Source organism: Vulpes vulpes, unplaced genomic scaffold (assembly GCF_048418805.1).
Source record: "Vulpes vulpes isolate BD-2025 unplaced genomic scaffold, VulVul3 u000000652, whole genome shotgun sequence".
In the NCBI taxonomy this organism is placed as follows: Eukaryota; Metazoa; Chordata; class Mammalia; order Carnivora; family Canidae; genus Vulpes; species Vulpes vulpes.
The window spans coordinates 2,409,106-2,481,194 of record NW_027325771.1 but is presented as its reverse complement, the minus strand read 5'-3'; the positions used below and the strand labels follow the sequence as shown (position 1 = coordinate 2,481,194).

Genomic DNA, 72,089 nt, shown 5'->3' with positions numbered 1-72,089 from the left:
ATTAAGCCTGATTTATTTCTTTTCTCCTTTTTTGGGGGGAGGCTAAGTGGCATAGGCCGCTAAGACTGTGGTGTGGTCAGTGTATTTTGAGATGTGTGGTACTGCTCATCTCTAAACCTGAATGATCCCGGATGACTAAGCCTCTGGAGCTCTTGCCTCCCCCACCCCCTACATTTTCCCTTCTGCCTTATTTACTATTAGGTTGTGCATCATAAAAATGGTTAGATACGGGCAGCCAGGGTAGCTCAGCGGTTAAGCATCTGCCTTGGGCCCAGGCCGTGACCCCGGGGTGCTGGGATCGAGTCCCACGTCGGGCTCCCTGCAGGGAGCCTGCTTCTCCCTCTGCCTGTGTCTCTACCTCTCTCTCTGTATCTCTCATGAATAAATAAATAAAATCTTTTAAGAAATGGTTAGATAACAATAAAGGAATGAACACATACATTAGAATTAATAAACAAGTTCAGTAAAGTCATAGGAGACAAAAGTCAATTGTATTTCTATGTATGAACAACGAGCAGTAGAAAAAGAAAACAACTCCGTTCACAATGTCATTAAAAAAGATCAGGAATAAATTTAACAAAAGAAGCACAAGACTATACCCTGAAAATTACAAAATGCTTCTGAGGGACAGTAGAGGTCTAGATGAATGGCAATATATTTCATGTTTATGGATTGGAAGACTCAACATTGTTAAGATGGCAGTCTTCTCCAGGTTGATCTATAATTCCTATAAAAATTCCAGCCTTTTTTATGTACAGAAGGTACCAGGCTATTCCTGAAATTTATATGGAAAGCAAAAACGTAGAATAACCAATTTTGTGAAGAAGGAAAAAAGAACCAAGTTGGAGGACTTTCTCTTCCCAATTTCAAGACTTGTTATAAAGCTACAATTATTTTTTTTAAAGATACAATTATTAAGACAGTGTAATGGTGGCATACGGACAGGCATAGAGCTCAACAGAGCCGAACTGGGAGCCCATTAATAAACCCTTAAAGTCAGTTGAGTCTGATAAAGGTGTAAGGCAATTCAATGGAGAAAGAAGATACATGAACTGTCACTAAGGATGTCATGGGTCATGAGGGAAATGCTAACTCAAACCCCACAACATGCCACGTCACCCCATTAGAATGGCTGTGGTCAGATTAGGTGACAATAAATGCTGGCTTAGATGTGGGAACACGGGGGCCCTGCCACGTGTAACATGGTACAGCCGCTTTGGAAAATGGTCTGACAGTTTCTTAAACAGTTAGACATGAGTTTACCAGACAGTGGAGCAATTCCTACTACTAGGTCTCCACCCAAGAGGGTGAAAATGTACGTCCGTATGAGGACTGGTGCACAGATGTTCATGGCAGCATGATCCATATGGCCAAACACGGGAGACCATCCCCGTGTCCATCAGCCGGTGAATAGATAAATAAAATGTGCTACATCCATACCATGGACTATCATTCAGTTATAAAAAGAAGAGAAATTCTGCTACAGGCTGCCACATGGATGAGCCTCGCGATCACTACGCTAAGCGGAGGAGGCCAGACACCAATGACTGTGCATTGTGTGATTGCCCTGATACGTAATGTGTAGCCAAGGGCGAGAGGGGGATAGAAAGGAGACAGGTGGTTGGCTGGGGATGGAAATGGACTAACTGCCCACGAGAGAGAGGGACTTTCTTGAGACGGTGAAACTGTTGTAAAACTGGATGATGGTGATGATGGCTGCACATCTCTGTAGACTCATGTGACGCACTTGAACTTTAGTCCTCTATTACATTGTCAGCTTTTCTACCAGGAGTGCCTGGGAGGGCAAAGTCCTGTTTTATTTATTTTCTTATCCTCCTTTCTGGGGCATAGTAGGTCTCAATGAGTCTTAGTAGAAGAAAGGCATGAATGAACAACGAGACCACTCGGTTGGTTGCTAGAACCTTCTTGGCTCCCGGAGTGTTAAGGAGGGCTGTTCCCTGTGCCACACCTATTGCAGCTCTCCTGACCCTCCTCTGACCTGCTAGAGGGCTGGTGGTTATCCCATCACAGCGTCAGCCCTCTGTCGTACCCTGGGTGTGTGTGTGCTGGTCAGGAGGGTGGCATTCTCGTCCTGCCGCCCCCTGGGTCCCTCAGAAAGCCCAGCAAGATCATCTCATAGGACATTATGCTCGGTAGCATGACTCTTTGCTCATAACCTGGAAGGTGTCCGGTCACGGGGGAGGCAGAGCCAGAGACGGACGGCTTCAGATGGGGCCTCCCCCAGAAGCTCATGGCTGAGAGGTACACCAGCCAGGTGTAAGCGTGGGAGCCCAGCCGGGGGTCTGCAAAGCTGAGTCTTTGAAGCGAAAGGCCGGATGTTTCAGTCTCTGCGAACCAGACTGTTTCATGTTCTGTACTCTCTGTTTATTTGTCCCCGTCCATTACTTATTCCCTCCCTTTGGTAAAGACTGCACGCTTTCAAAATGTGGCAAATGTTCTTGATCTATAGATAGAAGATGTCGCCCTTTTTATACACAGGGAGGAGAAAAGACAAAACAGATTGCATTATAATCGATGTTCTAAAAGACCTTTGTCTTTCTTTTTTTTCTCTTTCATACCATAGAAACCACCTAGGTTAACCCTGTGTATTTTACAGAGAAGAGAATTGAGAGCCAGAAAGGAGGGGGAACCCCCAAAACAACCCTCACCCAGATTGGCATGGTTTGGAAGTAGCACAGACAGGAAGATTCCAGCTCAGTTCAGACACCGCCGAGGCCAGTGGGAGCCCAGCTCCAACCACCAGAGCCAACGGCGTGTGGGAAGGGCAGGCAGGAAGGCCAAGTGGAACGACTTGATTTCTACATTTGGGTAAAAATAATTCCTCAATTTGCAGACACCTAGGCGATCACGGGCTTGAGGGTAAAAATAAAACTTGCTTTCTGACAGTGCAAATTTTGTCAGACTAATCTAATTTCTCCCTGCCTTGGGAGCTGGGCTCGGCCGTTCAGGAGGAACCGGCTGCGGGGTGGGGCTGCTGCAGTGCCAGGCAGGGCCTCCTGGCGGGGGGACAGCCCCAGTCATCTCCGGCCCCGTGTCTCTGGAACCTGCTGCCAGACTGGACGGAGCGTCCCCAGCCTCTGCCGTCCCAGGTGGGGAGTCTGTCCCAGGGGCCTCGGGCCACCAGGAAATGAGGGGAGAAGTCAAGACGTTGTGTCTGTACAAAGGGTTGTTCTTTATTCCCTTTGACTTGATGCCAGCTGTTTGGATGTGTGGACATCATCTCAGCCCTCCACCCCAAGGGGGGATCATTCGGTCCTTCTCATATGTCCGAACCCTCAAGCTGGTGTCTCACTGGGTGACGGGGACAGGCTGCAGAAGGCCTTGCAACGTAATAGTGTGGGGATGAGCTGTGAGTTTGCAGCAATTGACCCTGCGGTCGGGTTTGGAGGGTAGGGAATGTCCTGTCCCAGCTTTTGTCTCACGGAGGCCAGAGATCGAGAGCCATGGCAACATCTGCTCGACGCCACCTTTTACCTTATTTGGACGCAACTGGACAAGGTATCGCTGCATGGGTGTGTGGTCCTACCGAGAGAGCGAAGCTATTGTGATTTCTAAACCAAAGGATCGCTGACAAATGACTTCCAGAGGGTGTGTGTGGTCCGCGTCGCAGCAGGGGGAGGCGCTGCAGGGCCCCGGCCCGGTGTGCGCTTCAGTCTGCTTCCCGGGAGGAGCGAAGAGTCCTCTACTCGGGCATCGTGGGGCCTCAAGCCACCTAGTGCCCGTCCCGCCCGGGACACCCACCCGGGGGTGGGGGGAGCTCCAGGAGGGCCTCGCAGGGGCATCCTGGGAAAGCTGGGGGTGGTATTTAGTTTCTCCTTCCTCGTTCCCTTTGGTGTCCTCCTCTGTCTCTGTCACCAAACTGGCACCAACAGTGACACATCTGCCCCATGTTTCCAGTTTCGTGGCTTCATCACTTTTGACCCCATGATCACCAACGGGGTCTATGCCGGCCTTCCTGCCGCGGCTGGCTCCTCTGCTCTCACATAGTTTCTAAAATAAGACTTGGGTTCTAGCGTGTCCCATCGCCCAAGATCTGGCCCCAGCCCCACCGATCTGGGCATTTTTTTTATTGTTCCCTGGCCATGCCATGCTTCCCCCAGGCAGGTCTGCTTGTCCCTCTTGGGGCCGAGGCCACCCTCACCTTTGCTTGTGCTGTTGCTTCACCTAGGATGTTGTTGTTGTTGTTCTTCCTCCTATTCCTCTTCCTCCTACTCCTCCTCTTCCTCCTCCTCCTCCTCCTCCTCTTCCTCCTCCTCCTCCTCCTCCTCCTCCTCCTCCTCCTCCTCCTCCTTCTTCTTCTTCTTCTTCTTCTTCTTCTTCTTCTTCTTCTTCTTCTTCTTCTTCTTTTCTCCTCCTTACTTCACTAGCAATCTTCCTTGGACCTTTAGGGCCCAGATGCTACTCACGATGGAAATGTCGCCCAGTAGTCTGGCCCATGCTCGTGATGGTGGTGCTGTGGTCGTGGTTGAAGATGGTGTCCCAGTAGGGACCGTGGCAGATAGCTAAGCACCTGCTGTGTCAGCCGCTAGGGCGTCATGGGGAAGACGGCTTCCAGCAGTCTGGGTACCGATTCTGGTTCTGTCGCCTATTAGCTACCGACCTCGGGCAAGTTATTTATACCTTAGTGAGTCAGTTTCCCACATACATAATAAGAGCACCTACGTCCTGGAACTAATCTATGTAACGCGACTCGCTATATAATACATATTACAAGACGTTATCACCATCTAGTAAATAATGTGACGTATCTGTGATCTTTAAAGCAGCCCACGAGGGCAAATGTTCTTATTTCCATCTTACAGATGAGGAAAGTGAGGCTCAGCAAGATGAAGTGAATGTCCAGGGTCGCTCAGCTAACGCACAGTGGGACTGGAATTTCGACTTTGGTCTCGCTGCCCCGACGGACCAATGTCTGCCTTTAATTTCTGGAGCACCTGGGGCTGTTGCCGTGAGGGTCACTGTCGGGGAACCCTCTGGTCCCTCCCCGTGTGTGCTCGTCTGTCTCCTCGGATTGTAAGCCTCATGAGGGCAGGGTGGCCTCGTGCACCTGTGTACTTGTCCAGCGGTTGCTGGAGAGGCATCAAGGGCACAGGCACAGTGTCTGTGGATAAGGGACACAGGCGACTCCGAGGGCCCGGCCTCCCGGGGTTGTGGAGCCTCCGGGGGCGGCGCTCTGTCTCTCGGGGCAGAGCCATCCACACGGCTCCATCCTTTGGGGTCAGCCTTCGGCTCCTTCTCCGCGGTCACCTGGCCCTGGCGATGGGATAGTCCTGCCACCGCCCGTCCTGGCCCCACACCGCTGCTGAGCCTTCCTTTGGGACGGCCCCTCGGGGTGGCCTGGGGTGATGGCCCCCGTGACCTGGTGGGCCCTCACGAGCCTCCTCCGCTCCCTCCGAACACCCAGCTGCGCTCCTGGGCGACGGCTGGGTCACAGGGTCACCTCCGGCTGTCCGGCGGCTGCGGAGGCCACCTCTGGGAGGGACGACAGCCAAAGGGAAGGCCGTTGGGCACCAAATATCTGCCACAAACGATAAAGATGTGGAAAGAATTTTAAAAACAAACGAAGACATCCGGGCTCAGCCCAAGGGCCGCGATCGGGAGCCGGGCCCTGCCGGGAGCGCGGGGCCAGGGCCTCAGGTTCTCCCGGCCAGAGCCCCTCTGACAGCTGATGCCCGTTGGTGGTGGTCCCGCTCCTTGGCAACTGCAGGCTGCGCTCGAACCTGACGGGGACGGGAGGCTCGCCGCCCTGCAGCCCGAGGCATCGGAGGGCGTGGCCCGTGGGGCTCACCCCTGGTGCTCAGGCCCCCGCCCAGCCACGTTGTGCAGCCTCGGCTCCTGTGGCCTCTGCGAATTCCTGCAGCAACAGCTCCTGGCAGCTGGGCCTCGGGCGCTTCTCTTCCCCACCTTAAGGAACTTCCCTTCACGGGGTCGGGTCGAGGCCATAGTCGGCTTCAGAACTCCCGCTGCTGCTTCCCCGCCTAAGGAGATTCCTTTATGGGTATGGTTCTGCCAGGAACCACCCGCGGCCGCCCGTGCCCCCCGCCCCGAAGGCTAGGCGGCCCTTCAGTGTCTCCTTGGGGCTGCGGCCGCACGGCTGTAGGGCTCGGGGCCGCTGGGGTGCTGCTGCCGCGGGAGCCCCACAGCCTGTCCACCCGCTGTGGCCCCAACACGTGGGCCGTGCCTCGGAGCCGCAAGCTGAGCCTAACCCGTCGCGGGCGGCTCCCAAGGTCCAGGGGACCGTGGTGGGATGGAGACGGCCGTTCCCCTGGAGATGTGGGAGCCTTGGTGGGGCCGCGCCCAGGGGGGCCGGCGGGGGAGGGGACGGGGGCCGGCTGGCTGGGGCCACTCCTGGGAAGGGGCCGGGAGCAGCCCTGGGGGCACTGAGTTAGTGGAAGGATGGAGCCCGAGGGATGCGGAGGCCGGTGGGCGCCTGGGCGGGGGCGGGGGCCAGGGCTGCCAGTGGGTCTGCCAGTGGGTCTCCGCTGGGCCCGCGCCCTCCCCCCACCCCAGGCTGTCCACCGGCTCGAAGGCAAGGCCGATCGGATAACGTTGGCGAGGAAACCCACCAGGGTGGGTCGCGGATGCGCGGGGGCACAGGGCAGGGCCCTGGGGTGACAGGGGCTTCAGGAAGAAGTGCCCACGCTAACATGTCAACGTCATGATCATCAAGCTTGCGTCCAAGCCCTGGGAACAGCCCACCGTCCAAAGAAGGTGACAGTGGGAGGGAGGGTGCAGGCGGCTGGTGGAGACCCTGATGGCTGGGCGTCGGTGCAGAGACACCTGTCCTGGAACCTCGTGTCTGGCACGTCCTGTGCAGGTGACCTTGCAGTGACGTTCCCTCCCTGGCAAGGGGGCGCTAATGACCGCCTTGGGCTGCTGGGAGGATGAAGCGGGAGACGGCAGGAAACGAACCTGGCCTGGGGCCTGGTGCACCGTGTGGCGGGCCGTGAGGTAGGCCCGGCCGGGAGAGGTCAGGGTCACCGGAGCCAGCTGGCCATGGCATGGGCGCGGGTGGCTTGGCCCCAGGCGGCGGCCGGCCCTCCACTTGAAGGCCCGGGTGCTTCCTCCTTCCCCCTGGATCTGCGGTGCCAGTTGGGACGGCGGCCCGCGCGGAGGCCGGACCCTTCTGTGCCCCGAGCTCTCAGCACCTCTTCTGATCAGCACCATGAGTGGATGTGCAGGGTCTCGAGTCTTGCAAGGGCCACGTTCGGGATGTGCAGGGGGGCCGCCTCCTTGGACACCTGCCTCTGCGCACCCTGGGAGGCCCTTTCAGAGCGCTTGGCCTCCTGTTCCGGCTCGCAGGGGCCGGCCTACCTTTGCCCCCCCCTAGAGCAGCTCTCCTCCTTCCTGCTCCCACCCAAGCCCAGGCCGGGGGGGTCTGTGCACAACTGAGAAGGGCAGGCCTCGCTGGCCCTCGGTGACCCGGGGCAGCCTGGCGCCTCCCTCCGTGGCTGGGCGCTGCCCTGGGAATCACCGCGGGGCGAGCGGTGGGCGGGGCCGTGGCAGCCGAGTGCCATAAAGGAACGTGGCGTCAAGATTGCAAGGGCCCTCTTCCCTCCTCACCCCCATCCTTCCCTCCTCACCCCCATCCCTCCACACCAATCACCTTTGATGACTCTAGGGCCCACGCGAGTATGTGGGTAGCTGCCCCTTGCTTCCCCTCGTGCCACCCCAGATTAAGCATGGTCTCGCATCTCTCTCTTTTTTTTTTGAGATTTTATTTATTCACGAGAGATACAGGCAGAAGGAGAAGCAGGCTCCTTGCAGGGGGCTCGATGCCTGACTCGATCCTGGGTCCCCAGGATCACACCCTGGGCTGAAGGCAGACTCTCACCCACTGGGCCCCCCAGGTGCCCCCTTGTATCTCTCAAAAAGGAGACTCAGTCCTCAAGGCATTAGTGGGAATGTGGGCTTAGCTCATGGCTCCAAGTGTGCAAGACGGTCTTCATGGCCGAGCACCCAGAATTTCCTGAAAGGGAGACAGGGAGGAGGACACGTGGGGAAGGGAGAGAGGGAGGGAGGGAAGGGGCGACACCTGCATGGGGTCTTGCTTTCCCGAGTGTACTTCTCGGTGTCTGGCCGCAGGGCCCTCTCCCTCTGTGCCCCCCCAGCCCCGAGTTCCCCCCCCTTAAGGCTCCGCTCTGAGCACTTCCCGCAGGACTTCTCCTAGCTCCGGCCCTGTCACTTCAGCTTGTGTCCTCTGTGTCATCCCTCGCTCAAAAACATTGTCTGGCGCCCTCCCCGGAGCCCCTCGACCATGGAGGGGACCACGAAAAACCAACAAGTCTTGCCACCAGCAAAAGGAAGCCTGCAAGGGTTTCAAACAGAGCGCATGGCCCACCCGCCTTGCTCCTGCACCTCAGTCCCATCCCTGCCTTCTCTGGGGTCCCTCCAGCAACCCCCACCCACCCCCTGAAGTCCCGTCGTGGTGACACCTGAACGACTTAGGACTCTCTTCCTTCCAAGGCACGTGAGCACTTCTATTTGCTGGGACCGGGGAGGAGTACATGGTTGCCAGGGGGTTGATTTTTTTTTTTTTTTTTTTTTGGTTAGGAATTTTGGAGAGGCCCCTCGGCACTCAGAGGCAAGTCACCGAAGGGGACGCTAACCCTGCCTTCCAAGTACTTACAGAGTGACGGTCTCACAACTGTAACGGGACTAATCATAGCAAAGTTGCTTTTCTGGTACAAAACATTCTTTCAAAATGTGCTAGACGCCTCGTGCTGCACAGACCCCCCCAACCCCACTCCCCGGAGTGAAGCAGAGGACTGGGCTCCCCTCATCCGCTGCCCCCGCGTCGTGTCGCCCTGTCATGGGCCTGTGCTGGCGGGCGGGCAGGCGGGTCGGACATAGTCTTGCAGGGGCAGGGGTCCAGGAGAGCAGTGCACGGAGGGGAACAGGTGTGCTTCCCACCCGGCATAGCCTGGTGTGACGGTCCCTGTGCCAGCCTCGGTCCCCATCACCCCCATGCCCGCAGCCCGTTGGCACACCCCGCCAGAGCCACCGGCCAGTTTGGGCAGGAGTAGGAGAGGGGGGTCGGGTGTGCACCTGGTCGTGCCGCAGCACATTCCCCGCTGTGGCCTGTCCGCAGTACACACAGCAGGAGCCTTCGGGCAGGAAAATAAGATGCCTTTATTTTATTTGTTATTTTATTTTTTTATTAAAATGCTTTTCTTTTGTTTGTTATTTTACTTTTTATTAAAATGCCTTTATTTGATTTTTATTAAGTCTATGGACATTTAAGTTGAAACAGAAGTGGGTATTGGCTGAAATTTTCCAGAGTTGTACTTTGTTTTCTTTTGGAGAAACTGCAGATCTAGTTCTTGATGGACATGACAAAGCATGTGACCCACTTACTTCAGGAGTATCCTTACTACATATATATGTGTATGTGTATATATGTACATATATGTGTATATATGTGTATATATGTGTATATACACACAGATTTATATTATCATTCTCTATACCTCTGCAATACACATAAAATACTATGACATGTCTGTCTGTAGGGTATACGGGGTTCTATCTGTCTCTGTCATATGTCTGGGAGACTGCTGCATGAAGCAAATATATGCATGTGTCTGTATACGTGGGTGTATATAAAATGTCAGGGACACTTGGCATTAGAAGCCCCCCCCCCCCAGCTATCTATAGCATTTTCATGGGACAGTAAATAGAAAAGTGGGCAGACCGAGGACGCACCCCAAATTGCAGTTGCTTGGGGAAGAGGACGGACGTATTGATTTGCTGAGCCACGCTGATTGCCGCCAAGCAGCCCGTGTCCAGCTCTGTTCCCCAGCTGGCCTCCGGCGTCCCCTGTTACAGCCGCGCAGGGCAGAACGAGATGTTTAGCCACACCCGGTGAAGCGGGCGCTGCGGCCCCGACTCCTGGGCTCCGGGCCCACCCGGCTCTGCGCAGGGCAGGCAGGCACTCCCGCCCCATGAACCCAACCCAGCCGGCTGAGCAAGGTGCCTCTGGCCAGGAAGGGGGTGGGTGGGCAGAGATTTGTGATGGAGGTGACGCAGGACTGGTCGGTGAGGCCTCCTTTTGTCTACGCTGCTGCAAAACAGGGTGGCTCTCCCCACGTGACTCGCGTCCTTAAGGCTGCTTCTCCTCCTGGGGCTAATTAGACCCACCTGAAGCTCAGGGATGTTGAGTTAATTGCCAAACGCTTACAATTATCAGGAGCCTACGAGGTGCTTCACCACCATAAAGCATTACATCTAATTATTGTTCATAATCATAAAGGTTCAGGAGTGCCAAGGGCTCCCATGGCAACCTTAACTCTTCTCTCTCTCTCACACACACAGTAAGAGATTTTTCATTACAGTATTAAATGCAGCCCATAAACCTGCCATATTATTGGGCAAATATTTATTTTTAAAGCTGAGCTGATCATAGGCCGTTCTGGGGTAATGATTCTTCTTCTAAAGACTCCAGACAGCCCTGGTCCTCAGCGTGACGACACACACAAGGCCCAGAATTTCAGCCAGTGCGCCAAGCTTGCTTCATCTGCAGCAGCGAAATATCAGACAGACGTCATGGCAGAGGACACGGAGAGTGACTTTAGTGTCATGGTATTTCAATACGAGTAGCCCAGATCACCCGAGAGTATTTACTCTTAGAAATAGCAGGGATGCCTGGGGGGCTCAGTCAGTTAAGCATCTGCCTTCTGCTCCAGTCATGATCTCGGGGTCCTGGGATCGAGGCCTGCATGGGGCTCCCTGCTTGGTGGGGCATCTGCTTCTCTGTCCCTTCCTCAAATAAGTAAATAAAATATTAAAAAACAAAACAAAACAAAATCCCCCAAATATTTTCCAGGCATTTTCATAGGCCAAACAGCACTGGGCTCTGAGTTGCATGAATGCATTGGACAGACGCGATTCCTGGGCTGGTGACAGTCACAGGAGAGTCGGGAGGTATCACGGTACAGGAGGCGGGAGCACACATCACGTTCCAAGAGCAGAAGAGGTCCTGGGCTACCCCTAGGGGCGGGAGGTCTAGCTCCCCGTGGAAAGGAAGACCAGCCATTTGGAGTTGCTGTTTCTCTTAAGCAGGATGGGTCAATTTTGGTGGAATCTCGTGGCGTTCTTGAAGCCGTGGGGCTAGTCCCGTGATGTGCACCGACCCGGTTCCTGGACACGAGACAGCCGAGTTATGGTAGCTCCAGCAGAGGCTTCACTGTCTTTATGTCATCGGTGCTCTGAGGCCTTGGATGGGGTTGGGGGGGGTGGGTAAAACACTGGCGGCCAGAGGTGCAAACCCAGGACAGGGCCTGGAGCTGCTGCACAAAGCCTAGGAGGTCTGTTCCCCTCCACAGATGTCCCCGAGCAACAGAACAGACTGCAGAGTGGCATACAGATGATTGCAGATTTGAATTTCATATTTCTGAAGGGCCTCAAACACGTACACAAGATGTTTAGAACACATAATAAAGTCCATGATAAGTGTCCCCGCACCATCTCTCAACCGCCACCACGGTTCTTTGTCCATTTGCCTTCCAGGGAACATCGGAAGTTTACAGAGGGGGCTGAAACCTGCACGGCCAGCAAGGCCATGATGCCGGGTACGCGGCGTCGCTTTTCTTCCAAACCAAGCAGGAGTCCCTTTTTTTATATGTTCCAGACACTTACCTCCTAGACCTCAGGGAGGTTCCTCAGCCGTGCGGCTCTGACCTTCACCATGTAAGACACCTAAAGGACGTTGCGTTAAGTGTAAGTAGGTCAATAGCATTTTCTCCTCTTCACACGGAGCACTCTGTAAAGTCAGAGTGTAAATCTCAGTAGCAGCTGAGGGGAGATGGGAATAGCTAACAGATCTAAAGGAAAGCCCTGTGTTGACAGAATCAAGATTTGGAATTCACATAGATTACTCATTAACTGCTTCTTCTGAAGAACAGTGGTATTGCTCCGTATTTTAAGCATCGCTTAAATAAGATTAATTTTTAGAATGACAGGTAATGCCACTCACAAGGGGAAAATAACAATTTACTTATCATCCTCGATTACTTGTTAAAAAGCATTTCATTGCAGTCTAGTCTGGTGAATCAGAATCTTCACCCAGAGATCAGTTATAACCATCCTGGTGCGAAGCTCATTTACTAGGGGGAAATGTGGAAGAAACAAGACAACGGGGAGGACCAGGTCCGCAGGAGACCCGTGGGTATTGAGTAGGCCTGTCTGTGGCCGCACGAGGAGCCTGCATGGGGTTACCAGGCAGTTTTTTTTTATAATGTATTTAAGCACCAGCACTGTCCTTGGTGATCTTGACTTCAATTTAAATCATATTTATGTTCTGATTATAAAATAGATACATAGCATTCGTTGGAAATATTTAGAAAAGTCTTAAAAGGCACAGAGGAGAAAATAATAGCTTAAAAAATTTTTTTAAAGATTTTTATTTATTTATCCATGAGATACACAGAGAGTGAGAGTGAGAGGGAGGGGGGAGGGCAGATACAGAATCAGGCTCCATGCAGGGAGCCCGATAGGGGACTCGATCCCAGGACTCCAGGATCACACCCCTGGCTGAAGGCAGATGCTGCACCGCTGAGCCACCCAGGGATCCCCCGAAAATAATAGCTTTTAAAGGTGCACTGAAGACACACACTGGTGACATCTTTTGTCTGATGCATTTATACCGACAGTGTCTTAAAAGAGGAACAGTGCTTGCTGGGACGTGCAAAGGCCCTGTGGTGAGAATAGGTTGGCATTGGCATGTCCAATGAGGCACAAGGAGGCTAGTCCGGCAGGAACAGAAAAGACCAACAGCAAGAGGAAAAATGTTAGAAGAGGTGGTGGGAGAGATAAATCAGGGCTGGAATCTGCTTTTGTAGGTTAGAGTAAGGACTTGGGGTTTTATTCTGAACGAGATAGAAAGCCATTGAAGGGTATTCGTCAAGGGAGTGGTGTAATATGAATAATCTTCTACGAGGATCTATCTTCTTGGGAGAGGAGAGGAGGGTTGTGCAAGGACAGAGACAGGAAACCATGTCAGCAATCAAGGCGAGAGACGACACTGGCTCTGACAAAGATGCGCGTGGTAGAGGTGTTAGACAAATGAGCCGAGGTTAGATTCCGGATCTACGTTGAAAATGGAGCCCACAGGACTCCTGACAGATTGTATGTGGAGTTTCAAAGGGGAGTAAGGATGGTTCCTGTATTTCTGTGTTGAAATACAGGAGAAGACAGTTGCCATTTACTGAGAAGTGGCAGGTTGAAGTCGGAACAACGGGAGCTTGGCTGTGGGTACATCACACCTGAGATGTCACGGGCACATGAGTGGAGGTGATAAGTGGGCAGCAGGTGCATTTACAACTCTGGAGTTTAGGGGTGATGCCTGGGTTGCAGAATTAAATTTTGGAGTCGTCAACGTGGGGGTGGTATCTGAGGCCACTTGGCAGAGTGAGAGCACCCAGAGAGCGAGCGGACGTAGCGGGGAGATCTGGGGACCGAGGCTGTGACGTTGAGAGGACGACGAAGGAGCACGAGAAAGGAGCAGCCGGGCGGGCGGGAGGAGCGCCAAGAGGCTGGTGTTCCAGGGTCAGGTGAAGAAAGGCTTTCAAGCGGAGGTAGTCTCGGCTCCTAAAAGAAAGCTGATGGTAGGTTCCAGAAGATTCGCTGAACAATGACCGTTGGGTTTGGTGATGCTGGACTCGTCAGTGGTCTCGGCAAGAGCAGCTGCCGCGGGATACTGGAGGTGCGGGGGGTTCGCTAGGGGCTGGGAAGGGAGAAAGTGAGAGTGCAGCACTGGCCAGACAGCAGCACACGGTGAACGGCCGACAGCAGTCTCGAGACATTCACGGTCAAGGTGGTGGAACTAGGAAACCCGCAAGCACCCACTCAGGAAAGAGGGACACACTTCCTTCTCTGGGCGCCGGCGAGGACCAGCTTGCAGGGGCGTCTGCTAGATTGGGGAGGGCAACAGCGTACAGGACCCAGAACCTCAGACGCATGCACGTGCAGCTGGCACATCTCTACAGAGGACACGGAAATGCCCAGCAGAGAATTCCTTTGCCCTCCATCCGCCGTCGTAAGAGGAGCAAGGTAAAAATGGAATAATTTGATAAAAGCGGCTCACGGTTTCCTGATGGTTTTCACTTTGCAAAAGTGCCTTTGCGCACATCACCTGATTCTCACAGCAGCAGGGGAGGGAGCCACTATCTCGTAAGTGAGAAAATAGGGACGTGGTGAAGGTCACGGGTGGTATGGATGGAGGAGCTGGGGCTCGACACAAGTTTTTTTTTTTTTTTTTTTTTTTTTAAGATTTATTTATTCATGAGAGAGAGAGAGAGAGAGAGAGAGAGGCAGAAGCAGGCTCCATGCAGGGAGCCCAACGCGGGACTCGATCCTGGGACTCCAGGATCACGCCCTGGGCCAAAGGCAGGCGCCAAACTGCTGAGCCACCCAGGGATTCCCTTGACGCAAGTTTTTTTGACTCCAAATCCCAGCTCTCTCCGCTTTATCATCCTGCCTCTCCTAAGAGGCACACGTTGCTATCTTTTTTTCCAAGCCTGCCTTGCAACAGCCAGCTACCAGTCATGGGTCAGGCCCTTCCTGCGAAGAGACCATGTAATGCTCAGAACAACCCCATCACACAGTCACCATTGTCACTCTCACTTTACGGACGAGGAAACTGAAAGAGATGGACAGGCTAAGCAGCTGGCCAAGAGTCATGCAGCGAGGACGTTGGGAGCTCGGAGTAGACCCCGGTTTCTTCACTGCACTTTGCCATTTTGTCTTCTTCACACCCGGCCCTTGAAGCAGGGAAAGCATTGGCGGACTTGACCATAGTCACGTCGATGGACGTTGATCCTAGTCCAGAACCTGATAACTGGATCAAGAGAAGGGAATTTTGTGTAGCACCCTCTGGGGGTGGTATGTAGTGTTGGATACTTTGAAGTTGGGCGCAAAGTTTCTTGTGCTGAGGAGGTGGTGGCGTCAGCCAGCGCGCCATCCACGGTCTTACCCGACAATTCTGGAATGCAGGGTGGTAGGTCGAGTGGGCATTGCTTAGCCCCTTCTCCCCTGTGCCTTCCTCCAACCCGGGGGCCAGTGCTCGCTTGCCAGGTTGGACCTGGCCGGGGCCCTGCGCTGGCCGGTGCATGGTCGGCAGGCACCGGGCGAGCACGGCTGTTGGTGGGCTTGTGGGCCGAGCTTCAGTCTCCGGCAGAGGACGGTCCCCGTGGCTCCTGCAGCCTGGGCCCAGAGCGAGGCGCTGAGCTCTCCGGGACTGCGCCGTACACCCGCGGGAGAGAGACCGTGGCTTGCTGCTCCCATGGCCCGGGTGCCAGAGTTGCCGGGCGCCCCGGCGGGGAGCTTCCCCTGGATGTGCCCACTGTAGCTGGAAAGTGTAGTTAGCAGCTTTAGCAATAAAGGGAAAGGTGGAGCGGCGCGGTGAAGGAGGGCCAGGGCAGTTCAGGGCAGTCACGGGGGCGACCTCAGTGTCCCCACCCCGCACCAGCTCTACTTCGGACGAAGGGGGAGGACACCAAGCTCCCTGTTTGTTTCTTTTGTCTTAGATGGTGACCGGGAGGCCGGGCACAGCCCAGCACCGCGTAGGCAGCGGGCAGGGCAGGCGGACAGGGTGCAGGCCTAGGCAGGCACCCCAAGTCCCACCAACGTGACTGCTGGCGGCTGACTTGGGTGTCAGCTCGAGAAACCTGGTAAGCCCAGATAGTCACATCCGTGCTCAGTTGAATGAGGGAACACAGACCCTTCTCAGGTCGTGTAAGTCGAGGCGCAGAGAAAAACTCCCCAGTGTTGGGGAGTGGGGCATCCCGGAGGTCCTCCTGCAGGCGGCCCCGTGCCCTCTGCGCCCCAAGTTGCCCTCCAGCGGCCCTCAGGCCCTTCTGGTTTGAAGTTCCTGGGCTGTTCCCCCGTTAGGCGTGGCTGGCCGGCCACCTCCAGCTGAACCCCAAGCTGACCTGGGGACCTGCTGTTCTTCGCACACCTGCCACCGGCTCTGTGGCCGCCCCAGCTTCCTCGTCCCCCTCACCTCCGTGGCTCTGAGGCTCTTTCCTGTGCTGTTTTGATGACCTTCTGTGATATTGAACGTACAGTTGAAATGCAAAGAGAATCAATTGAAATAAAACACCACCAAGTGTGTCCCTTTCCAAGTGAAGGGCAGGGAGGATTTGCAGGCTGATGATTAGCACGCACAACCACAGATCCAAGCTCAGGATCCGGCACTCGGCCCATACCACACAGAAGCGGGGGGCGGGGTGGCCTGTGGCCTGAAGGAGGAAGCTGCCCAGCCGTAGGGCCAGACCAGGACATGAGGCCCGGGGCGGTGTTGCCTCGTGTGGTAGACCTGGTAGACCGAGTATCATCAGCACTTGCTTTTTTACAGAGGGGATCTAATTTCTTCTGGCAGTGATAAGAACACGTGGGGTTGTTACTACGCCCCATTTTGAAAAACCGTCTCATCATTCTTATTTTTTTTTAAGATTTTATTTATTTATTCATGACAGAGAGAGAGAGTGAGGGAGAGACATAGAGGGGGAAGCAGGGTCTGTGCAGGGAGCCCGATGCGGGACTCGATCTGGGGACTCTGGGGTCACACCCTGGGCTGAAGGCAGACGCTCAACCACTGAGCCACCCAGGCGTCCCCATCTCATCATTCTTAAAAGCAAAATGAGTCTTTTGTTTGTCTATCTCTTTTTTTTCTTTAAGCTTTTATTTATTTATTCATGAGAGACACAGAGACAGAAGCAGAGACCCAGGCAAAGGGAGAAGCAGGCTCCCTGTGGGGAGCCCCATGCGGGACTTGATTCCGGGACCCTGGGGTCACGACCTGGGCCCAAGGCAGATGCTCAACTGCTGAGCCACCCAGGCGCCCCTGTTTTTCTATCTCTGAACCATAAAAAGCCAGTTTCAAGTGGTTCCATTGTGTCTCCTTATTCTCTACCCCTGGCATGAAGTCAAGGGGCCGTGTGGACTGGAGCCGAAAATGGAGGTGGCAATAATCTTGACTTGTAGGACAGGAGTCTGTGGTGCTCTCCCCACCCTGTCGACCAGATGTGGGCACTAGATGGGGCCTGTCCATTCAGGCCTGGCCAGGAAATCATCACTACAGTGTTTTAAACGTACAATGAGAATCTCTTTATAATAACCAAGAGTGGATAATTGCTCAGATAACGCAAAGTAGCAAAGTAACATAATTTTCTAAATGCAAAAAAAAAAAAAAAAAAAGGCTTGGACAGACTTCAAGGGTGTTATGCTGAGTGGGAAAAGGCCAGTCTTTATACATTGCATACTGTTCCTAAAGTGACTGACAGAGGTAGGGAACAGCCCAGTGACTGCCAGAGGTCCGAGACGGTGGGGGGCGTGGGCGTGAGGACAAGGGGGTAGCACGAAGGGGATCCTTGGAGTGATGAATGGCTCCATGTCCTGATCGCAGGGACTGCTGTGCAGCCCGGAGCATGTGATGAGATGGTGCAGGTCTGTGGACACAAGAGCCGGTGTCACTTTGCTGGTTTTATCACCATATTACGACTGTAAATTGTAGCCATTGGGGTAAACCCAGTGACCTCCCTGTGCTGTCATTGTGATACCCCGTGGATCTACGAATCTATGGTTATTTCAAAGTGAAAAGGGTTTTTGGCTGTTTAGTTTTATGAAACCAGCATACTGTGAGGAAGAAAGGGGAAAGACAGACTACCATAGGCTGGGAAAAACTTTTTGCGGTACATTTATACAACAGAGAGCTCACATCCAAAGTTACAAAGCGTTCCTGCAAGTCAATAAGAAAAGGGCCCAGGACTCAAAACCACGAGCCACTCGGGAGCCCCCATCTTCATCTTTCTACCCCAGACTTCTTCTTCTTGTTGCCTTCCAAACTTTTGAGCAGATGCATCAGCCACTTGCTACCGTCCGTGGATCTGTGTGTATTTTAACCCCTGACCACTTCTTCGGTCACATAAAGGGAATGACCAGATTTCATGCCAAAGTTCTGCTCCCTGAGAGCTCCCTCCTCGTACCTTCAGGTTCGCTCAAGAGTATGAGTTGTCATTGGCTTTTGGCTTGTACTCACATTCAGACCAACCCATCTATGAACTGGACTTAGGCTCTTCTCTCCTCTGTCTTCTGGTCCTAAGAGATCCCCTCACGTGGCCGTAGGTGTGAGCTGAAGGAGAGGCACTCTTCAGTTGACGCCATTCCCAGGGAGGGCTGAGAACTGGCTGCAGGCCCAGCACTAGGAGGAACTTCTTGAAGGACAATCCGAGGGAGCCATGGCAGTGTCCACCAAAAGTATCAACCAAAGCTAGACACATGCCGACGCTATCACCCAGATATCGCGCTCTTGGGATCGGTGGGAGAGAAAGGAGTACATTTGTCCAATAACAACAAAAAAATGACGTAAAAAAAATTCAAAACAGCTTTTGTTCCCTTAAGAGCTCCAAGCTGGAAACAAACACCACACAGGTCCATGAGTAGGAGAAGAGCTTAGTACAGTAGGACTATGGTCATACAACAGAATATGAAACCATAATATAAAGGAATAAACTACCGATACCTACAATAGTGTGGATGAGCCTTACAGACATTATGTTGAATAAAAAAGCCAGAGCCTAGAGTAGATACAGTCTGATTTCATTTCTATCATTTGTCAGGGACACTCAAAACGAATAGTATTTGAAGTAAGAATAGTCTTTACTTCCAGTGAGTTTGGTGGATATGGCCTAGGAGCTTTCTGGGCTGGTAGAAATTTTTTGTATCTAGATCTGGACTTTGATTACATTGAGGTAGATAGAGATAGATAGAGATATAGAGAGAGACACATTACATTTCACTTTTTTTTTTGTATTTTATATCTCAGTTAAAAAAAAAACAAAAAGCATATTCAAGGGAAAGAGAACATGAAAGTGTACGATAAAGAAGCCTATGTGAGTTCCTTAATATGTGACACCTCTGTTTGGACTTTCTTGGTTCTTTTTTAAGAGGCAAAGCCTCAAGGCATCAATACTAGGTAAATTCCACTTTGCTATTATTGATACTTTGCTTAGAGTCACAGTGTTCTGGATTTACCCGATCCGATTCTTCTTTGGGACTTGGGGTTTCTACCCAACACCCCTTTCCATCTACAGCAGCGTCTTCTTTCTGACTTTTCCTGGAATAATTTCTGTTTCTGGAACCAACTGCCTTCTGCAAAATATAAATGTGCTCCAGTTCCCCTGCCTACACCTGTAAATATTGGCCTGCAGCTGATGTCCCTCTTTTATTTTGGAAGCATTTGATGTCACTGTCCCTTAGCTATTTTCAATTACCCTGTCATTTCCCTTTCCCCATCCCCCAAGGCTTTCCATGTGTAGATGATTTAGCAGGATTCAGGAATCAGATATTTAAAGGGACCAGCTTCTTTTGAAACAAGACAGTTTTTTTTTCCCTGCACCAAATTAGCCCTGTTCACACTATGATGTGAGTTATGATATGATAGGGTCCAGTGTTGTTCCCATGGTGAATATGCCAGGCAATCATCTATCAGTGTCGGGGGGTAGACAGGTGCAATGGGAGCATTCTGATCGCGTCATTTAACCCTTTTCTTCTGCTGTAAAATAGGAAAATAGGAGGCAATAGAATTGCTGTGGGAATTCTGGCAACACACAGAAAGCACTAAAACAGTTGCTGACAATGGTGAGCACCCTAAGGAGAATTTTGATCAGAGCCATGTTGCTCACTGAGCATGTGCAGGACACATCCATGGAAACCAACGACAGTGGGAAAATGTCTCCTGCACAAATAAATGCACCTCGCTTGGGAAGGACGAGTCCCGAACAGGAAATGATCTCCAGTTGTTGAAAGGTAACAGGGAAAGAATGATTTGTGACGTAGGGAGAATTTCTTTAAAGACCGAGCTGAATTAATTATTAAAGACGTACGTGATGCGTAGGCAGGATAATATCAAGGAGTTCTAAATTATTCATACTTTATTGCTCTTCGTCGGTGGGTGTTTTTGACATGGCTCATCTTCTGCTGGGGGATTCTGTTCTTGGCCCGGAATATTTTCTGACGATGCGCCTCTCCCTGAGAAGATCTCGAACCATCTCATTCATTTGAAATAATCAGTTTCTTGCAGTCCTGGTCCCAAGCGTGCTGCTCTTAGCAATATCTTCAGGCTGCAGATCGTAGCTCCTACTTTAAGGGTGTGTGAGATGGAAGAGAGGTCTCCGAGGAGCAGGCCAGTTTTGAATATATAATCAACTCCCTACCATTCCTGAAAATCTTGGTGCTAGAGGTAACAGTGAGGTTAGGGGGGCCTCACCCTTCGTGTGCGCCCTAGCACTTCCCTGTGGGTCATCGCCTGGTGCCTCGGAGCTCCAGATGGTCTGGGGAGGCCCATGTGCTCTATCGAGTGTGTTAATTAAAGTCACGCAGCTCTTGTGACATGCCCACACATTTCCTGAGCCAGACACAGGTGTTATGGGAAGGGGGCGGAGAAGATCCCCTGATACCAAACTGCACGGAAAAAAAAAAAGAGGGAGAGTGCTTGTGGTCAGCTATGAGGAGAATTTTGACAAGGGCTGAGGGCTCCCTGACGAACCTGGGTCTCTTCCTCACCTTTTTTTTATTTTTTAATTTTTTTATTTTTTTTATTTTTTTTCTTCCTCACCTTTAACCGTAAGGAGAGACTCAGAGGCCTAAGAGTCCTGTGCAGATTAGTTGTGGTGGGTGTATCGTGAGCATCCCCATCCTTGCTCTGCCTCCCCAGGATAAAGGATCATGGGGTCCCAGCAAAGGTCAGATGTTTAGGATAGGTTCTAGAAGAACCTAATCCGATCTATCTATCTATCATCTATCTATCTATCTATCTATCTATCTATCTATCTATCTATCTATTTACTTATTTTTACGTGAAATTTTCCCCAATCTACAGAGCCCAGGCTGTAAGAGAGCCTAAACCTAGGATATGGGATGGATGTGGGGCAGTGGAGGAGTGGGGAGCAGGAAATGGGAGTTTGATTGCGTCTCTCTTTGACCACTGTATCTGGCCATAGATGTTTCTACTCTAGGAATCTCTATGCCAAGAAGCTTACTTGACTGGTGTCCTTTGAATTAAGTTAGAAACTAGGAATTTGAGAGAGATGATTAAAACCTTAATTGAGGGGGCGCCTGGGTGGCTCCGTCTGCCTTCGGCTCAGGTCATGATGTCGGGGTCGGGGTCCCGGTCCCTGCTCCCTCTCCCTCTGCCGCTTCCCCTGCTTGTTCTCTATCAAATAAATAAAATCTTTAAAACTACGCACACACACACACACACACACACCCCTACATACATACCTTAATTGGGCCCATCCGCAGCATTTATCTTCATTTTGTAACTCTACTGTCATCCATATCTCACTTCTTGACATTCTGGCCAGCTTCATTTGGGTTGATTGACTCTATTTATTTAATATTTTATTTAAATTCAATTTGCCAACATACAGTATAACACCCAGTGCTCCTCTCACCACGCACCCTCCTCAGTGCGGGTCCATCGATCCCAATACGGTTTTGGGGTCTCTGGAAGGCGGGAGAGGAGGGGCCGCCGTTCCTAGTCTTGGGTGTCAGGCACGCCTGTGAGGCCCAATCCAGTCCGGCCTTGGGTCCTCCCTGGCGGGGCTGGGCAGTGCCGTGGGACTGCCAGGTGTCCCCAGGGACGGGCTGGGGGCCAGGAGGTTCGGGACGGCGGGGCTCCCTCCCACTGCCTTCTCACGTGCCCGTTGAACCCCCTCCTGTGCCCTCCAGACCCCCAGGGCCAGCCTTCTTCGAGTGAGTTCGTTCAGAAGAGCGTCCCCAGGTGAGTTAGCGTGGCTGCTCCTACTGTTCACCTGGGTCGGGGGGGGGGGAGGGGGGGGAGGTGTCCGCTGCCTCGTCCCGTCCGCCTCGCCCCGCACGACAGTGACCCATCCCGTCACTTCCAGCCGCCTGTCCCCGTCTCCGCTTCATGTTCGGCCTGCATTTCTGAACCCGGGCATCTCCCCTGCGTCCCAACCCGCGGGAGCCCTGGATGCACCTGGCGGGGGACAGGCCCTTGGCCCCCACGGCTGCCAAACTGGCTGACCCCTCAGTGTGTCTGCAGGCCCTTTCATTCTTTTTTTCTTTTTTTAAGATTTTTTTTAAAATTGAGAGAGAGTGAGAGCGAGAGAGAGGGAGGATGGGGAGACGGGCAGCGGGAGAGGGAGAAGCTGACTCCCCACCGAGCAGGGAGCCCAGAGGAGGGCTCACGGGCTCGTGCCCCCGCCTAAGGCAGACGCTGGGCCACCCAGGCGCCCGGGCCTTTTCATTCTTAGGACTCAGTTTCCCCTCCCTCAGATACCTTAGGAAGTCTCCCTGCCATGTTGTGTGATGGCTCCTTAGATCTGTGCGCGCGTTTTCTTGCAAAACCCCAGCCCTGTCTTGCCCCCTTCCAGCAGGAACCCTGGTTTTCTTAAAAAAAAGGCCCCCTGACAGCTCTCCTTGCCTTCCTGCCTCTCCTCGGACAGGTCCCTCACGCCCGCCAGCTCGTCTGCGGGTCCGTGTGGGGGTCCGGGGAGGCCTGGGGCCCGGGAGCGCGCGGGGCAGACCCACCACCAGATTTCTTGCTGTATCAGCGTGGCTCCAGGAGAAGGAGCTTGGGGTGGGGGGCCTGTAGAGGGGGGCTCACACTCCCTTCCCTGGGCTCTAAAACCTGCGGCTCTGCATCTCACTGACGCCCAAGGCGGCGCTGTCCCCCCCGGCTGGATGGCCGGGGTGCAGGGGCATCTGGCTGGGGGTGTGTGTGTCCCCAAGAGACCAGGTTTGGCCACTTGCCCCTTGACAAACCCAAAGGCAGAGAGAGGAACGGGGGTGAAGCAAGAAGGGCACTAATGTAGGGAGGACAGCCCCCGCCCCCGGGAAGACAGCGGCTGGGCTCGGTGGGCCCCGGAGTCCAAAAGTGCCTCCTGGTTACACAGGGTGAAAGTGGGACAGAGGCCCTGGGCAGTGGGGGTCAGGCCATCACCGACTTGGGGTCAGCCGGGGGCAGGGACCTGCGGGCTCAGGGCGCCTCCGTTGCTCCAGGGGCTGGTTTGGGCCCCGATGCCTTCTCTGCAGTGGCTGGCAGGGACGGCTGGCCCGGGGGCTGAGCCCAGGACAGCGGTCACTGCACTGAGGCCCGGGGACCCCAGCGTGGGAGCCCTGCCGCGGCGCCCCCGGGGCAGCTCTGACCCCCCGCCACCGGGGCCACGGGCCGGTCTCCCTGTCTCCCACGACGAGCGTGTTGCACGTGGCCTTCTCCCGGAGCCACCTCGCTGTGCCCACCTCCCCTGAGGGTGGCACCGGCCCTGCTCTGTCCTCCCTGCTTGGAGGCGCCGCTGTCCTCTCCTAGAAGGGATGGGGCAGTCGGGGCGGACCTGCCGGGGGTCACCCTGCATCCCCCCGCCAGGCACACTCATCCCTCTTCTACAACTTTGCACCTGCACCTCTGTGTCGCCCGTTGTGGCCTGGAGCACGGCGAGCAGCCCACACACGTGTGCCGAGTGCGGGAATCTCATGGAAACTTGCTGTGTAGACGTGCGGTGGGTGACAGGGCGGCCGGGAAAGGAGCCACAAGCTTGTCGGGCAGGGAAGGCTGAGGCAAGTGTAGGACCCGGACGTGCGTGTGTGCCCACGGCTGCTGGGGTCACCGCGGCCCTGCCCTGGGCCAGCCCGAGGGCGCACAGCTGAGCCAGGCGAGGCTGGTGAGGACGTGGCCCTGCCCATGCAGGTGCTCGCAGGCAAGCCCCTTGGTCCCTCCGTTGTGCGGGCATCACTGTGACCCTGTCATGTCCATCCCAAGCCCTGGGGCCAGGGCAGGTGGGGGCACGGTGCCGGGTGCGGCGGCCTCACAGGTATCCAGGCGGCCGGGGAGCGTGGTGTTCATGGACCCCCCCTCCCCCGCCAGCTTCCCAGCGACCACAGTGTGACCTTCATGCACACAGGCTGTTGCAAGATCCTCTGCTACCATCGGCCTCATTGTCTCAGGAAACCTTCGGCCGGGCCTGGTCGGATAGTTCTTTCCTGCAGGGCAGAACTTCTACGTGCAGAATAGTGCTTGGCTCTCTGTTCCTTGCCCCTCCACTACCCACCCCCTTCTTCTAGAAGCTTCTCCTCCCTTCTCAAACCACCCGGAGAGATTTTTGGAGTGCGTTTCCCAGCCAGCTCCCCTGGCTACAAGGAGACCGATGTACAGGAACAAAGTGTCCCATGTTATCACTGGGTCATTGTCCAAAATTCAGTTGAGAATCAGCTCCCGGAATGAACAATGTTTTTATTATAATTTTTTATTTTAACATCGAAACACAGAAACGATGGTGGTGGAGGGCATATCCCACTGCAGGCTTTTTATCTGTAATGAAGCTGAATTGAGATCCGAGGGAGGGGGTTTAGGAATGGAAAGATGATCTGTGTGATCCAGGAGGAGGGTGTGAGGGAAAGGAAAAGAAGGGGGGACTGTCCCCCGTGTCTTTGTTAGTGAAGTCCTGGGCCAGGGCCACAGTCTGTGGTAATCGGGTCCCATGCACACAGCTTCTTGTGCTCTCAGAGCAAGAACCAGTTGACGTCTAGGGCCTGATCCAGGTTAAACACACTCGGAAGAGCTTGATGTAGCAACCAGACGCCAGGTCACCCACCAGCACTAGTGGCTGCTAACCCCCCTGGATGAGCATGTCGCTACCAGCGCATTTCCTCCGTGGAAAGAAATCTGCAAAGGCAGTCAGAGGGGGTCAGAGAGCCCCACGGGGTGCCCGGGCAGCTGTGTCGGTGAGCAGCTGCCGTCAGCTCAGACCGTGACCCCCGGGTCCCGGGAGGGGCGCACTGGGCTCCGTGCTCCGTGCTCCGTGGAGAGTCTGCTTGCTTCTCCCTCTCCCGCTGCCCCTGCTGGTACTCTCTGCTCGCGCTCTCTCTCAAATCAATAAATAAAATCTTTTTTTTAAAAGACAGCTGGCTCCGTGGTGGGCCTCATGTAAATCAGGGCACGAGCTGTGCAAGGACTGCACGAAAGCACCTGAGGCCGCGCTGCTCTCTCCTGTAGGCGCCGCATGCACCGTTAGGCTCAGGCCTTGCTCCTTCCCTCTCCTGTTCCGAGGCCCCCCCCCCGCCCCCCCGGCCTTGGCAGGAGCCGCTCTGGCCCTGGCAGTAGGGGCGTCTCCAGCCAGCCCAGAGCCAACTCGTGGGCCTGGGAGCCCTGCCGACCCTCCACAACTGACGTAGCCTCACTCGCTCTGTTGTGACCCGACGTGCGGGGATCTAACCAGCAGGAGACGACTTCATCTGCGTGTCGTCAGGGATCACTTCCATTTAACCTTCCCGATCTCTTCCCTACCGTGTGCCAACCATACTTTCCATGTACGGGAGGGGAGGGGAGAGCAGAACGTGCATCCTACTCCCTAAAATCCATGCTCAAAATTAAAGATATTTGCTGCCTCGGATCCTTTTTAGAAGTTGCAGGAACATAAAGTCAGAACAAAATGTGAGTACATGGAGAGTCCCTTACTGACTTCTATTCTTTTTTTTTTTTTTTGAGAGCGAGCGAGTGAGCAGTGAAGGGCGGAGAGAGAGGGGGACAGAGGATGCTAACGACCCTGAGATCATGACGTGAGCCAAGATCAAGAGTTGGAGCCTTAACCCACTGAGCCACCCAAGTGCCGGCCCCCACTAACTTTCATTTTTAATTAAGACCTCCTCCCTTAGTGCAAATAATCTCAGCTAGATGTTAGAAAGAAAAGTGGGTGGGCTAATTTATACTAATGTGTGAATGACTAGCAAACACCTCTCCTAACATCCTGGGAGTACTTTGTTTTTTGAAAAGAAGGGATACAGTGATGCATATGCATCTTTATCCAGTAGGATTTCAGGCAGGATGAGCAGCTATTTCACAGATTAGAAAATGCAGGGAGTGTTGTAGGAAACATTTCAGGTTGAGGCTGATCTTTTGCTCTAGAGTTCCGCTTCCCTTGGCTACTTATAGCGTGTTTTTGTTTTTTGTTTTTTGGGTTTTTTTTTCTCCATTTTTTCCTGAACACCAATGTCAGAGATTCACGAGGCCCTAAAGCTTATGGCAGGAGTGTTCATGGCAGTACCGTCAGGACCTCTAGCTCAGGGGTGAGGGGGGCAGTGAGGACCCTTGTTGGTACCTTTCATCGACAAGCTCAACGTGACCCTTCATCCATTTCTCTTGCTCACATTTCTCACCCCTTTCCAAATGCCCCCATTTCATTTTTCCGTATTGCTTTTATTATTTTATTTTATTTTATTTTATTTTATTTTATTTTTTCCATATTGCTTTTTAAAAGTGAGCTTGGCACCTTGACAACCCAAGCGTTTCCTTTTATCCCCCTGACGTCATGAATGCGTTCTCTCTGCAGCGCCTGCCCTCCTCCAGTCCCGTAGCCTTGACCCCCACCAGGACCCCATCAGATACAGCCAGTTCCTGTTTCCTAGCAACTCGGTTTGAGGCTGGCTTTGCTGGAGGGGGGGGGTTTCCTCCTCCTTCATGAGCTTCCAGACCTCCCCCCACCTGCCCAGCCCCCCAGCTTGGGAAGAACTTTCCTCCCACTTCTGTGAGTATCTGAGACTTGGGATCACTGTCAGCCCCGCAGCCCCCGCAGGCTGCCTCCCCTTCTTGGACACCCCCCACCACCCCCACTGCCCACTCCTGCTTCTCATTGATGGGAAGATGAATAGTGTATCTCTGGGGTGAGGTGGTGACATCACGTGCCCCGTGGCCACATGTCCACGAATCCCCAGCTCTGCGTCTAGGGTGAGAGTAATTGTCCTTAGCTGAGGGGGGAGGGGCTGGGAAAGATATCGGACAAATTTGGGGTGTTTTTTTTGCTTTAACCTTCACATTGTGAGGTCTCCGGATAAAAGCGCGGCCCGTGTGAGCGTTGGCCCGAGCGACCTCTGGGGGCCTCCACTGTCCTTTTCTTTGAATCTTGGCTTTGAACAAAGCAAATGAGGTGGGGCACCATTGCTAGGGACCATAGGGCACAATTAGGATGTCTTTCACGGGGACCCTGCCACCCTCTTCCAGGTGGTGACTGATATTTCTTTATCACTGCTCCAGCGCTCTTCAGAGATTCTTTGTCATCAGTTGCCAGGAATCTCGGGGACCTAGTTAAACGTTTAATGAACTGGCTCCGTGGACACCTAAGTAATCATTTTGTTTGCGTCTGAGAGTTGGAGAAACTAATAGGGTCAGCACCAAGAAGCTGAAAACGCTTCCACGTGGGTGGGTGGCTACTCTCAGGAAATCAGTTCGTAGAAGCCTTCTGCAAACATGGGGTGCCTACTACGTGTGCGGCACTGTGCGGGGCCTCAGGGACACTGTTCAGGGAGTAGGGAAGCTCCGTGGTCGGCGCTCATGGGTGTTACAGTGACTTCAGGGAGGGCCCCTGGCTCAGGTCATGATCTCTGGGTCCTGGGATCGAGTCCTGCGTTGGGCTCCCTGTTCAACAGAGAGTCTCCTTCTCCCTCTCCCTCTCCCTCTCCCTCTCCCTCTCCCTCTCCCTCTCCCTCTCCCTTTCTCCCCCCCCCCTTGCTCTCTATCTCAAATAAAAAAAAGCTTTGAGGGGGAAAAAAATCAGAGGTCCGTGCTTTCACAGGAGTCGACCCCGTGTTTATCTGGGGAGGGTCTATACCTGGATTCTCATGTCCTGCCTCTTGCCGGGTTGATGGGTCCCGAGGGCGCAAGCTTTGACCACTCCGCTGTGCCCTCCTTGTCCCTGGGCTGCAAAGGCGGGGGTGCCGGGAGCCCTTACGCCCCATCCCTGTCATTCGGGACTTCGCTTGGCCCAAACCCCAAACCTACGGGAGGCCAGGAGGGCCTCCACTGAACCTCGCTCTTACCTCGGTCCACACGGCCAGCGAGACCCTGGCTCCTCCTCCCTCCCTCCCTCTGTCTGTCCTGTCCCCGGGCCCACAGGGCCCACAGCGCTCAGCCCCGCCTGGTCCACCCACTGTCAGGGCTGGCCTGGGGGTGCCCCTCCCAGGGCCTCGCTCCCCCAGGGCCTTGCTCCCACCCAGGCCCTTGCTCTTCCCCAGGGCCTTGCTCTCCCTGCCAGGGCCTTGTTCCCCCTGCCAGGGCCTTGCTTCCCCCCGCCAGGCCCTTGCTCTTCCCCCCCAGGGCCTTCCTCCCCCCACCGAGGACCTTGCTCCCCGCCAGGGCCTTGCTCCCCCCCCAGGGTCGTCCTCCCCCCCAGGGTCTTGCTTCCCTCCCAGGGCCTTTCCCCCCTCCCAGGGCCTTGCCCCCCACCCCTCAGGGCCTTGCTCCTTCCCAGGGCCTTGCTCCTCCCCAGGGCCTTGCTCCCCGCCTCAGGACCTTCCTCCTGAGCCTCATGCTCTTCCTCCAGGTTGGCCCTTTCCGTCCGCAGCCCCACACCTGCCCCTCAGACAAGAGTTCGCGGCCCTCGCTAGTAGAGCGACCTCCTGCATTCCGGGCTCACCCTGCTGTTTTCTGTCATAGCATAGTCATCATTACCTGCCACACTGTGCATCCCTTATTTTGCGTTTAAGATCCGTTTGTTGAGATCTGAATACCAGGTCTGCTTGGGAGGGATTTTGTCTGTGGTCTCGAGCTAGATCCCTCGTGCCCAGCCTGTGCTGGCCACAAAGTGTGCTCTCCCTAAATGTTTGATTGATGGGTATATCTCCATCTTATAGACAAGAATGTTGAAACTTTGAAAAATTAAGTGACTTTTCAAGGCCACACCACTAGGAAATGCCAAAGATGGGATTTGAACCTGAGTGATCTTAGGCCAAAACCCAGATTCTTAACCAGTCTGTGTGTGTGTGTGTGTGTGTGTGTGCGTGCGCATGTCTTCCTTCCTTCTCCATCAAGCCCTCAGATTCCTGGCAAGGACTATTTGTTTGATATCCTGTAGCCTGGGTGGTTAAAGAGAATGACACAGGGAGGAGATTTTGTGAATAAAATATATCAATCAATCAATCTGTAACCGGCGTGCAGATGGACCGATGGAACAGATTGAGAAAGGCACTGACGGGCGTGCAGTGTAGACGGACAGGGGCCCTAAGGGACGCACGGGGCAGAGCCGAGGTGCCAGCCTGCAGGGTCTAGGTTCCTGCCCGCGAGGCTGCTGAGCAGCCCGGTAGCCGCGCCAACGACACCTACCATGTGTGCAGTCCTTGCGCCCCTTCCAGCCGCGGGGCCCTGCCCTCGCCTCGGCCTCCAGGGCGCCCGAATGCTTTGCTAATCCTGCGGACCCCTCAGGACGAGGAGGTGGGGCCGTGGCGCCCGTGGGCTGCCGTCCCCACCGCGGTGATGAGGGGCCGCAGGGTCCCCGCTGGCTCTGGATGTCATCCAGGCAGCACAGGCGACGCTCACGCTGCGGATTCCGAGCCCAGGGAATCTGGAGGCACCTGAGCAACAGAAGGATTTATTTTTGCTACCTCCACGCAGAGCTCTGGACCCTCGGGAGCAGGGGACAGCTTGGTAGGCATTGGTGCAGGATGGAGCCGACCCCCTGGACTTTGCCGGCCCTTCCTCTGCCCCAGCTCGTCCTCCGGCCGTGGGATGCTTGGGATGCTCGATGATGCACGTAGGTGCGTGCAGGTGCGTGCAGGTGTGTGCAGGTGTGTGCAGGTGCTTGTAGGTGTGCGCAGGTGCATGCAGATGTGCGCAGGCACGGTGAGAGGTGCAGGCCCTGACCTCGCCTGGGGCTGCTCCCTCTGCGGTCTGCCCCGGGTGTTTAGGGGATTTACTCTCCGGGCTGAGGGCACAGATGTTACAACGTCGTGTAAAATTCCTTTCGTTTTTGCCACTCACGTTGGAGCCTTAGGTCATGTGCACGGACTTCTGGGTGTGGTACGAGGTAAGGCTCAGATTTCGTTTGCCATAGATTTTCCCCTTTGCACAAAGCTCACCGTTTCTCTGCTGATGTGCAACGTCTGTTGCTCGAAATCCAGTTTCCACGTGTACACGAGTCTGTTTTGAGGCGCTCTGGGCTGTTCTAGCCACTGTTTGTCTGACTGGATTTGCCCTGACTTTAGAGGTACATTTTTAAGAGAATGGACATCTTCATGAAACTGAGTCTCCTTATCTAACGGCATGAAACAAGGCTTCCTCTATTTAGGTCTTCTCTTTCAGTAAACTTTCATAATTATAATTTTGTCCAGAAACAGCAGATACATATCCATTTTTAAAACTACTTTTTTGGGGACACCTGGGGGGCTCAGTGATTGAGCGTCTGCCTTCGCCCCAGGGCATGATCCTGGGGTCCTGGGATCGAGTCCCGCGTCGGGCTCCCTGCATGGAGCCTGCTGCTCCCTCTGCCTGTGTCTCTGCCTGTCTGTCTCTGTCTCTCATGAGTAAATGTTTCAAATTTTTTTCTGTTTTAGGTTTCTTTGTTATTGCAAATAACATCTTAAATAAATTGAATCTTTTGACTGATATGTAGGAATGCCATTGATTTGGAAATATTGATTTTTAAAAAAATCTACTAATCTTCCTATTAATTTTAATAATGATCTACAGATTCTTGGTATTTCTTCTTGAACAGTCATTGTCCCTACAATAGCAACAATAACATATATTTTTCAAATATTTATACTTCTTTCCCTTTTCAGTCTGAATGGATAGGATCTCTAGTCCAGTGATGAGAAGTAGTAGAAGTAGACCTCCTTGTATGCTTCCTGATTTTAAGCATCCTACCATTAAGTGTGTTGTTTATTGTAACTTATGTGTAGGAAATTTCTTGTTAAAAAAAAAAAGGAAATTTCTTGTTATTCCAAATTTAATAAGAGTTTTATTTTTTGTTAAAGCTTAGAGGGTGTTATGTTTTATCAAATGCTCTTCTTCCTTTACCTCCTGTGATGGTCGTATATATTTACTCTTAAAATGTGTTAATGTGATGAATTGCATGACCCAACTTTTTAAGGTTCAGCCAGTCTTCCATTCCTGGGACACACTCAACTTGGTCAGGATGTTTTATCTTTCTTTACACATTTCTGAATTGTTAATAGTTTGCTTAGGATTTTTTTCATCTACTTTTATCAGTTATATTGTCTGCTATCTTCCTTTTCCTTCCCCTTGGGCTAGATCCATCATGATGGAGATTGCAGACTCATGCTACTGTGTATAAATTATCCACAGTAGCATTCAGCCTTCTTAAGTATTTGGTTTGATCACTTCTGGGAAAATGTACATTTTAAATTCTAGAATACTTCTATCACCCTGAAGAACTGGACAATATATACTTGGATCTTCTTTTTTATCCAATCTGGCAATCCGTGTGTTTGATTGGAGTGTTTAGTAAATTCACATGAATGTACTAATTGGTATGTTTGTATTTAGACATATCTTTTTGCTATTTGTTTTCTATTAGTCTCATTTATCTTGTGTTGTTCTGTAACTGCTTGTTACACCTGATGTGTTATAGCTGGGGACCCTTGTTGGGGGGATTAGTAATGGCTTCAGACACGTGGCATAAGGTCAGTTGCTTTTGTGAATGTGTTCTTTTCTATTCAGATCAGAAAATGAGATTAGAATTCACATTTATATGGAATGGACAATGAATATTCATTTGCAGGGCTATGTTAGCTTTCTCACCCTCCAACATAATATATTCCAAAGAGATCTGGACTGTCTAGACATCCTGTAGAACATCATATTGATCTATTACGTCATGCTGATTGGGGAAAATGAGCAGAAGGAAGTAGTACACTGAAGTCCATTTAAGACCCACGGGCTCCAGATAGTGGGAGAAAACCTCTATGACAATTCAGGAAACTATCCCTTTAGTAAAGTTTTTAGGGTCTAGTGGTCAGGGATGGGCTAGGCTACCTCTACGAAAGTAAAATGATGGCATCTCACATTCCCTACCACAAAGAAGGAAGCACAGTGCCTGGTAGGCCACTTTGGGATCTAGAGACAACACATTCCCCATCTAGGAATATTGCTCTGGCCCATATATATGGTGAAACAGAAGGCCATCAGCTTTGTGGGGTGGGAGGGCCCGAATATGAAAGAGCTCTGCACCAAGTTCAGGCCACAGTGCAAGCAGTCTTGCCATATAGGTCATGCAGTCTAACAGGCCCTTGGTGTTAGAAGCATCGGTGGTGGGAAAAGATGCAGTGTGAAATTTATAACAAGCCTCTGTGGGAGAATGTCAATGCAGGCCTCTGGGGTTCTGGAGCAAGGTCATGACATCTGCAGTAGAGAAATACATGCCTTTTGAAAAATAACTCTTGTCATGCTACGGGGACCTGGTATAGATTGGGGTGGTTGCTTGGTTATTGGAGCATCAAATGATCCTGCACCTGGAATTATCCCTGCTGATCTGGGGCCCATCAGATCTGTCAAGTCATAACGTTGGACAAGCCCAACATCAGTCTTTTATAAAATGGAAATGTTACAGGCTCAAGCCTAAGCCTAGGAGAGCACAAGTTAACTCCACAAGCAGGTGGCCCACGCTTCCACGTCACTCACTGTAGTTGCAGCAGCACCCATCTCCCAGGCCACACCTACCGCTATAGGGAGGATTGCATACGATTAGCTGAGGGAGGAGGAAAAAGCCTGAACTTGGTGCACAGTTGAGTGGACTCAGTATATGGCAGCGAGCTGAACACGGAGAGTGCTGCATTATGTCCACATTCGAGGGTGAACTTGAAAGATGGAGAAAAGCAAAAACCTTCCCAGTAGGCAGAGCGGCAAGTGGCACACCTGGTCATTCACTTTGAGTGGAAAGAGAAGTAGCACAAGGTAAGAATCTAATACTGCAGATTCCTAGACAGTGTACAATGGCCTGGCTGCTTGCTTAGGGCCCTGGAAGGAAAACAGACTGTCCCACTAATCTCTCTTTACTAAGTTCCTACTGAAAGAGAGAGGCCCGAGGAACCATGAAGGAGTTGCTTCCTGAATAGGGAGAAGAGGCTCTGTTACAGCACAAGCAGGATCTCTGGCAGTGTGGAGGTGAACTGCTCCAATTGACTTTAGGGAGACCTACTGGGGTCTTTAGTTGAATGAAAGCTTCTAGCGACTGCCCCTTCCGTCTACTGTGGTTTTTTTTTTTTTTTTAAAGATTTATTTATTTATTTATGATAGGCATAGAGAGAAAGAGAGGCAGAGATTCAGGAGGAGGGAGAAAGGCTCCATGCCGGGAGCCTGATGCGGGACTCGATCCCAGGACTTCAGGATCGCGCCCTGGACCAAAGGCAGGCCCAAACCGCTGAGCCACCCAGGGATCCCTCTACTGTGGTTTTTATGCCAAGGTTGTACCTTCCCTGGCTGCTACCAGCCAATGACTCAGCATCATGAGGAGCACTAAAGGCAGTCCATTTGGGGTTTTTTGTTTTTTAAAGATTTTATTTATTTATTCATGAGAGACACAGAGAGAGAGAGAGAGAGAGGCAGATACACAGGCAGAGGGAGAAGCAGGCTCCACGCAGGGAGCCCGACTTGGGTCGGGTCGATCCTGGGTCTCTTCAAGCTCTGAGCTGAAGGCGGCGCTAAACCGCTGAGCCACCCAGGGACCCCCAAGGCAGTCCATTTTGGCCTAATGCCAGACACAGCCAAGGGACAACCCTTGCTTAGGGACTCCTCTTCAGCTTAACCAAGACTTCCTTAGGACTGTGTTGCTATTTGAGAGTCTACCTCCAACTTCTTCCTCCCCATTCTTCCTCCACAGCCTGAAGGATGTCACCGCCTCCTCCCGCTTGCTCCCTCTTTATGCTTCACAGGTGTTCCCCATAATATTGTATAATAATCCCATTGGTGTCTGCTTTTCAGAGAACCCAAACTAGCTCTGTTAAAATGTCTTTCATTACATGTGAAGTGATATAACGTTAATCAAGATAAAATGGGTTAAGGATGGGCGTTGTGTTTCCTAGAGCAACCACTAACAATATAAAACAAAGACATACAGCTGAAAAGCCAATAGGTGAGGTAAAATGAAATATAAAAAAATTCTCAATCAATCCAAGAGGAGGCAAATGAAAGAAAAACAAAGGAACCAAGAAAGATATAAGATACTCACTTATATAATAAGTAGCAAGATGCTAAAATTAAACCCAACCATAAAATTCAGTGTAAATGGACTAAATACTCCAATTAAAAGGCAAAAACTGTTAGAGGGAATAAAAAGGAAAGATTCACTTGTATGTTGTTTATGAGAGACACATTTTAAATATAAAGAACAAGAAAATCCAAAACCAGCAGAAGGAAGGAAATAGTAAAGATTAGAGCAGAAATAAATTATAGAAACTAAAAAAATAAAATAAAATGGATCAGTGAAACCAGGAGCAGGGTTTTTTTTTTTTTTTAAGATTTATTTATGATAGACACACACAGAGAGAGAGAGAGAGAGGCAGAGACACGGGAGGAGAGAGAAGCAGGCTCCATGCCGGGAGCCCGACACGGGACTCGATCCCAGGACTCCAGGATCGCGCCCTGGGTCAAAGGCAGGCACCAAAACGCTGAGTCACTCAGGGATCCCCAGGAGCAGGTTCTTTTAAAAGATCAATGAAACTGATAAACTTCCAGCCAGGATAAAAAAACAAAAGTCCCAAATAAAATCAGAAATGAAAAATGAGAAATAACAACCCATATTACAGAAACACAAAGGATTGGAGGGGAATATTATGAAAAATAATATGCCAACAAATTGGACAACCTAGAAAAAAATGAAGATCTAGAAACATATAACTTACCAAAACCGAAGCAGGAAAAGAAAATCTGAACAAACTAATTGCAGCAATGAAATTGAAATCAGTAGTCAAAAACTCCCAATCAACATACCAGGACTAGACAGCTTCACAGATTAATTCTACCAAATATTTAAAGAAGAGTTAATACCGATTTTTCTCAACTATTCCCCCCCCGCCCCCCAAAAAAAGAGACGAGAAAAGGAAACTTCCAAAAGCTACCACACACACAAAAGAGAACTGCAGGTTGATATTTGTGGTGAACATAGATGTAAAAATCCTCAAAATACTAACAAACTGAGTTTAACAATACATTAAAAAAATAATTTTTTTAAGAAAAAAAATGATCAGGTGGGATTTATTCCTAGGATACAAGAGTGGTTCAAAATTCACAAATCAATGTGATACACCACACCAATAAGAGAAAGGATAAAAGTCATATGATCATTTCAATAGATGTAGAAAAAGCATTTGACAAGGTACAACATCCATTCATGATAAAACCACTCAACAAAGTGGCTTTAGAGGGAATATACCTCAACATAATAAAGGTCTTATATGAGAAACCCACAGCTAACAACATACTCAATGGGGAAAAACTGAGAGCTTTGCTTCTAAAGTCAGGAACATGACAACGATGTTCACTTTTATTCAACATAGTATTGGAAGTCCTAGCCTCAGCAATGAGACCAAAAAAAGGGATAAAAGCATTGAAACTGGTAAGGAAGAAGTACAATTTCACTATTTGCAGATGACATGATACTGTATATAGAAAACCTAAAGACACCAACAGAAAATACTAGAACTGATAAATGAATTCAGTAGAGCTGTAGGACACAAAATCAATGTACAGAAATCTACTGCATTACTATACACTAATAATGAAGCAGCAGAAAGTGAAATTAAGAAAGAAATTCCAATTTTATTGCATCCCAAACAATATCTGGAAATAAACCAGAGGCGAAAGACCTGTATTCTGAAAACTATAAAATACCGATGAAAGAAATTGAAGATGATACAAAGAAAGGGAAAGTCAGTCCATGCCATGGGTTGGAAGAACAAATATTATTGAAATGTCCATACTATCCAAAGCAATTTACATATTTAATGCAATCTGTATCAAAATACCAACAGTATTTTTGAACAATCCTAAAATTTCTATGGAACCCCAAAAGACCCCTTATAGCCAAAGCAACCTTGAAAAACAAAAACAAAATGGGAAGTATCACAATTCCAGACTTCAAGTTATTTACAAGTTATGTAGCAATCAAAACAGCATGGTATTGGCAAAAAAATAGATCAATGGAAAAGAAAAAAAAAACAGAAATAAACCCAAATTTATTTTCAATTAGTCTTTGACAAAGTAGGAAAGAGTATCCAATGGGAAAAAGTCATTTCAACAAATGGTGTTGGGAAAACTGGACAGCTACCTGCAGAAGAATGAAACTGGACCCCTTTCTTACACCACACACAAAAATAAACTTAATATGGATTAAAGACCTAAAGGTGAGACTTGAAACCATAGAAATCCTAGAAGAGAACATAAGCCGTAATGTCTCTGACATCAAATACCTCAACATTTTTCTAGCTATATCTCTTGTGGCAAGAGAAACAAAAGCAAAATATCCTGGGACTACATGAAAATAAAAGACTTTTGCACAGTAAAGGAAACAATCAACAAAACTAAAAGGCAACCAACAGAGTGAGAGAAGATATTTGCAAATGACATCTCTCATAAAGGATGAATATCCAAAATATATAAATATATAAATTATATTTAAAAATATAAAAAATATACAAATATATATATACCACCTCACACCAGTCAGAATGGATAAAATGAACAAACCAGGAAGCAACAGATATAAAAATAGGAATGAACAAGAAAAGAAGCAATAAACATATAAAACTTAAGAATCTAAAACCAAATAATCTGATTAAAAATAAGCAGGAGACATGAACAGACATTTCTCCAAAGAAGACATACAGATGGCCAACAGACACATGAAAAGACGTTCAACATTACCCATTATTAGGGAAATGCAAATCAAAACTACAATGAATGATCACCTCACACATGTCAGAATGGCCAAGATCAACAACACAAGAAACAACAGGTGTTGGCAAGGATGCAGAGAAAAAGGAACCCTCCTGCACTATTGGTGGGAATGGAAATGAGAGCACAATATGTTGAAATATGTGGGATGCAGCCCTAGACATCCTGAGAAATTTATAGCTTTAAAGTTAGACAACAAGAAAGGTATAAAGCCAATAATCTAAATTCTTACCTAAAAAGCTAGGAAAAGAAGAGCAAGTTAAACCAAAATAAATAGAATATACAAAACATAAAGAGTGGAAATCAGTAAAACAATAAGCCTGTAAACCGCTGGCAAAATCAACAAAACCAAAAGTTGTTTCCCTGAAAAAAAATTAATGAAATTAATGAATCCAGAGCAAGATGGATAGTGAAAAAGAAAGAAAAAATACAACTTAGCAATATCAGTAATCAAAGAGGACATCACTATCCTATAGACATTAAAGGGCTAATAAGAAAATATTATGAACAAATTTTAATGGCAATAAATTTGGTAGTTAAGATAAACTAGACACATTTATTGAAAGATATAACTCAGCAAAACTAGCACAAGAAATACAAAATCTGAATAGTCACATATCTGTTGAAGAAATTCAATTTATGATTAAAACTTTCACACAAAGAAAACTCCAAACTACATGATTGCATCAGGGATCTCTGTCCAACGTTTCTGAGTAGGACATGATATCAATCCTATGCAAACTTTCAGAATAGAGAGGAAAAGGGGAATATTTCCTAACCAATTTTATGAGGTCAGCATAACCCTGATATCAAAAGCTGACAAGGACATTGAAAAAAATGAATTACAGACTAATATCCGCCTAAGCCTTGATGCAAAAATCCTTAACAATATTAGCAAATTGAATCAAACAACATACAAAGAGGATAATACATTAAGCCCAAGTGGGGGATTGTTCCAGGAAGGCAGGATTGGCTTAATATTAGGAAATCAATAAAAGCACATTAACAGAAACAGGAGAAAAATTATGATTAGCTCAAGAGATGCAGAAAAAGCATTTGACCAAATTCCAATATCCATTCATGACAAAAGTAGAAACTCTCCACAAACCAGGCATAAAAGAAAACTTCCTCACCCCAATAAAAGCCATCTATAAAATAACTATAGCTTATGTCATATAACGTAAGTAAAATACTGAATGCATTTACCCCACCTCCCACCCCCAGCCATCAGTAACAAAGCAAGAGTATCTGTTCTTATGACTTGTATTCAGTCCTGTACTGGAGATCTTAGCCACGACAAAAGGAAAGATTTTTAAAAAAAAAATTTTAAAGGATTGGAGGGCAGCCCGTGTGGCTCAGCGGTTTAGAACCGCCTTCTGCCCAGGGTGTGATCCTGGAGACCTGGGATCGAGTCCCACATCGGGCTCCCTGCATGGAGCCTGCTTCTCCCTCTGCCTGTGTCTCTGCCTCTTTTTCTTTCTCTGTGTCTCTCATGAATAAATAAATAAAATCTTAAAAAAAAAAGGATTGGAAAGGAGAAGTAAAACTATCCATTTTCACAGAAGATGTAGTTATATACACAAATAATGTGGTTCCAAAGGAATGTACCAAAAACTATTAAAACTAATAAGTGGTTTTAGCAAGGACACAGGATACAAAGTCAGTATCTAAAAGTCAATTGTATTTCTATATATTAGGAATAAAAACTGGCAAATGAAATATAAAAGTTTACAGTTACAACAGAATTACAAAGCATAAAATACTGAGGAATAAGTTTATCAGAAGATGTGTCATAGGGTAGCTCTATTTTTAACTTTTTGAGGAATTTCCAGAGTGGCTGCACCAGCTTGCATTCCCACCAGCAGTGCAGGAGGGTTCCCCTTTCTCTGCATCCTCACCAACATTTGTTGCTTCCTATCTTGTTCATTTTATCCATTCTGACTGGTGTGAGGTGGTATCTCATTGTGGTTTTGTTTTGTATTTCCTTGATGTTGAGTGATGTGACCCAGCAATTGCACTACTAGATATTTATCCAAAAGATACAAACACAGCGATCCGAAGGGGCACCTGTACCCCAATGTTTCTAGCAGCATTGTCCACAACAGCCAAACTATGAAAAGAGCCCAAATGTCCATCGACAGATGAATAAAGATGATGTAGTATATATACACCATGGAATATTATTCAGCCACCAAAAAGTGAAATCTTACCATTTCCAATATGTGGATGGAATTAGAAGGTATCAGGCTAAGTGAATAAGTCAATCAGAGAAAGGATTATCATATGATCTCACTCATGTGGAATTCAAGAAACAAAACAGAGGATCATAGGGGAAGGGAGGGAAAAATAAAATAAGATGAAATCAGAAAGGGAGACAAACGATAAGAGACTCTTAACTATATGGAACAACCTGAGGGTTGCTGGAGGGGAAGTGGGTGGAGGGATGGGGTACCTGGGTGATTAAGGAGGGCATTTGATAGAATGAGCACTGGGTGTTATATACAACACTGAACTCTACCTCTGAAACTAATAATATACTATATGTTAATTAACTGAATTTAAATACAATTAAATTTTGAAAAGATATGTAACACTCCTATACTGAAAGCTAGAAACTACATTGTGAAACAAATGAATAAGGCAAAAATAAATGGAGAGACACACCCTATTCATGGTGGATAAGACCCAATACTGTTAAGAGATGATTTTTTCCCCAGTTTTGCTAAATATTCAATTTAATTCCACCCAAACAATCTATAGATTTAATGCAATCCCTATCAAAATATCAACAGCACTTTTTTTTAAAAAAAAACAGAACTAGAGCTCCTGAAATTTATATGGAACCCCAAAAGACCATGACTAGCCAAAGCAATCCTGAAAAAGAACAAAAGCGTAGGTATAAAAATCCCAGATTTCAAGCTATACTATAAAGTTGTAGCAAGCAAAACAGAATGGTAACGGCACAAATACACACGGATTAATGGAACAGAGTCCAGATATAAACCCACACTTCTACGGTCAATTAATTTATGACAAAGGAGGCAAGAACACGCAAAGGGGAAAAGTCTCTTCCACAAATGGTGCTGGGAAAACTGGACAGCAACATTCTAAAGAATGAAACTGGACACTTTCTTACACCTAAAAATAAACTCAAAATGAATTAGAGACCTAAATGTGAAATCTGAAACCATAAAACATCTAGAAAAAAACATAGGCAGTAATCTCTGTGACATCAGCCGTAGAAATATTTTTCTAGATAATGTTCCCTGAGGCAAGGGAAACAAAGGCAAAATGGAACTACTGGGATGCACCAAAATAAAAAGCTTCTGCACAGTGAAGGAAACCATCAATGAAAAAGCACCAAGCATGAGAAGGTATTTGCAAATGACATATCCCTCAAGGGGTTAATATCCAAACTATATAAAGAACTTATATGACTCAGCAGCAAAACCCCCAAACAATCCAATTAAAAATAGGCAGAAAACATGAACGGATATTTCTCCAAAGATGACGTGCAGGTGCCAACAGACGCATGAAAAGATGCTCCACATCACTCATCATCAGGGAAATGCAGATCAAAACTTCAATAAGGTACCACCTCACACTTGTCAGAATAGAATGGCTAAAATAAAAAACACAAGAAATAACAAGTATTGGTGAGGATGTGGAGAAAAAGGAACCCTCGTGCATTGTTGGGGGGAATGCACACTGGTGCAGCCACTGTGGGAAACAGTATGGACATTCCTCCAAAAATTAAAAATAGAATTACCATATGATCCAGTAATTCCACTACTGGATATTTGGCCAAAGAGTATGAAAACACCAATTTGAAAAGATATATGAAAAAAAAAAAGAAAAGATATATGTACCCCTATATTTACTACAGCCTTATTTACAAGAGCCAAGATATGGAAACAACCCAAATACTTATCAATCTATCTATCTATCTATCATCTATCTATCTATTTATCTATCTATCCATCCATAGACACACACTCATATATATGGAACGTAAATAATATATATAGACTAGAATATATGATGCAATATTATTTATTTTATATAATATTTATTTATACATACACATATAATGGAATGTATATAATATATAGAGAATACATATAATGCAGTATATAATATATAATGGAATATTAATCATAGAAAGAAAAGGAAATCTTGCCATTTGCAATAACATGGAGGGATCTAGAGATTATAATGCTAAGTGAAATAAGTCAGTCAGAGGCAGAAAGATACCATAAGATTTCACTCATGTGGGATTTAAGAAACAAAACAAATGAACAAGGGAAAAGAGACAAAAAAAAAAACTTAAATATAGAGAACAAACTGGTGGTAGGTGGGAGGATGGGTGAAATAGGTGAAGGGGATTATGAGGGTACTTATCCCGATGAGCGCTGTGTAATGTATTTGATAGTTGAATCAGCATATTGTATACCTGAAACTCATATAGCACTGTAATTAATTATACTGGAATAAATAAATAAATATTTTTAAAATGCAGTGGGAAGAAAACAAGATTCATAGTAATCCCAATTAAAACCCCAGCAGTGGTTTGCTGTTTTTTTTTTTTTTTTTTTCTGGTAGAAATTGTCAAGCTGATATGGAAGTTTAGATAAAAATAAGAAGGAACTAGAATAGTGGAAACAACTTTGAAAAAGATTAACAAAGTTGGAGAACTTACATTCCCTACTTTCAAGAATAAATTTAAAGCTGTAGTAATTAAGACAGTTGGTAGTGACATAAGGATAGACAAATAGATCAACTGCACAGAAGTAAGATTCCAGATATAGAGTCAGCTGGTTTTCTATAAAGACAGCAGAGCAAATCAACAGGGAAGGAAAAGCCTTTTCTACAAGCAATGCTGGAATAACCAGATAGCAAAAAATGAACCCCAAATACTGCCTTATGCCATATACTAACTAAACTTACCTTGCAATGAATCATATACCTAAAGGTAAAGGTTTCCTAAGCCTCTTAAAGAAATAAAGAAGAATATAGTTCCCTGTGAGCTTAGGGTAGGTAAAGAATTTTTTTTTAAGGCAGGAGACAGCACTAATCACAAGAAAAGAATTTGTAAATTGGACTTCTCCAACAGCAAAAACTGCCCAGCTTTCTTCCAATCTGAGCTTATTTTCTGACAAATGATTTGTAATCAGAGTATTTAAAGAACTCCTTAGTATCAATAATTTTTTTAACCCAGTATAAAAATTGAACAAGGAGTTGGACACTTGACAAAAGAAGATGTGCAAATGACCTGTAGGCGCATGAAAATATCCTTAATATTACTAGCCATAGAGAAATGCACATTAAAACCACAGTGAGATGATAGGATGAGCACTGGGTGTTATTCTATATGTTGGCAAATTGAACACCAATAAAAAATAAATTAAAAAAAACACAGTGAGATTCTATTTCACTCCCTAGGGTGGCTAAAATTAAAAAGATTAACACCAAATATTAGTGAGAATGTGTGTTGCTGACATAATCCTTTCAGAAAAATGTCTGGCTCTTTTCTTAACAAGTTAAACATACATCTATCCTATGACCCAGAAATCCATTCCTAGGTATGTTTTCATTACCCAGAGAAATGAAAACATATGTCTACAAAAACGCCTCTATAAGAATATTCATAGCTGCTTGAGTCATGATTATCAAAATCTGGAAACAACTCCAACATCTACCAACGGAAGAAGAGACAAACACGTTACAGTACATTCCTGAGTGTCGTCTGCTCAGCAATAGGAGGAAATCACTAAAATAATAATAATAATAATAATAATAAAATTAAATTTTTTTTTAAAAAAGGAGGAAATCACTGAAACCTGCAAGAAAATGGTGAATCTCAAAAATAGGAAGTGGAACAAAAGAAGTCAGATAGCATAGAGTACAGCCTGTCCTATGGTATCAGGGCCTCCGTTTTGAAGAGAGGCTGCTGGGACTCAGGTTCAGCAACTTCATCAACGTTGACCTGGGGCTGGAGGTGGGACTTCTGACCCCAGAGCTCGTGCTTACCATGCCGTCCTGTGTTGTGTTTCTTAATTCGCTTAACCACATACTAAGCAACTGGTGCCTTCCTTCATCTTATACGTAAGGAGCTGGAGGCTCACAGGCCTCCAACAACTTGCCCGCTGTCTTCCCTCGAGCTGGAAGGAGAGTCCAGTCTGCTCTCTGAAGCCCACAAACCTCCTGAAAATGCACTGCGGGGTTGTGTGTGTTACGTTCCTCGTTTGCCTGCCTCCTCACTAAGGATTGTGTTTTTTTTCTTTTGCTCCAGTCTTTAGAGAGTTTTATTTATAACTCCCTTGAAATGGGCTTCCCGAAAAACCCATCACTCTACACGGCAATGTTTAGACCTGACTGCCCAGGCAGCCTCTTTCATCAGCCTCGTCTCGGGGAGAATTTACTTGCTTTCAATTTCTAAGCCTTCATTTGTTTGCTTCTTTAATCAAACAAATTAGACCTCAAGTCTTTAAAGATGGACTATCAGAGAGGCTATATCATGTGTTCAGCCTAAAAATTTTTTTTTTAAACATTTTTTTTAATCTTTATTTATTTATGATAGTCACAGAGAGAGAGAGAGAGGCAGAGACATAGGCAGAGGGAGAAGCAGGCTCCATGCACCGGGAGCCCGATGTGGGATTCGATCCCGGGTCTCCAGGATCGCGCCCTGGGCCAAAGGCAGGCGCCAAACCGCTGCGCCACCCAGGGATCCCATCAGCCTAAAAATTAAGCGAAGTCTACACTCAGGTGTTTAGAGAGAAATAGTTTGGTCAGATTTGATCACAATATACCAACCTTTTTCTGGGTTTGAATTTTCCCTTGAACTCAGGGGAAAAATACATTGTTGAGCTTCCAAGGCCACCTGGTTTGGCCCTAGCATTCCTGCAGATAGCCACAGCTCATTGCATAGCAGACGGGAAGATCTTATTCAGAAGTTTGGCCTGTAGGGGCTAGAATTTTGACAGGACCAAAGAAATCAGGAGACATTATAGTAAAGTATAGTATTCCCCAAAAAATGACGCAAGGAAGGCTTCATCCATAGCTTGAACTTTTCCATATAACCCAAAGAGAACTAATAGAGTTATTCAAGTTTCTGTCCCACTGAAGGGTGGCCATTGGCCTTACGTCCATAAAGCTGGCCTCCCACAACTGTGGGGAGATGTGTCAACCATGGAGGTACGCTGCTGAGATATCCTTTCAACAGAACCTGCTACAAGGAAGATAAATAGCAGGTATCTTTCAGATGCTACAAATTTGGACCTCCACAGAGTTCACATTGAAGCCATGCTTCCTCTGGTTTGACACCAGCCAGGACTGATGATAGCAGGGCCACTAGAGCCATGACATTCCAGTTAGACATAAGACTCCCATAGTGGGAAATCTTTGCTCTGGGGATCCTCATTGGCTTAGAACACAGATATGCTCTGCAGTCTGGGGTTCTCCTTCCTACTCTCCTTTCTTAACTCTCTCCTTTCAAATATCATATTCTGAAGACAAGTTCCACCTATTTCTACTCTTTCACAAACATTCTCCTGGTGAATCTCTAACATGTCTAATTCCATCTTGGTGTCCACTCTTGGAGCACTCAAACTTATACAGTTGGTACATAAATTGGGGTTTTGGAGACTAGCTCGCTCACCTCATGACTAGCAAAAAGAATGCTAGTGCATTTGAAATGTGGGGCATAGATAGTTCCTGGAATAAGACGATATGCCTCCACTGCGGAAGATTTCATGAGTGGTGACCTGGAAAAATGTCCCCATGGAGGAGAATGTCTTTGCCAATGAAGTGACTCAGGCAAAACATAAGGGAAACACTAACTCCAAGGCCAGTTATTACTAAACTGAGGAGGGCTAATTAGAAACTGGGGGCCATTAACACACTGAGGAGGGCTAATTAGAAACTGGGGGCCATTAACAAACAATTCAGGACTAAGTGTAAGAGCCAGACAGCCTTTCTGAACACTTGCAGTCTCTCATCTCTGCAGTGGAATAATGATCATAGTTGAAGAGAAGACTCGGGATCTAGAAGACTTAGGGTCTACAGGTTTGTTAGACCTCCAGAGATATTTAAAGACAGGGCTGTTATGCTAGCTGGGAAAACCTTGAACCATGAAATCTTGGATGGGGCATCTGGGTGGATGCGCCCAAGAATTTTATTTATGCCCTAGCAGATGGTAAAGGAAGGGGTTTTAAAACTCAAGGGGGGAAAGAATGCTAGAATCAATATTTTATGTGAGATCAGAAGACCCACCTGAGGACTGTATTGTCTCGGAGAGTCCAGAGGGCACGGCATTCACCAGGGCCATCAGGAGTAGGCTGGGAAGTTCAGTAGCAGCAGGGCCAAGCTGGGCTTACTGACGCCAATGGAAAGTGGAGTCTGGAAGTGATAGAGGCCAAGTAGCAGAATTTGACCAAAGCTGGGAGGCTGCAGTGTCAGAGAGGCAGTCGAGGGCACGTGACACGGGGACTGGTGAAGATGGTTGGGAGGAATATGACCAAATAGATGAGAAGCCAAGAGTGCTGCTTAATACAATCAGAGGAAGAAAAGAACAGAGGAGAAGGAGACTGAAGGCAGTCGTCTCAATAAGAGGTCAATATCATGTGTTCAGTTAGTAGCCCTGAGCCAGTTTTCTGATTTGAAATCCAATGACTGAAGAGGTGGCCAGATCTCCAGGAGAAGGGCCTGGCAACACGACAGCAAGTGTATACTATGACGACTCCCTGAGTCCTCCCTTGGGAAGACCTATGGCCATTTTCTTGAGTGAATGCACAGTGGTAGGATGAACATTTTAAGAAGTACTGGACACGGAATCTTAGTTGACACTGACGACCAAAGACCCCAAATATTTTCATAACCCCCTAGTGAATGGAGACCTGGCCAGTCTAGATTACAGTAGGTTTATGGGTCCATAGACCCATATGTGGCAGTTGGAGTACTGACTTCCTGGCCTGTATTTAAGAGTGAGCATAACAGGGGAAGGTCAACTGGAAGCCTCTAAAGTAAATAAAAACAATTATCACATCCAAAGTTGTTTTATTTTTTTTTTAGAAGAGGGTGGATGGATGACTATAGACTACCATATTCTCAATCAAATAGTAGCTCTGATTACAATGTTGCTTCAGACATGGTGTCTTTGCTATAGCTGATTGATAAGGTCTCAGAGGTAGACAGTATGTGGCTATCGACTTGGTGTCTTCATTATTTCTACTGCAGTCAAAAAAAATCAGAAGATCAGAAATAGCCTGCATTTACATGGAATTTCATGGATTTATTTCATGTCACCTGAGGGCTATGTTAACTTTCCTAGTTGCAGTCAAAATATAACCTGAATAGTTCTGAACCAGCGAGAAACTGAGAGGGTGAAACAAGAGCAGCCCCACTGACCATCCTTCTTGGTGACCTCCCCCGTCCACATGGGATTTTGTGCCTCCCATTACACAGTTCTGGGCTTTGCAGGGTTAGAGGCTCTAGTCACCGAAGAGAGTACCCTCTTGTCAGAGGACCAAATAACTGCTTCCACCCAGGCACCCTGGACTTCTGGTGTCCAAGGACCAGCAGGTAAGGAGGGGAGTCATCATTCTGGCAGAGGTAACTGCTTCCTATGAGGAGGGCGATCTACTCTTACACAATGGGGATGGAAAGAAATATGTCTGAAATGCAGTAGAGCCAATTAGACACTTTTAGTAGTCTTTGCCTCATTATGCTGGAGGTTCAGACCCCTTAGCAATGAGAGATTGGGGTCTACCACCGGGTAAGCCATAGAGACCTGCCCAGGTGACACTGAAAGTAAAGAGAATTTACAGTGGATAGTGGATGAGGGAGACTAAATGCAGAAATGGAACTGTTAGTTCATCCAACTAACCTCTTCCAGGTTTCTCCTCTAGAAAAGAAGCCTGTGTGAACCACGGAGATGCTGCTTACCGACATAGTAGGGTGACGGATCTCCACGGCACAAGCTGTAGAAATGGCAGCCATGGAAGCAGTCCACGCAGCTCTCCCTCCAAGGGAAGCAGCTCTGCGCAGAGTCCCAGGGAAGCCTCCAGCTTTTCACCTTGGATCGAATGCAGCTTTCACTCTGAGAACTTGCTCTCCACGGGTTGCTCCTAGCCAGTGGCCAAGCACAGCAAGGAGATGAGAGCTGGGCCATTGTGGGACTCCTGTCATGGGTGGTCTTTGCACGGGGGCTCCCTGTTGGCCTGGCTGAGATGTTATCAGAGTTTCTCTGCCATTGAAACCTCCCCCTATTCAGTTTTCCTCTCTTCCCTTTCCTTGCACAGCTGTCAGCTCTGCACAGGGGTCTGAAGGCTCTCCCTGCTCACTCCGGCTCCCTCTCTCCTGTACCCTTTATAAACACTTCCCTTCTGCATGTTTTATTCTGGTTGGCATCGACTTCCCAGAGGACCCAAAGTAGTACAGGAGGCCTCAGAAAAAAAACAAATAAAAATCCTAAATAAATAAATAAATAAATAAATAAATAAATAAATAACTGGATGGCAAAGTGATTGGGCAGGGCTTTCAGATACACACTTTCTGGACATTTTCAAAATTGCAAGGAAACAAATAATTGTCATGGGGAAAATGTTTAGTCTAAAGCTATTTTCAAGCTTCTCTATAATTCCAAGTTCTATTAACTTGTGTGAAAGCTCTTATACTTGTCAGATCAAATCGTTGTTCTCTGCCCAATTTGGAAGTTTCCCTTCTGAGTGGCAAAGGACAATAATTGAACGTGTGGTCCTGAATCTTGATTGGGAGAGGATTGGCCCAAATCTTATTTCTCCCCAGTCTCTCTGGGATCACTAAGGGAAGCTCTCCTCTTGACTTTCAGAGGAAGTTGTGAAAAAACATGAATACTTTATATGTTATAGCTTGTCTTGATGGACTGCAGAGCACCTCCTTTACCCATTATTTATTATTTTCACTTGTGCACCCACCAGGTGAAGGACAGTCTCTGTTAGCACCTTTATAAAAAAAAAAAAGATTTTATTTATTTATTCACAAGAGACACAGAGACAGAGAGGCAGAGACATATGCAGAGGGAGGGGAAGCAGGCTCCATGCAGGGAGCCCGATGCAGGACTCGATCCCAGGACCCCAGGGTCACGCCCTGAGCTGAAGGCAGACGCTCAACCACTGAGCCACCCAAGTGCCCCTGTAGCACCTTTTTTAAAGCGATGGATGATTTGCCACTCGCATTTTATTATGTGCTTAAAAGCAAGATGTACATTTGACTCTTGAACAACAAGAATGTGAGTTGCACAAGTTCACACATATGTGGATTTTAAAAAGTAAATAGGGTACTGTAAATATATTTTCTATTCTCTAGCTTATTTGATTGTAAAAATATGATATATAACACATATAACATACAAAATGTGTGTTAAACAACTGTATCACTAAGGCTTTCATCAGTGATAGGCTATTAGCATTATCAACAATAGCCAAAATATGGAAAGAGGCCCAATGTCCATTGACTGATGAATGGATAAAGAAGATGCAGGGTGTGTGTGTGTGTGTGTGTGTGTGTGTGTGTGTGTGTGTATAATGGAATATTACTCAGCCATTAAAAAGAATGAAATCTTGCCATTTGCGATGGTGTGGATGGAACTAGAGTGTATTATGCTAAGTGAAATAAGTCATTAGAGAGAAAGACAAATATCATGATTTCACTCATATGTGGAACTTAAGACACAAAACAGATCAACATAGTGGAATGGGGAAAAGGGGGAGGGGGAGGAAGCAAACCAGGAGAGACTCTTAATGATAGAGAACAAACTGAGGGTTGATGGAGGGAGGTGGGTGGGGGATGGGCTAGATGGGGGATGGGGATTAGGAGGGCATGTGTTGTGATGAGCACTGGGGGTTGTGTGTAAGTGATAATCACTGAATTCTACTCCTGAAACCAATATTGCCTGTATGTTAACTCACTGGAATTTAAACAAAAATTTGAAGAAAAAAACCCTCCTAAAACCCACAGTAGGCTATTGAGTTTTGGGGAGTCAAAAGTTACACATGGATTTTCAACTGTATGGGGTGGGGCAGGGAGTGCTTCAACTCACCCAAGTGTTCAAAAGTCAACTGTAATGTAAATTGAATTGAAACTAGAGAGGCCAAACTAAAAAAGTGACATCTCCTGCCTTTGGTAGAAGAGTATAAACAAAGCCATATGGGAAATGGTTGAGAAAAAAACTGATGCTAAAAACAGGTGAGAAAGAAAAGAGATCTCTAACTCTTTAAGAAAGAAGCACCAAGTGCTCTCCCTACAACAGATCATCTTATCAGATCTTTATCTTTTGAATAATTGGCTTGAAGACTACTGAAAAAACATTTTTTTAAATTAAGATTTATTTATTTATTTGAGAGAAAGAGAGCAAGATGGAAGGAGGGACACATCGAGGGAAAGAGAAACTCTCCAGCAGATGCCCTGCTGAGTATGGAGCCTGACATGGGGGTCCATCTCACAACCCTGAGATCATGACCTGAGCCGAAACCAAGAGTTCGATGCTTAACCAACTGAGCCACCTAGGTGCCCCTTCGCTGAAAAAAATTTGTTCATATTTCATCACCCAAATCAAGAACTGAAAAAAGAAAATATCTATAAATATCTATGACTTGGTTGAATCAAATTTTCTATCAAAACCTGAGTCATTCCATGAATGGAGGAAAGGAGGAGACTGGATTAAAATGGCTTTGGTTACAGTACCAATTGTTACAGTTGCTGAGCGTGTTCAACAACCAGAAGCTTCCCCAAAACCACTCTCACCACACAAGGAAGGACACTACAAAGTCAGTATACTTTACTCCATTGTACAGAGGAGATCCCTGAGACTCAAAGATCCCTGGTATCTTTCCTGAAGTCAACTAGATTGGGATGGGCAGAGTCCACGTGGGTCAGTGCATGTCCAAAGCTAGTCCACCCTCTCACCTCCTATTTTCAGGTGAGAAAAAGATGGGGGAGAGGCAGGGGTAAGATTTTAAAAAAAATATTTATTTGAGAGAGAGAAAGAGAGAGAGAGAGAGAGAGAGAGAAGTAAGGGGTGGGAGGAGAGGCAGAGGGAGAGAGAGAGAATTCAAAGCAGACTCCAAGCTTGATCTTATGACCCTGAGATCACAGCCTGAGCCAAAACCAAGAGTCCGCCGCTCAATCCAATGCACCACCTGGGCACCCGTGGGGTAAGCCTGTTTTAAGAGCAATGGCATATCTCTGTAATGAAATGCAATCAGACTGCACACAATGTATTTTGTAATAGTTGGAAAGAATGAGAACAACACTGATAATTGTGGGAATACTGTAAAATCTGGGGAATAATCTTGGTTGGGAACATTTGAAAAATAGGCAGATAACTCTTCCTCTTCTAAACTCCTTTGCATTTTATTTGAGCACATCATCGACCATATTAGGGCTCAAAAGATATTTTGAACCAATAAATAAATTTGTACTGCTATTAAAATAGCATTGGCTTTTTGCCTCATGTTGTAGCTATTTCTATGTGCTTTAAATCTCCCTTCCTGGACAGTGTCTTCATATCAATGGTCTCTTGCATTTATATAGCAATTTATGGTCAAATGTTGTGTATATCATCTTACTCAGAGCAATTCTATGAGGTTTGAAAGGTGGGCATTCTTAGACACATTTTGAGGACTTTGAGGCTCAAAGAGAAATGATTTGCTCAAAGTCACATACCTGGCAAGGGAGAATGCTTGAACTTGAATGTAGGATTTCTAATTTCACATCTGTTTTCTTTCAAATACACAGAGTCCTCTTCAGGAAAACTGCCCCTCTGATTCATCATTGTAGTGTAACAAGCTAAGCCCTACACCTTACTCATGAAAATGTTCCATGAGTATCTGTTGGGTCATTTTTATGAATGAATGATCGAAGACATGAATGAAACCCTCCAAGAAATGGTTGAATGAGGTTTGCATTTGGGCAATTTGACTTTCAGATCTTGGTGGAAAGTGTTCTAGTAAATTCCTCTGTCTAGTCACATTTCATTTAAATAAATGTCCTCCCAGATGTCCTCAAAGGAGCTAGTTTCACCACACTTTCTAGTAGAAAAATATTTGTGTTTTGGTCCTTTCAGAGGCCATAAATCTCTCTAATCAGTGCCTAATGGTTTTTGGGATGACTCTGAGCAACTATCCCATTAATTGAAAGAAGAATGTTGTCATCTGCCACGGAGATTTCTCATTATGTTTCATCAAATTCAAAACAGAGCCCTGTTTGGAATTCTTTTATGAACAGTGTAATTACACCACATCCTATGGTGTTTGGAAGTAGCGCTCACAATTAGCATCCCTGTCATGAGTGGGAAGTGATCCGTGCTAAATAGGAGCTGGGCCAGATGGGTCTTGCTAAGACCCCTGCCCCTCCCCCTTCAGCTCCATTAAATTAAGCTGTCCCTACGTGTGAGCAAAAGACATAAATCTATCTTTTACTTCTGTGTGTATTAAAGAAATGCATCCGCTTCCATTAATTAAAAGTCAACTGCTCCTGTTTATGGTGATCAGGGTAGAAGACACACTTATGCCAGGGAATTCCAGAGAAGCAGGTCCTGGTGAGACGCCCCAGTCCTCTGCAGGCTGTAAAGCAAGAACTCGGACATGAATGAAACGGTCGTTGCCCTAGAAAGTAAGAGCAGCATCCCAGCAAACCCAGGCCTCGATTCCCTGTATTGCAAAGTGGCCCCAACTTGGGAACACGGCTGATCATCTCCACGGGCACGGAGAACACAAGGCCCTGTCTGATGAACAGCAGCCATTGGGCCTGCCAGTCATGGTAGCTTAGGAGCTCCATTTTCTTCCTAGTTGTTGTTTCTGATTTTTCCTTTTCATTTCAAATTGCTCCTCTCCCCTACTCCCCATGAGTACAAACCTACTCATAATCTTTTCAGGTACTCAGAGTTCTCATTTCTGTTATTCCCTTCCCTACTTGCAGTTGTTCCTACATCATGTCACAACTATCTACACCTTAGTAAGAAGCTCAGCCAATATTTGGTTCCCCATATATATTATGTTATATATTGTATATCTGTATATAAATGGCATATACTCCACACATGCAGCATATAGAAACATACATGTAAAATAAGCATAGTTCCTCAATATGGGAAGAATATAGGTTTTGTGCCTGATTAGAGAACTAGACTGCCTTCTTACTTTTCAGTGTCCTTTTTCTGTCATGAAATAAATCTCCTAATAGACAAATTGAGGATAATTTTTAAATAAAAAGTAAAAGAATTTTGCCTCCAGTCCTATCCCTGAGAGTCGACCACCTTAAATATTTTGGTGTATTTTTCTCTCTTTTCTACTTTTAAGATCACAAAATGTTTGTTGCTTACAAAAAAGCACAGAGAAATGCTTACTCTTGTTTCTGGCATGATTCCAACAACGTTGGTTTGATTTCCCAGTCCACAGTAGATTAGAAATAGCAATTTTATGTATTTATTTTCAAAGATTTTACTTATTCATTCATGAGAGACACACAGAGAGAGGCAGAGACACAGGCAGAGGGAGAAGCAGGCTCCTTGCAGGGAGCCCGATGCAGGACTTGATCCCGGGACCCCAGGAACACAACCTGGGCTAAAGGCACTCAACTGCTAAGCCACTCAGATGCCCCAGAGATAGCAATTTTAAAGCAGGGAGATCGACAAGGGAAGACAGCAGGTAGAAAAGAACTGAGACTTCCTAACTCGGCTCTTCTGTATTTATCCTCTTGCAGGCTGACGAGTGAGAAAAAAAACAGAGTCAGACATAAGAATCGGGGGCAAATAGCTCCTTGTACACAACTTGAAACTGAGTCATCAAGACAAAGCAACCTACTGAATGGGAGAGGGTTTTTGCAAGTGTTACATCTAGTAAGGGATTCATATCTAAAATATATAAATAACTATACAACTCAACACCAAAAGACCAACAACAATCCAATTAAGAAATGAGCAGAGGAATGGACTAGATTTTTTTTTTTCCTGAAAAGACAGAGATGGTCAAAACAACAACAACAACAACCCATGAAAAGATGTTTAACATCATTCATCATCAGGTAAATGCAAATCAAAACCACGATGAGATATCATCTTACACTGGTCAGAATGGCTGGTATCAGATGGACAAGAAATAACAACTCTTGGTAAGAATTTGGAGAAAATGGAATCCTCATGCACTTTTGGTGGGAATGTAAATTGGTGGAGCTATTGTGGAAAATAGAATGGAAAATAGAATAGAATAGATGGCTCAGTGGTTTAGCGCCTACCTTCAGCCCAGGGCATGATCCTGGAGTCCTGGGATCGAGTCCCACGTCGGGCTCCCTGCATGGAGCCTGCTTCTCCCTCTGCCTGTGTCTCCCCCCCTCTCTCTCTTTCTCTCTCTCTCATGAATAAATAAATAAATAAAATCTTTTAAAAAAAAGGAAAGTAGAATGGAGTTTTCTCAAAAAACTAAAAATAGAAAATACCATGTAATCCAGTAATTCTACTACTGGGTATCTATCTAAAGAAAATGAAAGCACTAGTTCAAAAACGCATATGTACTCCTATGTTTATTGCAGCATTATTTACAAGAGCCCAAATATGGAAGCAACCTAAGTATCCCTTGATACATGAATTGAAAAAGAAGATGTGGGGTGTGTGTATGTGTGTGCGTGTGTGTGTGTGTGTGTGTGTGTGTGTGTGTTGGAATATTACTCAGCCATAATGAAGAATGAGATCTTGCCATTTGTAGCAATATGGATAGACCTAGAAGGTATAATGCCAAGTAAAACAGGCCAGACAGAGAAAGACTTATGACTTCACTCACATGTAGGATATAAGAGATACAACAAATGAACAAATAAAGGATGGAAGAAAAAGACAAACAAAAACCAGACTCTTAAATACAGTGAACAAAGTGGTGGTTGCCAGAAGGGAGTGGGGTGGCGTGAGAGATGAAATAAATCATGGGGGTTAAAGGGTACATTTACCCTGATGAGCATTGAGTCATGTATAGAATTATTGAATCACTATCTTGTACACCTGAAACTAATATAACACTGTATGTTAATTATATTTCAATAAATTAACAAATTTAAAAATAAACTAGAGAAGATTGCAAGGTTTGTGATATATTTTAGCAAACTTTCCATTGCCAATTCAGACCTTTGGAAATTTTAACTTTGGGAAGAAATAATACTTGGTGTATACCAAGTTGATATTTCAGTTAACTCACAAAATTTGTCTTCACAATTGTGTGAGTCTAGGTTAGGCAAGCATTTTGCTTAAGAATATAAAAGCTGAGACTCAAATAAGCTTCAGGGTCTTGCCTGGGTTGGCCAAGCAATAGTTCTTTTGGCTCCTCCTCCTCACCTTGCGTGTTTTCTCCCCTGCACCGCCACCCTCCTTTCCTGGGACCCTTCTCTGAAGATCCAGGCCAGGGCACTATGAAGTCAAAGCCAAGAATACTGATTTGACAGAGGTGCTGGATGTGGTGTTTAGATCTCACACCTGAGGGCCAGACAGCCCAGGTTTGACTCCTGGCTCAGTTACTTATTGTATGTGACCTCTCTGAGCCTCAATTTTCCTACCTGTAGAATGGGGATAATATCCTACTTAATCTTAGGGTCACTGGCATATTTAATGAGTTAATCCAAAGTCCTTAGACAGATACTTAGTGCTAGGCAGTAAGTACAATATTCAGGACTCGACCTATAGCAGAATAAATGTGATTTTGAGAAAAAAAAATAGGATTTAAGCATAGAAACTTGAATCATGCATTCTTGTCTTTCATAGAATATTTTAATGCTTCTGTCCTATTTTATTATTATTATTATTTTTTAAGATTATTTATTTATTTATTCACGAGAGACACAGAGAGGAGAGAGGCAAAGACCTAGGCAGAGGGAGAAGCAGGCTCCATGCAGGGAGCCTGATGTGGGACTCGATCCTGGGTCTCCAGGATCACGCCCTGGGCTGAAAGCGGCGCTAAACCGCTGAGCCACCCGGGCTGCCCCATCCTATTTTATTATTAAGTAAATTTTGTTCCAACTTAAAATAGTTTATTTTTTAAAAGTTAACTGTATGATTCAACAAACAAACTACATTTGAGGTCCAGCAAACTGGTATAGTCTGTCCATGCTTTTGATTCACAGTGAGAGTCAAGTCTCTGTTTTCATCAAAGTTTGGGAACAGTATTGATGACATTTTAGTAAAAAGAAACTTTTTCACTAAAAAGTCTTAAGTATATTAACAAAGGCCATGCTCTACTTTCCACCTCAACTGCTACTGTCAAACCTCAGGAGGAGGGGTCTGGCTCTAGGGAAATAAAGTCACCACTTTTTTTAAATTATAAAAATACGTTTACTCAACATCAACTGTGCAATGTTTATGGGAAGCATCAGAAGGATCCTATTCTAGTGGCAGCTGGGATGGTTGGAGTTGCCACTGGGAAGCTGTCAAAAGCTCACAGTCGGTCTTCAGCAAACAAAAATTCTGATGTTATTTGATGCAAAACTCCTGGAATGGGCTGGGAAGCTGGGAAGGAAGGGTGAGCTGCATGGTGGGAACCAGTGAAAACATCTTTCTTTTCATGCCTATTATTAAAGCAGCTCCATAAGAACTGTACCTTTTCTTGTTCTGTTTTCTCCTAATTATTTGATTATTTCCATTTATGAACATAATTGCTATGTAATTGTAATTGTAATATGTATACTACTTTGCATTCTTTATTTTTTAGTGGGAAGCAATTTAAAACCATTTCTACAAATTCTTCCCTTTTTTCCTTTTTTTTTTTTTAAGACTTTATCCATTTATTCATTAGAGACACAGAGAGAGAGAGAGGCAGAGACACAGGCAGAGGGAGAAGCAGGCTCCATGCAGGGAACCTGATGCGGGACTGGATCCCAGGACCCTGGGATCACTCCCTGAGCCAAAGGCAGATGCTCAACCACTGGGCCACTGACATGCTCCCCCTTTCACCCTTGAAAATGTGCAATATTTTATCTTATAAATTCGGTACAAGTTTATGTGACCCTATCACTGGACATTTTCCAGTATCTTTTTTTATGTATCGTTTTTTTCTTTTTCTTCTTTTGAGTTGTTACTTTGGCACCATTTCTCAAAGCTAGGATCAGCAGGTCAAATACCTTTTCTTTCTTTCTTTCTTTCTTTCTTTCTTTCTTTCTTTCTTTCTTTCTTCTTTCTTTCTTTCTCTTTCTTTCTTTCTTTCTTTCTTTCTTTCTTTCTTTCTTTTTCTTCTTTTTTTTTTTCCAGCAGTTCAAAGAATGTGAACACTTACTTGAAGTTATTGTCACCTAACACCTAAGACCCTGATAGGGTCCTCCCAGAAAATGTGAACAAACTTGGAGGAACTTGGGGAGGTGACTATTCATAAGAGAAAATGAAATAGAATTTTATATTTTCAGGAAGAGAAAGACAGGGTAGGAGACTAAATGAAAGAGAAAAAAAGACATGAAGAATAGCTTTAAGGGCCCTTTATAGATAGGATATAAATAGTCCTGAAGCCTATGAGGTGAAGCTAGAAGGGGTATGGAAAGGAGAATCCCGCTTCCCCTTTCAAGAGGAGACTGCTCACATATGAGGTAGGTGAATCTATAAGAGTCCAGTGATCCTCCCTTTTACTTCAAGTGTATCCAACGGAATCGTTTCCGTGCTAGGCCGCTGGCCAGGAAGTTCTACACCAGGGCCTTGTGGTACTTTGGTCCCCACACTCTTCCCGGTTTATTCTTAAGCATGTGGGTGCACCCTTGGTGAAGTGGGTACTTTTCGCATCAGGGGATTATGCAGTGAACCTCACACGTCCAGCAAGTGACAGTGTGGATGTGGATGTTGCCAGACGCTGGGGTTCCTGCGTCGAGCCATGTAATAAATGGTGGGGGAGGATCCCTGGGTGACTCAGTGGTTTAGCACCTGCCTTTGGCCCAGGGTGTGATCCTGGAGTCCCGGGATCGAGTCCCACATCGGGCTCCCTGCATGGAGCCTGCTTCTCCCTCTGCCTGTGTCTCTGCCTCTCTCTCTCTCTCTCTCTCTCTCTCTGTGTGTGTTTTTCATGAATAAATTAAATCTTAAAAAAAAAATGAGGGAAGGGGGGAGGTGGAAGATTCTGAGATTTAGTTTCCCTCTAGTGAAACTCATGCATATAAGAAAGCACCCCACATTTGTACTGCTGCCGACTGCATTGAGCTGAGGGTTCTCTTACTCTGATATTCCCAGGATGCATCACACTAAATGCATGGTTGTCATCTTCTGTTTGGTGATCCTTAAAAGATAACCTTGCCATGACTGGTTTTCTTTCCTTCCCTTCCTTCCTTCCTACATTTTATTTATTTATGTGTGTGTGTGTGTGAGAGAGAGAGAGAGAGCAAGAAAGAGCATAAATTGGGGGGCAGGGAGAGGGAGCAGCAGATTCCACTGAGCAGGGAACCTGACACAGGGCTCGATCCTAGGGCCCCGGGATCATGACCTGAGCTGAAGGCAGACACTTGGCCAACTGAGCCACCCAGGTGCCCCACTGGTTTTCTTTCTTGAAGCATGTTGGAAATATAGGCATCGTTTTTTTTCAGTCTGTAAGAATCCCAAACTCAAGGATGTGTTGAATTTCAAAAGCAACAGGTTAGATGTTTGTCACTTAAAATATATTATGAGTTCCCATCAGAAAAGATTAGGACATCTCACTTTTTAACCTGGTTTTACAGCTTTTAGATATTGTTCAGTGGTTCAAGTGTAGTGGATGTGTGATTTCATTTGACCCTCACAACATTTTTGGGTCAGAAGTATTATTAATCCATATTAAGGATGGTTGGGGGGAAAACAGAAAAATAAGTCAAGTTTTTCCAAGTTTATGGAGCAAGTGAGCAGTGGAGCTATAGGCCTCTAACCTGTGTCTCTAGCCACCCGCTGTCCAGAGCAGCACCCCTGGCCAGATTCCTGGTTCAACACATAAAAGGCTGTTTTACCCATAATTATTAATATAGTGATTTAGGAAAAATATTTGCCTCCCAATTTCAGGATGTGAGGCAAATGAGTATGTGAAACGATCTGTAATCTAGTGATGTTAAAGTGTTCTAAGTTGGTCTTTTGAACCCTTGGGCTCTCTTCCTGTACCCCTGAGCTCTTTCCACTGTCCCAGCTCCAAGTAGATTAAATCAGATTGTCCCGGTTTGTGGTCCAAGATTTTGTATTAAACACACACACACACACACACACACACACACAACATAAGAGAAGACAAACAATATGGAAAGGTAAACCAATTTCCTGCATAAGAAAACAGCCTTACAACATAAAGATATCATTTTCCCCTAGGCCAAGCTTTAGGTTAATACCTCAAAACAATACTTTAAGAAAAAATTTTTTTTCAGTGATTCACTGATGCCAAAGTTTGCTGTGGAAAAACTAACGAGTGCGAACAGGCGGGAGCTTCTGAAAAAGGAAAGCAGTGGGGGATTTGCTTTAAGGGATTTTTATAACATATTCGGAAGAAGCCAGCTCCCTCTGTCTTCAGCTGGGCCCCTGCCTCACAGGCAGGCCTAAGGTAAACCTACAGTCAGGGTGTTTATCTTCATCAAGTCAGAACCACATTTTTGAAGAGACGAAAGTCTCACAGTGAACAGAGCACGACGAGCCAGACGTAGGAATGACTTAGTTCTACTGACTTTGGGGAGACAATGGCTGGAAGGATTGAGGAAGACCTTGCAGTGGGGGCGTGTAGAAACACGCTCTCACACACTGCCCACGGCTATTTATCCTCAGATACAATTGTGTGAAAGTCTTAGTGTGCAAAAGTCTTCCTTCTGGAACATCTATCTTCTAACCCTTCAACAATGTCATTTGTTTTTTCACTTCTGAACCCATCCAGGTTTTAAACAATTACAATTTCCCAAATCTCTCCATTTTTAGAAGCATCAGAGCCTTCAGGGGGGAATGGGGTGCAGGAAGGCATCCTCTCAGGCATACTGTTTGTAAAGCACCTGTGTCTAAGTGTCAAGTGGAGTGGCCCAAATCCACATACTCCTCCTCCGTGGCTACTGTCCCACCATAACTATTAAGAGCTCCTCCCATAGATGTCCTCATTTGTGCGGTAAACTCTATGATCACCCGATACAGAAGGCAAGGGCTACCTATATTTTAGTGTGGGAGGAGAATAATTGTGCCTACATGACCTCAGATTCCTCTCTAGGATACAGAAGAGGGTCCCACACATTCCAAACTCTCTCAGCTTAACGTTGCTTGGGTTGACTCGAGGACCTTCTGGGATGCAGGCCTTCTGGCCTTGAGTCCTCACAAACAAGACGGGGCCCCTGAGTGTTCCTCAAATGCACTCCCCCCTCCCCCAAGCTGCCGATCTGTTCCAGTTACATAAACGGGTGTGGCCAAAGCCTAATCTTCCCGTGGGAAAGAAGGAAAGTGGAGATACAGGGAGAAATGCTCTTTATGACTGGAGATTTCTCCTCCATCTGTTTGTAATATGAAGGAAGGGGAAAGGGGGAAAAAAAAGAGAGAGAGAGAGAAACAGATCGAGTTAAAGCCACCAGTGACTCTAGGGTCCTCCTCCTCCCCAGTCCCCAGGCAGGCATCTCAGGGAGAGAGAGGCTTTGATAGGAAGTCTGTTCTGGAAGAGACACTGCTCCCAGAGCCGCCCTTCAGAGCTCCTGTGACGTGGCAGTTTCTATAGAGACGAGTCTCTTTCCTAGGAGAGCTCAGTAAGCAGGATACACAAAACCTAGCAACCAGTTGAAGGGTTTTTTTTTTTTTTTTTAATATGAGGATTTTCTGTACTTGAATTCCAAAGGCTCTCCCTTCCCTGGAAAGGCTGCTTTGTGGCAAGCAGGAAAGGGTGGACTCATTTGCTTGGGGGCTGAGAATCTGGAAATAAGATTAGAAGGTTGTAGGTGGATGAGGGTAGGGAGAGGAAGGAAGAGAGTTTGCTCCTTACTGTGCCAGGGGGGCTGGTTTCAGCCTGAATTCATCTTCCAGCCTGCCCTAGGGGAGCCCAACCCCACTGCCAGGAGTCCATGAAATGATCCCCGGAGGGAGAAAACAAAACTGTGATTGCCTTAACGACCTCATTATTGTCTTCCCTTTCACCTGCCAATTCCAGGCATTTTTAGCAGGGAGAAGTCAAGTGCTCAGAGGATGCAAACCTGGAAGCTGTGCAACACGGGGAACCTGCTTACTTGGCATTAAGTAAATGCTCCATTTAGCTGATGTGTAGCAGCTCCATTTAGCCGCTCTTCCCATCACAGCAGCTCAAACATCACTTCTCAGGGAAGTCTTCTTTCTTTGTAAGAGAAGAAAGTTCCGTGTTTGGCTACACGGAAAGAGACCCCCTGGTTCTGGAGTTGAACCAGATAGGGATTATTTTCCACCTAAGAAGAAATCCAGAAGGGGGCAGTTCTGGGGCCTCTCAGCTCCGCAGTGTCATCCATGTCCAGCTGCCTGTCTCCCTGCCTGGCCATTCTCATTCCATGCTCACGGTCCCTCCTGTGGTCAAAGACTGTTCCAACCCAATCAGCATCCCAGGCGGGATGAAGACGTGGTAAAACCAATGAGGACGGGGCGGTGCCCACAGCAGGAAGCTACCTTTTCCAGCAGATTTCTGCTTCTGCCTCCCTGAGTAGAACTGGATCATGTGGCTCCAATCTTCAGGGAGGCTGAGATATAAATGGTTTTTCGTTGCTTTTTAGCTGAGCAAAGTGCCAATATAAACAGCGGCTACGTTTCAAGACCAAAGCTAAGAATAAGCACAAAGAGCTAGTGGCAGATGCCAGGGCTTCCCATCCTCTCTCCCCACCTATTACCTCCCGGCTGGGTTCTCTGTCTCTGCTCTGTGACCTCGTACACTAGCGTGCTGATAAACGTTTAACTAGCAATCTGGGATTAAAAAAAGGGGGGGGCACTCATTTGTAATACTTGCTGATTTCTGTGGTATAAATATCTCCATCATGGCCGACTTCAAACTACCAACACGATGTCACTGAATACAGAGTTAGGAAGAGACACGCGGCCACACGTTATTCTATCTGGTATTGCAGATCCAAACGCCACCATCTCAAGAGCAAAAATAATACTGGAATGTAAAATAACTCAGGTCTACATCTCTGTCCAACACATACATATTAGAAATGGAGGAGCATGGTATAGCGTTCCTGGCTTAGGGAGCTCAGCCCCACAAATCCTAGCTTTATGTTTGGTTCTTGACCCATGGGGCATCTTGTAGAAGATTAATATATGGTTGTCATTCTAACACAGCCCAAGCCTTGCTCATGTCTCAGCCCACGGCTTCAGCCTGTAACACTCAAGCAGGAATGAGTCTGGAGAAAACTGGCACCTCTGCCCCCACCTCTTTGGAGATAACGTAGCATTGGGATTGTGGTAAGGAAGGAAAATAGAGAATGGCCTGGAAGATTACCGAACTGTGTTAGTACGCATGGCTGGCACCACCGCTGAAGAAAGAAGCTACGATGTCTTCTGCATGTATCTCTCTGTTGGGATCTGACCTTGTGACTCTGGACTCTCACAAGTTTTATGAATCCTGCATTCAGCCAATTAGTTGGAAAGCTGTTCTTAATTTTCTGCTGTTGAAGCCAAACTACATGAGGCATGGGTTTCAGGATTTATTGCCTGTACACATTAACAAGTTTTCTTCTCCAAAATGAGATGCAAATGTTGCCAAGTTGACAGAGGATGAGGCTACCTGTGATGCTACCTTTTGGACTAATCACTGTAGACTGGACCATTTTGGATGCATTCAATAAAGCTTAAAGGAGCATATTGCATGCTTACCTAAGAGATGGTGAGCAGGATGGGTTTCTTTGTGAAACCAAGAGCAAAATGTGACTAGGAGCCTCATTTTCAGGCTGTGAGAAAACTCAATTTATCAAAATGACATCAGGGAGAGTCTGTGACTTGATTTATTTAAAATATTTATTTCTGAGTCCTTTCAGGAACTAGAAGGCTCTATAAAGAAGTACAGACTTAGTTCCAGGTCCCAATGTACAGCAAATGAAGTTCACATTTATTGTGAAGGGGCTGTTATCCAAACCTGGGGTTTTGGCTTACATGGAAACCTCTAGGTAACTGCCATTGGCCATCAGCTTGAAGTGCCTAAGGAAGTGTATAATTTGTGATTTTCGCAGGCTAATAGACAACACTGTCCCTCTCGTGTATAAACCTGAATTGCAGGCCCAGGGCCTTGGAAGGACCAATCAGCAAAAGGAAGGAGCTATGTCTTACAAATTCAAATACAATAATAACTTATATTTTTATAGGACTTATAATTTTAAAATTTCTTTCACGTGCAATCTTTCTTTTGACTCTCACAACCGTTCTATGAAAAACAGTGTTTCATTTTATAGATGAGGTTATAAAGGTAAGCTATTTACAGGACCATAGAGTTATTAATAGACTCAGGTCCCTGACTTTAAATTTCAGCCTCTTTCTACCACCATCGTGTTTCTTTCTTCTTCTGGACTTCAAAATGAGCTTGCTCTGTGTCCTGGCCAACGCTGGGAAGTAACTACAACATGAAAATGATTATGATTGTTCCTTGTCCAGCCAATGTATTGCCCCTGCCCTATGTAACAGCTCAGAAAACACTGGTTTTACAGGGAAATGCTTTAACTTTAAGAGATTAATAGTGAAAATTTCAGGTGCTACTGAAGACAGTGGAAGAGTGTTTTCCAACTTCCTGCTCAAACCTTGGAAGCAGGTTCCTATTTTTATCCTGAGCAGTACTGGGGTTGGAAGGAAACTGAAGTTCCAATTGTACCAAAGCAAATAAAATAGCTAGGAATTGACTTAAGCAAGGAGGTGAAAGACCTACACTTTGAAAACTATAAAAACAATGATGAAGAAACTGAAGATAACACAAACAAATGGGAAAGTACACCATGTTCGTGGGCTGGAAGAATTAATATTATTAAATGTCCATACTACCCAAAGCAGCCTGCAGATTCAATGCAATCTGTATCAAAATACCAAGAGTATTTTTCATAGAACTAGCACAAATAATACTAAAATTCATAGGAACTCAAAGTGACCCTGAATGGCCAAAATGATCTTGAGAAAGAACCAAATTGGAGGCATCACAATCCCAGATTCAAAGATACATTACAAACTTACAGTAATCAAAACAGTATGGTACTGGCACAAAAACAGACACATAATGGAATTGAGAGCCCAAAAATAAACTCATGGTCAATTAATGTATAACAAAGGAGGCAAGAATATATAATGGGAAAAAGATAGCCTGTTTAACAAAAGGTGTTTGGAGAACTGGACAGCTATATGCCAAAGAATGAAGCTGTGCAAAACTGCACCACTTTCTTCCACCATACACAGGAATAACTTAAAATGGACTGAAGACCTAAGTATAAGACATGAAGCCATAAAACTTCTAGAAGAAAACAAAGGGAGTCATTGCTTTGACATACAGCTTAGCAACATTTTTCTAGCTATGTCCTCTCATGCAAGAAAAACAAAAGCAAAAATAAGCTACTGAAAAAATCTTCTGAACAGTGAAGGAAACCATCTATGGATGGTTTTGTATGCAACAAAAAGACAACCTAATGAATGGGAGAAGATAGTTGCAAAGGACATATCCCATACATACCAATAGGAGATTCATATCCAGGGATGCCTGGGTGGCTCAGCAGTTGAGCATCTACCTTTGGCTGGGGGTGTGATCCCGGAGTATCGGGATGGTATCCCACATCAGGCTCCCCGCAGGGAGCCTGCTTCTCCCTCTGCCTGTGTCGCTGCCTCGCTCTCTTTCTGTGTCTCTCATGAATAAATAAATAAAATCATAAAAAAGGAGATTCATATCCAAAATATATAAATAACTTATACCACTCAACCCAAGAAACCCAAACAATACAATTTAAAAATGGGCAGAGGACCTGAATAGACATTTCTCCAAAGAAGACCTCCAGATGGCCAACAGACACAGAGAAAGATGCTCAACATCACTCATCACCAGGGAAATGCAATTCAGAACCAAAATGTGATATTATCTCCTACCTATCAGAATGGCTAAAATCAAAAACACAAAAAACAACAAGTATTGGAGAGGATGTGGGGAAGAGAAAATGCTCATGCACTATCGGTGGGAGTGCAAACTGGTGCAGCCACTGTGGAAAACAGTATGGGGTTTCCTCAAAAAACTTAAAAGAGAAATACCATATGATCCAGGAATCCCACTAGTGGGTGTCTTCCCAAAGAAAACAAAAACACTAATTTGAAAAGATATATGCACTCCTATGTTTATTGCAGCCTTATTTAGAACAGCCACGATAGGGAAGCAAACCAAGTGTCTATCAATAGATAAATGGATAAAAAGGATGTCGTACATGTATACATACAATGGAATATTAGTTGTAAAAACTAATGAGATCTTGCCATTTTTGACAACGTGGATGGACCTTGAGGGTACTATGCTAAGTGAAATAAGTCAGAGAAAGACAAATATATTATGATTTCACTTATATGTGGAATCTAGAAAACAAAATCAACTGGCAAGCAAACCAAAAAAAGAAAAAAAAGAAAGAAAGAAAGAAAGAAAGAAAGAAAGAAAGAAAGAAAGAAAGGGCAGCAGAAACAGACCCAAAGAATGTTTTTGCTACATTGTACTACCCTAAAATAAAAGCTATGGATGCTGAGTATCCCCACTGCAGGCACATGTACACACACATAACACACACTTACACATAACACAGGCACACATATGATAGGCTTCTTTCTTTCTTTCTTTCTTTCTTTCTTTCTTTCTTTCTCTTTCTTTCTTTCTCTTTCTTCTTTCTTTCTTTCTTTTTTTTTTTTTTTAGATTTTATCCATTCATTCATGAGGGACACAGAGAGAGGCAGAGACCCAGGCAGAGGGAGAAGCAGGCTCCCTGCGGGGAGCCCGATGGGGGACTCAATCCCAGGACCCCAGGGTCACGTCCTGAGCCAAAGGTAGACAGATGCTCAACTGCTGAGCCACCTAGATGCCCCATAGGCTCCTTTCTAAATGGATTTTCATCTTGTTCTTTTTGCCACAGGCCTTGTCTTGCTCATGACACAGAACAGAGTGGAAAGAAAGTGACCAGACAGAAACAGGGGCCCCTTCTGCAAAGATTCATCTAGGCTCAGGGCTGTGCCACCAAAGGCCCGACACGTCCACCAGGTCCCAGGCACCAGCTACCACCCAGCAGGGAGCATGTACTAGAGCGGGAGGGCCTGGCCAGCTCCCCAGAAGGGGCGTCTCTCCTTACCATGGAATTGCTCTGCCTATTTTTACATGCACAGCAAATCTCTGCCCCCAACTTTGGATGCAAGGACTCTTCTCCAAGTAATGAGGTGTTTTTCAGCATGGAGCTGCCAAACTACAGCTTCCCAAAAAAGACCCTGGGTAAAGCTGTGCAGCCTGTCCTCAGCCAGGTTCCCTGATTCTGCAGGAAACTCAGAGGAGAGAGGAAAGAGCCTGGGCAGCCCTTCACCCGAAGCCTCAGTCACTGGCATAGCGTCCGCCTTGCCGGGGCCATTGCCAGGGCTAACCCAGGGGGATGGAAGCACTGTAGGTGTGTGGTTGAGGTGGAGGGGTGCTTCTCATACTTTGGCCTGACTTGTTTTCCTCAAATCTGTATCACTCATCTCATCTATCCCAGAACCAGCCCATGAGGTACATGCTTTGGGCAGTGTGAAGAGGGTCAAAAGGAAGGTAGCTGAATAGTGAAGAGGAGAAGAAATATGAAAGCACTTCGAAGAGAAAGAAAGATGTGAGTAGTGGCTTGAATGGAGAGACCAAGAGAAAAAAATTCTCCTTCAGTTATCTGGGGTACTAAATGGATGGGCAGCTGGTCAGGATGGAGACCTCCACGCCTGCCTGTAGCCCAGAATAGAGAGCTGGGGTGTTCTGCTTTGCTACTTACTTAAGCAGGAGGGAGACCTGGAGAGCTTGCTTGGTTTTTATCAAATACTTTTGCTGATTAAAGAGGAGAAGGTGCCTGGGTTCTTTAACTCCTCCGGCCTCTACCAAATAGGGCTGGTAGATGAGATGCACAAACATTCATCTGAATTTAAAGGGAGTACAGGAGCCGTGGCCCTAAGGTCCCAACCCAGCAGGCACCCAGGCTGGCGCTTACCTCTGTCTTAAAGATGCTGAAGGCCTGGAATCTGACCCGGGAACAGAGTGCAAGCATGAATCCTAGGGCAGAAGAGAGCTGGGAACCACTGGCTGAGGTTACAAAATAACTGTGCTTTGGGTGCAATCATGGTCTGCTAAGGAGCTGCAAAAGAAAGATAAACACATCTGTGACTCATGCTGACCCAGGGATGGAGCCCTGGGGAGGCCTAGTAGTGAGAAGGGAAGGGGGGAAGAACCACCAAACAGGCCTGAGGTCAAATGACCTTGTGGCCTGACTCTAAGCACCCTGCCCCCTGTCAAGTTCCTGGGCTTGGGCTGATGGTTAAGCTCTTCCAAGGAAAATAATGATCCTTCTGGGTAAGAGGCCAGCTTGTGAGGGGTGCAGAAGAGATTCTAGCCCCTGGTTAAGGAGCCCCAACACCAAATCCAAGTAGAGGCCAGAGCACAGAGGCTTTCTTGGATGAGGGCAAAACCTTGGCTGGATCATGGCCATACCTCTGGACTCAGCCAACAAAACCAGAGGGAGCTCTGAGGGTCTCAACTGAGAAAACAGGGTCTTTTCTTTGTGCCTAGTTACTCCTTTATTCTCAGGCACAGTATCTCCCTCAAGAAAGAAGAATCTGGAAAATATTAATGATGCAACTGTGGGTTCCCAAGCCTACCCTTCTCATTTTACAGTTGAGGAAACGGAGGTCAAGGCCACACAGCCAGTGGCAGAGTTAGGACTAGAGTCTAGATTTCCTCGTTTTCATATTTGCTTCAGTGCACCCCACCCTGCTACCTCTACTTTGTGTCCCCTGCAGGAATTTTTTTTTCATGTTGTATCCTATTTATTTATTTATTTATTTATTTATTTAATTTATTTTTTATTGGTGTTCAATTTGCCAACATATAGAATAACACCCAGTGCTCATCCCATCAAGTGCCCCTGTCAGCCCTGTAGGAATTTCTAGCCAATCCACCAGGCTCTGTGAACTGAGAATTTTTTAATCCACCTTTTTTTTTTTTTTAAAGATTTTATTTATTTATTCATGAGAGACACAGAGAGACAGGCAGAAACATAGGCAGAGGGAGAAGCAGGCTCCCTGCAGGGAGCTCAATATGGGCCTTGATCTCAGGACCTCAGGGTCAGATGCTCAACCGCTGAGCCACCCAGGTGTCCCTAATGGACTATTTTTTTAAGAGTAGTTTTGAGTCTACCTCAAAATTGAGTGGAAGGTAGAGAGGTCTCTCTCTCTCTCTCATACACACACACACAGCCTCCTCCATTATCAATATTCCCCCCGAACCCACCTCAGGGTGGTCCATTTTTGACCAATATTAACCTACACCAACACATCATAGTCACCCAAAGTCCATAGTTTACGTTAAGTTTCCCTCTTGGTAGGTGTGTTATATCATCATACAGAACGGTTTCACCACCCCCAGCACCACTGCACAGAGAATTTTCATGACAACTCTTGCTAATAAAGAACCAATCATAGGGCTTAGCTTCTGTGAGTATAGGACTCATCTCTGGTGCACACTCGTTTGGGTGCCCACTGGCTTGAAGACATTCCTCTCCCCCACATTCCTTGTTGGCACCTTGGATGGAAGTGCTTCCGACACGCAGGCTCCGGATTAGGATGCAAGCATGTCAGTCTGGCAGACAAGATCAAGGCAGGGCCAAGCTGTCACTGTAGACAAAGTTTGTCCTTGGAAGCTTCCACTTCCACCCCCAGAATACCTATGTGCATGCACACGCCCTCTATCCCTTTCTTCTAGTACAATCAACTGCTCTCTATCCTTCCTAAGGATCTTAGTGACCTTTGCAACATCTTCTGTTCTATCAAAAAACAAAATGCTTCTGGGAAGGGATCCAATGCCAATTATTTGCTATTCAGTGTTGACTGAAGCCATCACATTTTTGTTCCCAGGGATGTGAGCACCATGGGCCTTGGTTCTCCTTGTAAAAAGAAAAGTTTTTGTGCTTTAAAAATTTCCGGTACCTAAAAGCAGATGGGAAGAAGGAGGTTCTCCCCTTGGTCCTTGAAATCACCCCAAACAGTACCTGCTGCTTCTGCTTTGCATAGCATAGGTTCTGGCCTCCCTTCAGCCAGAGATAATAATGAAGAGCCAGAGCTGACACAGGATGTAAACAGAGATGGGGATTTGAAACAGAAATGGTCATTGGGCAGGGGCTGGGGGTGGAGAATCCCTGGGTGGCTCAGTGGTTTAACACCTGCCTTCGGCGCGGGGCGTGATCCTAGAGTCCTGGGATCGAGTCCTGGGATGGAGTCCCACGTCGGGCTCCCTGCATGGAGCCTGCTTCTCCCTCGGCCTGTGTCTCTACCTCTGTGTGTGTGTTTCTCTCATGAATGAATAAATAAAAATCCTTAAAAATTTTTTTGAACATTTAAAAAAAAAGAATGTAATTTCCTGAAGAGTAGGAGGACCTATTTTAAAAAAAAGAGAGAGAGAAAAGAAATGGTCATTTGGACCAAAAACTAAAGTTTAATTTTTCCAAACTATGAAGCAGGTTAAGAATAGAGCCCTGGCTTTCATGCTGTGGTGCAAATGTGCTGGTGTTAGAGGAAAGAGCATTGGAAAAGCCTGGATCCCGGTCCTGGGTCTATGTAAAAGTAGCTCGGTGACTTTGCAAGTCACTGTACTTCTCTGAGCCTTGATTCTTCCTCTCTAAAATGTGTGGGTTGGATTAAATGCTTTCTGCAATTCCTCCTAGCTCCAGCATTTTTCAGTGCTGAAGTTCAGAGGAGGAACTGAAAGGAAACCAGATGAATCCAGGTTGCCAGGCTTCCCACATTCTTTGCTTTTGACAAAAGTAATTGAAGTGGTTTGAAGAAGCTATTTTCACCAAACCTTGCCCTGCCCCATCCCAGGAAGAAGGTGCTAATGCCCAGCAGACTGCAAATACACTATGACAAAGAACGCAGCTCTATTTAAAAAAGAAAGCATATTGATTTTTAGCATCACCATCTCCTAGCGTATGTAACTTTGAGCCAAACCAAGGAAATGTATGAGGGTTCAGCTCAATCTTATAAAAATTTTAAATCAGTAAGTGCTGCTTGGAAGAGATCTGGCTATGATCGTATCTCAAAGAGGTAAATAAAACAAGAAGACTTATGTTGGTACTAGGTGTTATGACAGAGGGCAAGTCTGTTGCCCAATTTCTGTGAATCATTACAGCAAATTATTAAACCTGAGGGAGGCTTTGTGGGAACTCTCGATTTGTAGCCAAGTTGGACAGAAGCGTGGGTAACCTGGGAACCCATTCCTTGTCATTGGCATCTAATGGGGGAAGTTTTATGGGACTGAGCCCTTAACTTGAGAGATCTGATGCAGCTAGGTAGAAAATGTGAGAACTTAGTTGAGTTATGGAACACCCAGAGGGTGTTGGAGAATTGGTCAGTGTGGGGAAAAAAATCTATACACTGGGGTCACAGAGGTGTCAGTGAGTAGAAGAAATAGGGTTTTTTCTCCCCTGCTTTCAATCCTTACATGTGGGTTTTTCTTATAGCATTTGTTTTTTATTTTTAAATAAATATTGAAAAACTTTGTCTTTAATTCACTGTATATTCTATTTAATTACTATTAAATAATTACTAAAATACTTTAAGTATACATCTTTATGCCAATAAATTTAACAACCTAGATGAACTGAAAAAGTTCTTAAAAAGCACAATTTCCTAAAATTAACACTAAGAGAAGCAGAATCTTCCTATAACTATTAAATAATTTGAATTTCTAATTTAAAATGTTCAGGCACAGAAAGTTCCAATGTTAAGTGGCTTCCCTAGTGATTTCTTCCAAATACTCGGGGAAGAAATAATACTAATTGTACAAAAAGTCATCTAGGAAGAAAAAAGAACAAGAATGAATAACTCACAGCTCATTTTATACGACAAACATTACTTTCACGAGATGATACTAACATCTGAGAATACATTTCAAGAAAGGAAAATCACAGACCAAACTCACTTATGAGAATGGTTGCAAAAATCATAAACAAAGCTTTAATCAGGGATGCCTGGGTGGTTCAGTGGTTGAGCCTCTACCTTTGGCTCAGGGCTTGGCCCCGGGATCCTGGGATCGAGTCCTGCATCTGGCTCCCTGCATGGAGCCTGCTTCTCCCTCTGCCTGTGTCTCTGCCTCTCTCTGTGTCTCTCATGAATAAATAAATAAAACCTTCAAAGCCTTAATCAATAAAATCTATCAATATATTAAGAAGGTAATATAAAATGTCTATATTCTAGAAATGAAAAGTGATTTAACACAAAAATCAGCCAGTGTAAGTCATTATGCCTGTAACATAGGGGAGAAAAATCATAATCATCTCAATATATGTAGGAAAAATCATTTAACAAAATTCAACATCTATTCTTGATCAACATAAAAATTCTCAGCAAACTAAGAATAAAAGAAATATTCTACGGCATATGTTATACTTGATGGCAAGATACTTATTATATGAGTTCAGCAACAAGACAGTGATGTCCACTTTCACCATTATTATGCAGTACTGTACTGGAGGCCCAATGAAGTACAGTAAGCTTAGCGAAAAGGAGGTATAATGACTGGAAAGGAAGAAATAAGGCTGGTATTATTTATAGGCTATATAATTGTATATATAAATGAAAAGAATCAGTAAAAAAAACTATTAAAATTAATATTTTAACACTATTATTCTACAGAAGGTCAATATATATAGAAATTCCTTATATATGTTAGCAACAATTAAAATTTTTAAAAAATTAAATGCCATTTAGTGAAAAAAGCAAAATGTCTAGATATAAATCTGAGATGTTCAATGCCTGTATACTACAATGTATAAAGCATTAGAGAAAAATTTTTTAAGTCCTCAATAAACATATAAATATACCAAATTCATGGGCTGCAAGATTCAACCCATTGTTGAGATTTCAGTTTTCCTCAAATTGATCCACAGATGAAATACAATCCCTATCAAAACCTCAGAAGGGGGATCCCTGGGTGGCGCAGCGGTTTAGCGCCTGCCTTTGGCCCAGGGCGCGATCCTGGAGACCCGGAATCGAATCCCACGTCGGGTTCCCGGTGCATGGAGCCTGCTTCTCCCTCTGCCTATGTCTCTGTCTCTGCCTCTCTCTCTCTAATCATACAAAAAATTAAAAAAAAAAACCTCAGAAGGATTTTTTTAAAAATAGGAATTGCCAAAATTTTAAAATTTATATGCACAGAATACAAAATAGTCAAAAAAAATTGAAAACAAAATGAACAAATCTGGAAGACCCATATTTACTTGATTTTGAGACTCATTATAAAATTCACCGTGGTATTAGCATAAGGATAAACAAATAAATTAATGGAATGTATTAGAGTCCATAAATAGACATATATGGTCAATTGCTTTTGGACAAAAGCTTCAAGATAATTCCATGGAGAATTCCAACAAATAATATGGAAACAACATGGCATCCATACGGGGAAAAAAAAAAAAGAATCTCAACTCCTACTGCATATCATAATAAAAATTTGTTTGAGCTAGACCAAAAACCTAAGTGTTAAAAAGAAAAAAATAAAACTTCTATAAGAAAATTAATATTTCCATATCCTGGGTTAAGCAACGATTTCTTAAATACAACACAAAAAGCATTTACCACAGGGGAAAAAATGGGAAAATTTTAAATTAAAATTAAAATTCTGCTTTTTGATCTTCAAAAGACTCTTTTGAGAAAGTGTAAAAGCAAGTCACAGATTAGGAGAAAATATGTACAAACAAATATCTCACAAAGGACTTGTGTCCCTATATAAATGACTCCTCAATAACAATAAAAAGCAAACAATCTAATTTTCTAAATGGGCAAATGACCTGAATAGACACTTAGCAAAAAGACATGAATGGCCAATAAAAAGATTCTCAACATCGTTAGTCATTAGGGAAACACACATCAAAATCATGAGGTATGATTTCGCACCCACTGGAATGGCTAAAATTAAAAAGACAATACCAGGTGTTGATGAGAATGTACAGAAACAAGAGTTTTCCAAATTATTGCTAAAAGTGTAAAATGGTACAACTACTCTGGGAAACAGGTTGGCATTTGCTACTAAAGCCAAACTTAAACATATTCTATAACCTGCCAATTCCACTTCTGGGTATTTATCCGACAGAAATGATTGCATATGACCACCAAAGATGTCTATAAGAATATTCCTAAGAGCTATCCACAATTGCAAAATCTGGACTCACTTTAAATGCCTGTTAACAG

The 72,089-nt window shown here is 46.2% G+C and overlaps 1 long non-coding RNA gene across 1 annotated transcript; it reads left to right on the top strand.

The window, feature by feature from the left end:
* Window positions 1-19,712: 19,712 nt before the first annotated feature.
* LOC140597296 (uncharacterized) lies at window positions 19,713-47,223 on the top strand. Its single transcript, XR_011999164.1, has 2 exons — window positions 19,713-19,827; window positions 46,608-47,223. It is a non-coding gene; the product is annotated as an uncharacterized lncRNA (long non-coding RNA).
* Window positions 47,224-72,089: the final 24,866 nt, after the last annotated feature.